Source organism: Anas acuta, chromosome Z (assembly GCF_963932015.1).
Source record: "Anas acuta chromosome Z, bAnaAcu1.1, whole genome shotgun sequence".
Lineage (NCBI taxonomy): Eukaryota > Metazoa > Chordata > Aves > Anseriformes > Anatidae > Anas > Anas acuta.
In genome coordinates, this window is record NC_089017.1 from 33,469,498 (window position 1) to 33,541,586 (window position 72,089).

The 72,089-nt window shown below is 37.9% G+C and overlaps 3 protein-coding genes and 1 long non-coding RNA gene across 5 annotated transcripts in view; 3 read left to right on the forward strand and 1 right to left on the reverse strand.

Moving 5' to 3' along the window:
* Nucleotides 1-2,248, reverse strand: part of ANXA1 (annexin A1) — a 20,814-nt gene extending 18,566 nt beyond the window's left edge. Inside the window, exon 1 of the mRNA XM_068666936.1 lies at nt 2,101-2,248. The gene's annotated coding sequence lies outside the window, so the exon portion shown is untranslated. The remainder of the gene's footprint in view (nt 1-2,100) is intronic.
* A 9,356-nt stretch (nt 2,249-11,604) lies between these two features.
* Nucleotides 11,605-28,550, forward strand: LOC137848570 (uncharacterized). Its single transcript, XM_068667794.1, has 6 exons — nt 11,605-11,748; nt 16,106-16,213; nt 18,920-19,120; nt 24,878-24,982; nt 25,494-25,533; nt 28,268-28,550. Exons 1-6 carry the CDS (start codon nt 11,649-11,651, stop codon nt 28,548-28,550), a joined length of 837 nt encoding a protein of 278 aa, XP_068523895.1. The 5' UTR covers nt 11,605-11,648.
* Nucleotides 28,551-35,262: 6,712 nt separating this feature from the next.
* Nucleotides 35,263-43,832, forward strand: LOC137848334 (uncharacterized). 2 transcript variants are annotated; one of them, XM_068667358.1, is made up of 9 exons: nt 35,263-35,574; nt 36,262-36,354; nt 38,750-38,810; nt 39,228-39,376; nt 39,836-40,036; nt 41,023-41,189; nt 41,572-41,723; nt 42,694-42,773; nt 43,556-43,832. In XM_068667358.1, the coding sequence occupies exons 1-9, from the start codon at nt 35,494-35,496 to the stop codon at nt 43,580-43,582; spliced, it is 1,011 nt and encodes a 336-aa protein (XP_068523459.1). In that variant the 5' UTR covers nt 35,263-35,493; the 3' UTR covers nt 43,583-43,832. The 2 variants fall into 2 exon arrangements, with proteins under 2 accessions (XP_068523459.1, XP_068523460.1); XM_068667359.1 differs by having other exon boundaries at nt 42,697-42,773.
* Nucleotides 43,833-69,090: 25,258 nt separating this feature from the next.
* LOC137848000 (uncharacterized) overlaps nt 69,091-72,089 on the forward strand; it is a 5,099-nt gene continuing 2,100 nt past the window's right edge. The window contains exon 1 of the long non-coding RNA XR_011091138.1: nt 69,091-69,246. This is a non-coding gene — a long non-coding RNA (uncharacterized lncRNA). The remainder of the gene's footprint in view (nt 69,247-72,089) is intronic.

Sequence of the window (72,089 nt, forward strand, 5' to 3'; positions counted from 1 at the left end):
TAACCGAAAACCCAGTTAAAAGAAGATCATGTATTTAAAATCTGCTTGATTAAAAAAAAAAAAAAAAAAAGTTTTTTGTGCGTCTTACCATTCCCAGCTGGAATGATTAACATTTAACTGGAATGCAAGATCAAGCAGCGATCCAGACTGAAAGGCCTAGCTCTTCCTTCACAACAGTTACTGCAATGTTGTTTCCAGACTTGCTCCCAGTCCCCAGAATTGGGCAGACTCCAATTACTGAAAGTTTTGAGTAAATATGCAGTATCTTTGAAAAATATCTTTTTCAAAAAAATATGCAGTATCTTTTGAAAATATTTTAAGGCAAACATTTACACACCTGCCTTACATTTAACCATAAGCTCTATCTGATATATTATCTCTGGTCCCGTCTTTGCAGGTGGCTTGAACAGTGAGATTGAGTGCACCCTCCACATGTTTGCCAGATGACACCAAGTTATCTGGTGTGGTCAACATGTTTGAGGAATGGGAAAGAATCCACAGGGACCTGCACAGGCTTGAGAGGTGCACCTCTGTGGACATCATGAAGTTCTGTAAGGTCTTGCACTTGGGCTGAGACAATCCTAAACACAAATACAGGCTGGGCAAAATATGGATTGAGAGCATCACTGGATGAAAAAGGACCTGGAAAGGACCTGGAAAGGACCCAGGAGCATTGGTTAATGAGAAGCCCAACATGCACCAGCAATGTGCACTTGCAGCCCAGAAAGCCTGCCAAATCCTGCACTTCCAAAAAAATACAGATTTTGTACTTTTTTGACCTGCCAGCAGGTCAAGGGAGGTGATTCTCCCCCTCTACTATGCTCTTGTGAGACCCCACTTAGAGCACTGCATTCAGCCCTGGGGCCCCCAGCACATGAAGGACGTGGACCTATTATAATAAGTCCAGATGATGAAGATAATCAAAGGTCTGGAGCGCCTCTCCTGTGAAGACAGGCTGTGGGAGTTGGGGTTGTTCAGCCTGGATAAGAGAAGGCTCCAGCGACACCTTACAGCTGCCTTCCAATACCTAAATGGGGCTTAAAGGAAAGTTGGGGAGGGACTCTGTGAGAGAGTACTGTGATAGAACAATTAATGGTTTTAAACTAAAAGAGGGTAGATTTAGATTAGATATAAAGAATAAATTATTTACTCTGAGAGGCACTGGAACATATGGTTCAGAGAAGCTGTGGATGCTCCATCCCTGGAAGTGTCCCAGCTCAGACTGGTTGGGCCATTAAGCAAGCTGGTCCAGTTGAAGGTATCCCTGTCCATGGCAGGGCGGTTGGAATTAGATGATTTTTAAGAGCCCTTCCAACACAAGCCATTCTATGATTATATGATTCTGTGGTTTCTGTCCAACGCTAGTTACCACGATCATGGTATAAATTGAGGTCATTAAACCATATTGGAAAAGCAGACAGTAGACATAAAACAGCAATTTCCTTTACAGTAGGAAAGTCTACTGAATACAAAGGAAACATGAGAAAGAAAAACAACTTCACCAAAAAAAATTAAATGGAAAGTGTTAGCAGAACAAACCTCAAATGCTAGAGCCCTTACTTATGCCACATTTAGCCAAAGTTCTGTGTTATGGGTTAAGAGCATGGGGTTGCTCTTATGTCCCTTATATTACTTTGCCTCATTGTCATCACTGTTTGAGTAAAGATTCCTCTACTGTTCCAAAGCAGCAAGCTTGTTGAAGTAACAGCTGCTTTTTCTTTAGTTTCTGTACACAGCACATTTGTTTTCCAGTAACTTCAGTTTTGCTGCAGATACAAAGCAAAAGCATTGGAAACAGCCAAATCTACATAAGTCTACTTTATTTAAGCTACTTTTCTGCAACCTATTGTGTAAAGAGGAAAAGAATGAGAAAAAAAAAAAAAAAAAAAAGTAAAAATAAAAATGAAGTGATTGTCCAGGACCTTCTGTGTACATTATCCACGTTAAAATGAAAAGAATTTCTTCTGCCCACACCCATCTTTCTCTGTGCGAGCAAATCCAACCCACAGAAAATTACAACAGATCACATGAAAAACATACTGTACAATTCTTAAAGTTTGTCAGGTCTAGAGAGAGCAATTAAGAACTACAAAAACCTACCTTCCTTTTCACAAATACTAGTCCTCAGGATGGCACAGTCAGGATAAGAAAGCAGAGAGCTGGCGATGCTTTTATAGTGTTGTGCAGGAGGCCCCACCTAGCAACCCAAGTGTTTCCACTGCCACAACAACTGGCTGCTCTTTGCTAGCAGCTAAATTTGGGTGCTCTCCAAAACACGGAACCACAGAAAAAAAAAAAAAAAAAAAGTCATTGCAAAACTATGTACTGGAGACAGAAGGAGCACATTTCAGAAGGAAAAAGATGACTAATGGTCAGTCTTTGGTAGCTGTTCTCCCCTAGCCTACTACATCCCTCATTGTAGTAAATTAATTTAAATCTTTCAGGATCATAAGATTAACATGTTAAATAGAAAAATCAAATTGGAGTTACTCCCTTCACATTTTGACATGTCTGATACAACTCTGAAGTGAACATACTAAGATATCTCATTCCTCCGTGAAACTTTGAAAGAAAAAAAAGTGGAGAAGAGTTGATGTAAGTCTGACTCTTCACTGAGCTCGATGTCTATGAGCTCTGTTTCTTATGCCCATGAATTCAGGACAGAAGTGGTCAAGGAATAAGACACCTCTGAAACTGAATATGTATACAGTCTATCAAAATGGGTTTTTGTTTGTTTGTTTGTGTGTTGTTTTCTATTTATGGAAACAAAGCACCTGGAAGCAGGCAGGATTAACAGAAGGATTTACACATATAATTTAAAAGAGGTTGAAACATTCAGATTACATCCTGAAGTTCAAAGTGGAAGTAGTTTGCACAAGATGAGGGAGTTTGCCAGCCTGCCAGAAGCGGTTTTCTGCAAGCACTTCCTCACCAGGTTGGCCAGACACATTTCCAGAGCACAGCACCATGCAGCATGTCACTAACATCTCAGATTAGCCCAGAACATGTCAGTGAAGAAATACCAGTTCCTGAAACAGAAATACTTGCAGCTAGCAGCTTGACCTCCCAGCTGCCTGTTGCTTTACTTTCTGCTGATCTGGATCTGCTGCAACACGCAGATACCTTCAGAATGAAGAAGCATACCTGATCTGCCACTGATAAACATGCATGATCATGAAGGAGGAAGGGGAACAGGCTGCTAGATAGCATGACAGAGGACACCAGCAAATTCCTTAAATAGATCACTTCATTGCAACATTTTCATAAATCACACATATTGCACACTTGTTAAAAAATAGCTCATTCTAGATCTGTAGAAAATATCAGGGCCCTGAGCTTGTTCTCCCTGAGGGGTTTCATTGCAGAGTCTCAAGGCCAGCTCAGGATCAGTGTGGCTGGGGCCCCCTATCCACTGCAGGCCATGGCAGAGCCCCCTGCAATGCTGTGGGAGGCAGTGGCCAGGCCCAGCACAGCCCTGGGAGCTGTGTTCCACGGCCACTGGGAAAGTGGTGTTCCAGCTTTCAGCCCTGCCTGAGCCACATACCCAGTGCTTCACAGCCAGGCTGGGACTGGGCCTGGGCCTTCTCCCTGCTGCGGACGAATACCTCCAACTCCCTCCAACTCCAGGGAAGTGCTCAGGACTGGGGCTGCCCTGGTGCCTCCTGGGGTGGTAGACAGGACAAGCTCCAGGGCCTTGTTCTGCCACCCCCACGGGGATCCACCAGCATCACAGCCCACACAAAGTCCCCAGTCCCCCATCTCTCTGACAATATTTGTCCTGTGCACATTTCTTTTTTTTTTTCTTTTTTTTTCTTTTTTCCCTCCACAATTCACATGTTACTTGACAAGGTTATTTCAGATATTTTCAGTATTGTGAGTAATTGAAGGGGTCCAGAAGTTGACAGTGATCCTGTGAGCAAACTGTCAAGTTGCTTTCCACTTTGTTTATTTAATTATGAACTGTGAGGGTCAAATTACTCCTACCCTCCTGACATTCGAGGCTGACAGTCTTACTTCACTGGTTTCAGATGTTAGCCAAAACTTCTATTTAAGCTCTTTTTTTTTTTTTTTTTTTTTTTTTTTTTTTTTTTTTTTTTTTCTGGGAACATTTGCTTTGTCTGTTAATGAGCATAGACAACTGCAATATGTATACACTGAAAAACTGTAAATTTGTGTGCATCCTGAGTGTTCTTAACCGAGTATTTTGAAGTTCTGAAATAATCTAGAAAGCTGTTTTACTATGGTGGTTTTACCTTGCTGGGCAGCTGAACTGCACCAGAAATGCTCTCTTACCCCCCTCCTTCAGACAAAGAACTTGAGAAGAAATTATGCTGGAAAGGGAAAAAAAAATAAAAATAAAAATAAAAACCTTACAGGTTGAGATAACAATAATTTCATTAAAGGGAAAAGGAGGAGGAAAAAAAAAAAAAAAGTCCACGCAGATGCACAGAGAGAGATGCCATCAAAGAGTGATGTTCGGACACATCCCCTGTGCAGTAATTGTTTGGGATGACAGCTGTCTCCACAAGGAGAGCTTCCCCACCTCACCCTTTTATTGCTGAGTGTGACACCACATGGTATGGACTATCCCTTTGGTTGGTTTATTTCAGCTGCCCTGGTGATGTCTCCTCCCCATCTCTTGCCCATTACCAGCCTGCTGTGTCTTTGAGGGGGTGAGGGTGGGGCAGTCCTGGTGCTGTGCCAGTATTGCTCAGCAGCAGACACAACGCTGGTGTGATACCAGCGCTGTTCTAGCTACAAGTACAGAGCAAGAGCACAGCACTGTATGAGTTGCTGCAGGGAAAGTTAACTCCATCCCAGTCAGACCCAGTACACTTACATAGGCTTGCAGCCTCTTTATAAGCTGTTGGCATTCTATAAGTAAACAAATTAAAACAAACATTTACTTCAGGCCTGCAAGAGTAGGAAGTAGTGTCACAAGTACATAGTAAGACACACCTTCCAGGTCAACTCTTTTGTAATATTTTTTCTGAATAATCAGACTAGTGTCCTACTTTCATTATGGTAGTTTTTCACCCTTTTCTGTATAGTCTATCAGTCATATGTTTCTACTTTGAGAGTGATCTGACATGAAGGCATTTTGCTCCTATTCTTTCTGGAGCTGTTTGCATGAGCTTTTTTGACTTTTTAGTGGGTGGAGATGTTGACTCATCGCTTCCTGAAATTGCAGTGAGTCACCATCTGAGAGCTAGGGAGTTTTATTGTACAAAACGCTTACACTTCAAAAATGCAATTTAATTGGAGGGAGCTTTACCATTTATTGTTAATATTTTTACAGTAAGTCCATCGTTTGTTTCACAAAGCTGTAACTGTTTATGCAGATCTTCGGGACCTTGTATTGTTTATTGAGAAGTAGAAAAACATGCAGCTACTAGCATGGTATAAATAAGACACAAATTTTCCTACTTTTGCACTTAGTATGACACATACTTGTGTCGGGACCTTGTATTGTTTATTGAGAAGTAGAAAAACATGCAGCTACTAGCATGGTATAAATAAGACACAAATTTTCCTACTTTTGCACTTAGTATGACACATCTCTGATTCTTCTAGTATCACTAATTTGATGTTATAGTCAACCTGCTATTGACTATTGCTACTCAGAGAAATGGAAATGTATGTAGTAAAAATAAAGCAGAAATTCACTTTTGGTCACTGCCAAATTTGGCATTATGAAACATTTCTCGAGGCTGACAATAACAGCAGATGGACTTTCTTCAAGTTATTCATTCTCCACAAGATGATAGCACAATCACTCAAGAATTGTTGGAGGTTGGGAGACGGAGCAACAGACCTTACATCTATTTCAGTGGCAAACACCTCCCCTGCTCTAGTGCCTGTTCTGTCTGGAATGCCTTAACTTAAAGAACTTAAGTTTGAGTCATTCTACCAGCACTCTGCTAAATGATCCCATTTTTTCTAGTGTTGTGGTTTAGACAGCTAAGCACCACACAGCTGTTTGCCTACCCCTCCCCCTAGTGGGAAGGAAGACAAAATAATAATAATAATAACAATAATAATAATAATAATAAACAATAAAAAATAAAAGCTTCTAGGTTGAGACAAAGACAGTTTAATAGGACAGAAAAGGAACAATAATAACAACAAGAACAATAATAATAGTAATAATGTTAACATGTACAAAGCCAACTGCTGACAGATGCCCAGCCCATCCCTGAGCAGCAGCTCCCTTCCTCCTTGTCCTTCCCTTTTTCCCCTTGCAGCACAGAAAGCTCAAAAGTCTTTGATTTAGAAAAAGCACTGCTCTGCAGCAATTAAAACATCAGTGTGTTATCAACATTATTCTCATCCTAAACACAAAACACAGAACCATACCAGCTACTATGTGAAAGTTAACTGTCCTAGCTGAAGCCATTATAACCAGTGACCTACAAATTACCCATGAGATACTTATCTCATCTGTTTATCTATCTTGATAATCTTGATATCCATCTAATTACCCCTGAGATGTTTATCTATCTGTTTAGAAAGTGAAAATTGATGCTAACAAAATGTGTTGTGCTGAAGTAGTATTATCTTCCAGGACCTCCTCAGTGTACTGACTCAGACATAAAGTCATAAAATAGAGCTCTGCATATTACCCACCAGATCAGTCATCCATTTTGAGCAGATTGGTAATAAGTCAAGGACAACTGGAATCTGCTTCCCTCATGTTTTACACCTTGTGATTTCATTTGTCCACAGTAGCTTTTATCCATATCCTAAAAACCTGAGGAGATACATAATACTCCACTTCCTTAGACATCAAGGGCCTGTAGGGCAACCAGCTGCACCCACATTTCAAGTAGTTGGTACAGTGATACAGATTATATAAATCCAAGAATACGTAAGTCACTGGTGTATGAGTTACAGCAGTCCTACTGAAGGTAGTAATACTTCCAATATGACATTATAGTGCAAACTCAGTGCTTCTTTAATTAATACATATTTACAAATTCCTGTACAAATTCCTGTTTTTTGAAGCAAATCTCAATTACATTTTTCAAAAAACATGCATTCTGAAGTAGTGTCTTCTTCTATCTTCATCTATTATTTTGATATTGTAACAGATTAGATTTCAGTTTTAGAGAAAGCTGCTAGATTTTTATTTATTTATTTATTTATTAACTATTATTATTATTTATATCTAATCTAAATACTTTTTGACAAATCCATTTGGAGCTGGGCTGTTATCATGGGTATCCCCATGTAAAAGGGGATATGTAATAGTCTGGGCAGTACAGAGTTTCAAATCTAGACACATTAGTTTCATAATTAAAGAAAAAAAAATGTATAAGACATGAATCAGAGTATTTCTTATGGCTTATCTGTTGAAGGATTTAACACCTTAAAGTGGAAAACCATTTTCTTATGGTAGACCACAGATCCAGAAGACACAAAATTTGAGTTGTCCCCTACCTAAAGACAAAAAACAATACTTCATGCTTTACTAGAAACCCCCAGAGTAGCTACATGTGAAGTGATACCATCATTTTCGGAATTAAAAGTCCCACTCAAATTAAATGAGCTAGAGGGTTGTCACTCGTTTTAATGGACACAGGAATTATTTTAGGGATGCAGATTGAGAAACACTTCCAGAAGCTTTTTGGACTTGTCAGATTGCCTTCCAGGCATAAGCCCTGACTCCACTGTGGTTGTGTGCCAAAGTAACTTACATGAGAAAAATCCGGACTTTCTAGGAAGGCTTTGGGAAAAAAAACTTTGGAAATCTCGGTTACACAAATCCTTCCCCAAATCACAGTACAGCAAAACAGATCTGTATGATAATGAAGTTTTGACAAATATAGTAATTCACTGAGGAGGATATAACTTGGCACAAATGCAATAGGAAGTACCAGGTAGACTAGGAAAGAAAGTTGAAACACGAGCTTTTTACTGTCTTATGCAGTCTATAATGCCTATCATGGCAGTAGGTCTGTCATAATAACAGACATGACATTGAAGAAAAGGAAGCACAAATGACAGAGCTTTAAGCAACTGAGCAATATATGACTACTGTAGAAAACTCAATGGCCTTAATGGGAAAAAAAAAAAAAAAAGTCTTATTAAAAAGACCCGGTGATCCTACAAGGGGGTAATTGAACAATGTCTTCTAATGAGACCAAGAATCAGGGTGAGCAGTGCTCTGTATCTCAAGAGAGGTTCAACCCTAGTACGAAATTGTGTTATTTTAACATTTCAAAAAAATAAGAGACAACACTAGCAAAACATTAATGAATAGGTGAACTGCCTGCGGTATTTTCTCTTGTAAGTTAGATTTATCTGTCTAGTGTTTTAAAGCTTATTTGTCATTCTAATATCGATTTGGTCATCCAAAGTAGCTTCACATCTACCATTTTTAGGTTCACTTTTTTTTCCTTTAAAGAAAATTAATGCATGAGACATTTACAAAGATCCAATAAGCAAACACAAGCCATTCCACTTTTGGTTGTTTCTGTATGTCAAAATGAATTCTTGTTAGTAGATCTATTGACAAAAACCACCATACAAGTTAAATCAAATAAAACAAAACAAAAACGAACAAAAAGTACACTTATCTTACTCCCTAACTACTGTGAGAAATGCAAATCGTATTCTGAAACTTCAGTATCATCTCAGTCAGGCTGAGACCTGTTCAGAGTGGCACAGCCCTGGCTTGGCTCTTACTACCACACAGGAACAGGAATGACATGATCAATGAATAATAGTAAATTATGTTTTGTTCATTGTCTACGTTCAGGGTGTGATAAGAACAGTCAGAAAAAATGTTGAGGACACTAGTTATTCCATTTTATTTTGAAATACCTGAGCCTAACTATTCCCATTATTAATGGAAGATTCTGGTTTGTAGGAAAAATTTATCCAAGACAGCTTGGGTATTATTGTTTCACAGAATAGCTTACATGCCAAAATTAGGAGTGAAATGTCTCTGCAGAACAAACAGAACTCATTTCACAATTAGTCGCTGACTTTAAAACTGATTTGCTTCAACAAAATGTTAGAATAGTTTCATCTCAGAAACAAAGGTACAGATAAGCAAAGGTACAGATAAAGAATAGTCTAAACCGCAGTATTCCATGTGAAGATGTGCTTTTCTGGTCACCTCCATTTTACATTTTTTCACGTAAATTTAAGGATGATCCATGTTGATTTTCAGAAGAAAAAAAAGTAATATATATATATATATATATATACACACATATATGCATACATATGCATATATACATGTATATGTATGTATATGCAGTAGGGAAGTAGGGATATTGTTCCATATCTCTGTACTTGGAGATTGAACAGAAATTGCTCACTGAGTTTTCAGAATAAACAAAGAAACAAAGAAACAAACAAATCATCTGTTTTCATGTTTCAGTTTTACTTTTCATGTTTCAGTTTTACTCTAGATGGGGTTGCTTGGGAAGAAATACCACATAGAACACAATGGATGACTTGCATTCACAGTGCAAGTCATAATTATTCATGAAAAATATTAAAGGGGTTAGGCTTCTTGCTATTTGGAATAGAAGAAACTTCAAGGCATGTTTGTATTTGCTGTACTTTGTTTCATTATAGAACTGCCTAAACGTACATAATTCAGAGTTTGATTTGCACCTGAATTCCCTCAAAATGGAAAGTTGCATACGTGACATTTCAGATGTGGCTCAGTTCTACTATGAAGTAGATTTATCTCTTTAGCTGCTATAAGTTTGTCTAAAGAATGAAAATGATTGGAAATATACAAAGTGGCATGTGAGTTTCTTAGCCTTAGATATTTTTTTTTCTCATAATTTAGCACAAAATATTATTGACAGCAAAATAACAGTGGCAAGAATTAAATATTGAGTCTCAAGATGACAGTGGACTAAGGAAAACATGGTGGAATTGATCACTAAAGAGATTTTATGACAAGCAACTTAAATTTAAAACACACAGAGAAGGTTTGGTCCTCTGATGTAAAGTTTAGTGATCCTATCCTAAAATAGAATTAGGAAGAACACAGGTAAGAAAAAAGTATTGAAAGGCATGAAAAGCGTTAAGATATCTATGGCCCAACTGATCTGTTTTATTGTGTTTGTTTAATAGCTAGGAGAGTCAAGGCCTAGTTCAGGACTGATGCTATCATAGTCCCTGGAAAAAAAAAAAAAAAAAAAAAAAAAAAGGCCATTATAATGAGTATTGAAAAATTTAAGTTGAAGACTAACATAACATGATTAAAAATATTCTTGGAGTTAAATCTTTTTCTATTCAGTAGTTTCTAAAAATATGATAAGGCAAAAACAGGTTCATATTTTTTATGAGGTTACAATTTTGGAAAGTCAGTCAGTTTCAATTGTTCAGAAGGTTACTTTCCTTGTGTCTTTTCTCCTTTCCCTCTTTCCCTCCCCTCTTTCCTCCCCCCTACCTCCAAGAGACCAAAGGGGGGATTAGAAAAGGCACCATTAGAAAAGACACCATTCTCTTTTTGTTTTCATAAAAAAAAAAAAAAAAAAGTTAATTTTATATGAAGAAAGGACTCTTCCAAATAAGCTTGTTACCTACATGCAGGTCCCATATAGTGTTTTATTCCTCACATGCCAGCAATATATTCAAAATAGCACTTCAGGGTAACTAGTAAATTATAGTCAATTAATTCATTTTTGATTATTTGGAAGAAGTTTCCTAACAAAGCTGCCTCAAAAACAAAACAAAACAAAAAACAGTGAAACTGCTTGTTAAGTTTATGACATTAAACACTCTCCACACACCCCTTTTAAACTAAAGGCAAAGTCTAAAAGCAAGTCTAAAGGCAAGCTCCCATTTTTAATCCTTTTTGACATAAGGGTGGGGTACAGAACAATAGCAGCAAAGTAAAAATCTTTAGTCTCACCTGACTAAGATGGATCAGAGCAATCTGCAAACGGTTTATTGTGTATTTGCTTTTGCAACTGCTGAGTAGTATTTTCTTCTACCAGTTCCCACAGCTGTTTTTATTACTACAATACAAAAATTGATATAAGAACATATCATAAATTGTGTGCCTGGGTTATTCCAAGAGAAAAGCACATTTGACCTATTGGTCAAAAGAACCTGCCAGCTTCATTAGCTAAGGCACTTCTCAGCATAATAGCATTAACAATGATAAATGTGTTTTACCTTTGATTAGAAGAGAGGGGAGAGGGCAATATGCTTTTATGAAGCAATTCTCCAGAGCAGGGAAAACTTTGTTCTGATGTAATAACTGTTGCATCTGTAAGCATTTAATAACTCTGTTTATGTGAAATTAGGGCTGAAATTGCATGAAACAACCCTTGTACCTTTACATGTTTCATCACTACTGGAAATGTAGCAAGAGTATCATATTTCACTTTTTTTTTTTCCCTACTGAAACAAGGAAATGTGGCATTTGTAAAATAACAAAACACTTCTAATCTTATGATTATTTCTGCTTTCAGGTATATGCATCTTTATATTTTTTCAGTGATAGTTAAGTCTTATATAACTTTGAGTTTCGTCTAGTTTTGGTCTCCTATTAATGCAGACATTAGCCACAGGAAACAGTGAGAAGAAACCTGATCCATATCTCACATTTTGCTTTCTTCAGGTGTCTTGTTTCCTAGTGAAGCTCTTACATTTTTATAGATTAAATATTTATGCACATGGTGTGGGAGGCTGACAGAAAATACCAGATGTTAACTCTCTCCTCTGTGGAAACATTGGCCCTGAGAAACAGACTAATTACAATGGATGAAGGTAATTTTGTTTTTTGGACATAATGCTTATTTAGTTTAAAATAAATAAATAAATATATATATATATATATATATATATATATATTTATGTTATGCTATGGCACACAACTCATGAAAATTGAAGGGGGGAGCTAGGTATCCTTTTTTTTACAAAACAGGGTATAAACAGGCTAACCTGTTTAGCCTGTAAATAGAAGGAAGCTGTAAATAGAAGGAAGTAAAGAACCCATTGTTATGAAGATAGGCACAAGTATCATCTACGGTTCTTGTGGTTATATATCCATACGTGGATGAGTATAGTTTTGAATAAACCTGATATTTTTTAAAAATCTGTCTTTCTAAACTAGGAATGCATGTATGTATGTTCTAATGCTAGTGACTAGTTGGAATGTTGTGTACTTGTTTTCATAAAGCTTAATGAAGTAAAAAAATTGACAGTCTCCTACGTAAAGCTGCTCTGGAATCTACAAATAATTTGTGAATTTTTAGGAAGAAAAAAAAAAAAGATTTAATTTTCACATCTCAACAAGTCACTGAGTATTATTTCAGCCACTACAAGTGACTGCGTGTCCTCATGGGTATGTACCGTGTCTCTATTTAGGCATGTTGTTTTAAGAAACACAAACCTAGAAAATGAACAGAAAATGAACAGAAACTACTGGAGAAGGGACAGATCAAAGGGCAGGGCTAATAACAGTGGCTTCTTATGAAGACTAAAAAATGGGTTTGGTAGTCCTAACAATAAAAAAAGCCATTAAGTTCTTGCTCGGAAAAGTTTGTTAAGAAATTGAAATTCTTCAGTTTGTTTGTAGAACAAGTAATAAACTTAATTCTAAGTGAAAAGACTTTCAGTTGGACAGTGAGCGAAAAACATAATAACTAAAAGGAGATTTAATACAAGATTAGAAAAGTGGTTTAAGTATAGCTAGTCCTACTTCATTTTCTAAAATTTAAGAGTATTTTCTTTTTACGTTTGCTCAGCTTCTCCTCTTTCAGCTGTTTATTTCTCCCCTGAAATAGCAATTCCATGTTTGCTGGAAAAGAAACAAACAAACCAAAAAAAAATTGCGAAGGAAATAATTTTACCAGAGGATTTTGTCTCAAAGAAGAACATGACAACAAAAGAACAAAATAGTCGATATACACTTTTTCAATTCTTGTGTTGTTTCTACTAGATTTTTGGGAGATTATATGTATCCTAGTCATGACATTAAAATTGTCATTAAATAGCACCATTGGCATTAAATCGCAACTTTTTTTTTTTCCTTTTTTTTTTTTTTTTTTATGAAATATCTCATATAAAATACTATTGTGAGTGTTCAAACTGATTAGTTGACTTTGGGCATTCAGTTTTTTTGATACATACTCTGAAGTGACCATATTCCGGTGTTACCAGGTAACTAAGGTTGAGCCTCAAAAATTAAAATGTCCAGTAACAACTGTCATTTTTAATTTGGAACTTTTATTGAAAATTTGTTTATGAGTATAAAAAAGTGAAAACAGAAGGCAAGATTATATGAGTTCTTTTCAAGGGTGTGTAATTAAAGAATATGTGAACATCTATGCCTATAAAGAAAGCAGGACTGTTTGCCTTGCCCCACCTTAGGGAAAAGGCTGATGAAAAACTGGGTGAGGGAAAGAGGAGGAAGATTTGTGGCTTTTTCTCTGTAACTTGAAGATCTTGTCCATCAGTCATGATGGAACAGTCTGTTCTTATGTAATGTTAAAGAACATAGTTGAACCTTTCCCACCTATATTAGCAAAAATATTTTGTTCTCAGATATAAAATACACTTCTCAAGCATAAGACAATTCAAATGCGTTAATAAAATTAAAATTAAAGGCATATTGCCATGATTTAAAGATGAAGAACACTCCATTCATTAGTCAGGCATTGGGATTTGCTTATTTGTTTGTTTGGTTGTTTTTTGTTTTTTGTTTTTTTGTTTTTTGTTTTTTTCTTTGTATCCTCTTCTTTACACCAATTTACTTTTATAGTGTAATTCAATAATTTTATTATTAATTTATCTGTACCCTTCTCTCATACCATAAACTCTGAGAATAACATGTTAAACACCACTGATTGTCAACTCTGTTAGGCAATGCCATTGGGCAAGTCTGTTGCTTAAGGCAGAGTAACCTGAGAATGATAGAGAAAAAATATGTGGTTTGACCAGAATGGATAAGCAGAAGTTTGCATAATGCATTTTTGTCTGGGTAGTAGCTTATAACAATGTAAACAAACCTGTAAAATACTATCAGAAGCTCCTTTTCAATTTACTTTCAGCGGATGAGATGGGATTATAAGAAAGATCGTTCCCATGGAATGAAAACCTATTGATACATGAATCTTCAGTTTAGCTATACCAAATATGAATTTATATAATTACAAAGTAACTGGACTCATTGTTATAACGGCAGGTTTTAATTCTGTAGAACAAGCTGATATCCATATGTTGCAGTGCTCAGTGAGAAAGAAGGACCGTACTAGTTTGTAAAACCACTCCCTTCTCATACCATACTATGAGAAGCATATGAGAAGCAGACACTATTCCATCCATAATCAAGAGGAGAGTCCCTAAATGGCCCTTTTCTAACCACCCAACTATGCTGACTGTTGCAACTACATTCTGGTGCTTGACTGCTTGTAGGAGTGATCAGCAGCTGCAATAAAAATGACAATTTCTGCTTCATTGTAAGCAACAAAGAGGAACAATGTGGTCTTGATTATCTGTGCCCATTTGTTCTGGACATAGTGAGACCTGTTATTCTGTACCCACATCAAGTTTCATAACTTATTTTCCAGTCATTATAGGTGGAAAATGTATTTCTGCCCAAGTCAAGGGAGTGGTCTTTATCTTTTGCTATGGTTCTTCTATTAAGCCTCATTTAAAAGATATTGCCATTAGTGCTAAAAATTCTCTCCCTGCCCTTCCTTGTCTTGCACCAGAGCACAGAGGGTGAGACAGATTATGTTCAGCTTTTTGATGTACTTATAAGAAAGCCTAACATATGTGCCTGCTTTATAGATTACATTGAATAGAAGAGAGCCTCAGCATCTGTGAAACAGTCCTGTAGCAAGAAACATTCGAGAATATTACTCTGACAGGCCTTCTACTCTAAGTTATTAAAACAATATTTGCTTTATATAATTTATATGCTCTTCTGACAGTGCAGCCAAATTGTTTGTTTGTTTGTATGTTTTTCTTTATTTTATGAGATATTTACTGCTACTTTCTTTAAAATAAAAGGGTAAAATTAGAGGTATTACAGACAACACAGGGGTGGGGCTGTTCATCAGATTTCTGCTCCTTGGAAATCACAGATTTCAGAAATTACTGTGAACGTTAAAAATCACCTCACAAATTCACTTGACAAAAATCAAAACATTCTATATTTTGACATATATGAAGTGTCATGCAATGAAACACATGAGAAATACATCAAATATTTATTTTCTGTCTTCTTTTTCTGCCATATCCTACTGCATTTATTGCACTGAGAAATTAATCTGGGTGAGGTTTATTATGATCAAATAGTAAGATACCAAACTATTTCACTCTGTACATTATTGATTTAAGTATTGCATTTTCAGAGGGAAGGACAGATATCATATGTTCCTGGTTGACTTTTCCACCCCTTTGCATCATCCTTTCTCTGATGTCAGGATCATCTCTCAGTAGGATAAGCTGTGTCTTGTGCTCCAGCAGTTCTAAGATACGTAACACACTTTCATAACTTGCAATTTAAATGAATGGCATATTTGATGATTTACAAGGATTCAGAGCCCTGGTCTGGATTGACTCTGAATGTCACCTGAAGCAATGGAGAACTCTGATTTTGAAAGTACAGGGTCACCTTACCTGTTTCTCTGTATCTCATTTGATACAGCATACAACATTGATAGCACAATTAGCATTATAATAAAAAGATTCATTAGAAATTGCTCTGCAGGGAACCTCTGGAGAAGCAAGCCTATACATCTACAAGACAGCTTTTACTTTTTAATGTCCCAAGAATTTCTATTGTATTTTATTTATAGTTCTTTTAATTTGAAAGGAGTTGAATTCGTTAATATTGTCGATGTAGTTAGTCTGCGTAACACATCCCAAGCTGCAGACTGAATACTGAGACATTATATTAAAACTAGTTCAAGATGTAAAAGAAAAGCATAACTAACCACTGGAATAAAAAAAAAAATAATAATAATAAAAAAGACTGTTTCAGAATATGTGATCTTTTTGTTTGTTTGTTTCTTTCCCTGTTTTGCATTTGTGTTTGTTGCTTGGACTTTTATATATATATATATATATATATATATATATATATATGTATGTATATATACATACTTTTGTTTAGATCAGCACTCATATTCTGAAGAAAGTATCCCACTTTCATTACTATCCTGGTTCTGGAAGAAGAAGAGGAATTTTGCATCTCCTGCTGCTAAAAGTCAAAGCAGAACAGGTAATTTTATCATCTTTAATCTGCATATATTCACACACACACCAAATGGTTAGAAAATCACTAAAAGGAATGTGCCATCATTATAATGAAGGTGTTGGGTTATATTAATCATCTGCCAACTGTTTTACATAATTAGAAGCATAGCCTGAGAAAAAGATGACGAGTTGTCACAGAATTACAGAACCATGGAATTTTGGGTTGGACCTTAAAGATTTTCAATCACCCTGCAATGGGCAGGGACACTTACCACTAGACTGGATTGCCCAAAGCCCCATGCAACCTGGCCTTGAACACCTCCAGGGATGGGGCATCCACAGCTTCTCTGGGCAACCTGTTTCAGTAGTACCTCACTACCCTCTGAGTGAAGAATTTCCTTCTAACCTCTACTCTAAATCTACCCTCTTTCATTTTAAAATCATAACCTCTAGTCCTAGCACTTCACACTTCGATGAAGAGTCCCTCCCCAGCTTTCCTGTAGGCCCCCTTTAGGTATTGGAAAGCCACACGGTATTTCTGACACAAGCCAGGGTGCTGCTGGCCTTCTCATCCATGTGAGCACACTGCTGGCTCATATTCATACGGCTATCCACCAATATCCCCAGATCCCTTTCTGACTGGCAGCTTTCCAGCCACTCTTCCCCCAGCCGATAGCATTGCCTGGGGTTGTTGCATCCCAAGTGCAGGACCTGGCACTCAGCCTTGTTTAGCCTGTCCTATTTGGTTGATGTTCTGAATAATTCCTTTCAGCGGATTTGGTTTAAAACCCATTTGCTCTAATTGCAGATAGAGAGCAGGACTGGATAGGATAGGATAGGATAGGATAGGATAGGATAGGATAGGATAGGATAGGATAGGATAGGATAGGATAGGATAGGATAGGATAGGATAGGATAGGATAGGATAGGATAGGATAGGATGGCATGGCATGGCATGGCAAGACAGAACAGAACAGAATAGAATAGTTTGGTTGGAAGGGACCATCAAAGATCAAGTCCAATTGCCTGATTATTTTAAGGCTAATCAAAAGTAAAGCTTGTTAATGAGGGCATTATGCAAATGCTTCTTGAACACTGGTATGCATGGGTCATCAACCAGCTTGTTAGAAAGTCTGTTCCAATGTTTGACCACCCACACAGTAAACAAATGTTTCCTGGTATCTAGTCTGAACCTCACTGGCACAGCTTTCTGCTATTTCTGCAAGCCCTGTCATTAGTTACTTGGGAGCAGAGAACGGCACCCCCATCTCCACTTTCTCTCCTTAGGAAGTTACGGAGAGCAGAGAGCCATGATGTCACCTCTCAGCTTTCTCTTCTTGGGACTGGACAAGCCAAATGTCCTCAGCTTCTCCTCACAAGACATGTACCCCAGCCCTTTTACCATCTTTGTTGCCCTCCACCTCCCCCCCGCCCCATTCTCCCAGTTTCTTTCAAGTACCCTAACCCCGTATTTTTATTTTGGAGACCAGTACACATGCAACTGAAAACACCATGTTAGACCAGACTGGAAATCTTTAATAAGCCACAAAAATTGGATAGAAGGTTGGGATCTCTTGCCTCTTAGAGTGGAGGCAGTGTGACTGAGCAAACAGGATGTATCTGATATTTGAAACATTATTGACACAGTCTTAAAAAAAAAGAAAAAAGAAAAAAGAAAAAAGAAATAAGAAATCTGTTCTGTCCTAACTGAACTGAACTCCAAGGATTCAGGCAAATTTTCAACCAAAATTCTTTGTTTTATATATATATTTCAACATGTGAGTGACAGGAAAAGAAAATAATAATAATAGTAACAATAATAAAAGAGCATTACTATAACTGTGACATATTAATTATTTTCAGACATGACCTTATACTGACACTAGCTGGCACATTGCCATTGCAATAGACCATCGTTGAGACTAGAAAACTAACAGTGTAACTCATTACTGTTTTTGTTTCTAATGTTTTACTACATACTACAACAGTCCTTTGTCCAGTTGGTTTTGTGTGCCAGCCCAACCTTCGTGTGTTATGGCCAGAAAATAGTGTTAGTTTCCAAGCTCTGTGCAGCTTGCTTGGAAAATTATAACACTGGATGAAGTAGTATGTGTTTTGGTGACTAAGTCTGTGTTCTTAAAAGCTCGACTTGCAGCAACTAGTCAGCCTAGGTGCGTCCCTAGGGAGTTTTGGGACAGAACAAGAATATACCTGCCACCTATATGAACATTAGTAATAACATTGCAATAGCTTGACAACTGTAAATAACACACTTGTTAAACACATAGCTCCACCTTTCCCTGCAGTTGGTTTGAGAACTAACAATTTGGGTAAACAAATGGGTTTGCCATTTTGCAAATCTGTGAAACCGAATCTGAATATGTACTAGTAAAGAAACAATACTTGCTTCTTTCTCAAAGATGAAAGTCAGGAACACTGAGGGCTTTTTTAGGTCTGACACAGCAGTCAACAGATGTAACCAATTCAAAATATAATCCTCAAATCAGACAAAAAGACAAAACCTATATGTTTGCTCTGATCCACTTTCAAAAAACTCACCTAGGTTCACTGCTAAACCGACTGACACTTTATAGTATTTTTATCCTAAACTCTGTTTGGATTGTGATCTTACAAAACTGTTATTGTGTCATGACATCAGTTCTTCAACCTCTTAGCTGAATACCTCCTCCTAGTGTTTTATTGCCAACCATCACTTCACTTGTTTTTCCAGATGCATGGGTACGAACAGTTACCCCTTCGTGCTCTTGTGTTCCTGACGATCCAGTAAGAAGTGAACCTCAACCTAAACCACAGAGCACCATTCACTCATCTGTTCCTCTCCCGGGCAGCGTTATGAATTTTTCAGGGGAGATACAAGAACATCCTTCATGTGTGATTAAAAGTGTAATGCTTGAAGAGACACCTGAGCAGGGTGAGCAGTGCTTTTTGAATTTCAGATTGAAAGCGTACTCTTTTCCACAAAAGGGCAGACTGGTACTCCATTATTATACTGTAGTCTCTTAACAGCAGAACTGAATAAATGTTATAGCTCATCTTGCATCATCAGTGCCAGCACAGGATGAACACGGGTGACTGTGAGTATGGTCTAGATGTGAGAGTTTCTCTCATGATACATCATATAGGTAATGGAACTTGTTCTTCAGGGCCTCATATACTGTAGATGCCTATTGGTCTATTAAAACCAAAGTTAGCAGGAGAACAGAACTAAATGTATTATGTTTTCTGTATCTGTAATTTCTACAACAAGGTGTATAACTTACCAGACTCTCTAAAAACTATCAAAAAATACAGTTGCAGTTATTCAGAAATAACGGCTGCCTAGTCTGTGTCATGTAGACTATTACAGCTATGGTTAAATGTTTGGGAATTACACTTATGAAATTACCCAGCTAATGTGTAAAAAGAAGGTGTTTTTGCCAAAGAATAAACAACAAGAAGAAAAAAATGGGATTTTCCTTTGAGGAAGGTAAATATTCTACCTAGGGATAGAGATCTCATAGAGTACCGTGTCATTTGAAGCACAAAAATGTTGTGAAAATTCAGCAGAACTGGGAGTCTTTAGCCAAAACAAAGAGAAAAGCCATGATTTTTAGCATTCATGAGTTAACTTATGGATATTCCCTGTGGACTACTGTAGGCTGAAGGGGAACTTTCCAGTCATTTCATCAAATGCTATAGCAAACTCCTATTTTTGCTTTTATTATTATTATTTTTTCCATTAGGAAACAACCCAATATATCTGATTTCCATTAAGGGTTTCAAGATTAACCTTTATGCTAAGCAGTAAAATAGAACCTATAATCTTGGCCTGCAACCATTGATGTTCTAGTGGCTGCTTTTGCCAAAAGTGGGGTTATGCAAAGTGGAGGGTTTTTTCAAAAATAACTGTGGTTTCAGGTAGTCCAATGTGGTTCAAAGAAAGCCAAATATGAATCAAAATATAGATCTGATATCTCAAAGTCCTTTCAGAAATAATTATTCTCTATATAATTTGACATGCACATTCTATACTGACATAATTCACAGAATAGAACCTTATATATATATATATATATAAAATGATGTACATAAAATATAGTGATGTGATTAATGAGTTTAAGAATTACTTGAGCTAAGGGTACTCTTCTTCTCCACACATTTATACAGTTACATATTTTAAAATCATCAAAACCGGGCTTTGGAAAACAAGACTTTAATGCTTGTATGGGAATAGAACCTGGTGATTCTACCTAGAAGCTGAATAAATTATATTTTAAAACAGTACATTCTGTAACAATGTACCTAATAAAAATAAAGTGAATAGACTGTAAAAAAAAAAAAAAAAAAAAAAAAATTGATTGTAAAACTTAAAAATAAAAAATCACTGTACTGTGATTTTCATTCACTGTGGTGAATGAATTTTGCTTTAGAAACTCAGAAAATGTAGCTCTACATCTAAACTTCACCACTGACCAAAAATCCTTACTTTCTGATAATTCTTTCACCCTATTTAAATAGTCAGAAGACTCCTTTAAGATGCTATTCTCATTTTTACACCAGAACACTTGGAGATGATGCTCATGTTGTGGGTTTTTTGTTTGTTTGTTTGTTTAATTTTGTTTTGTTTTGGTTGGTTGGTTGGTTGCTTGCTTTTTTCTCAGAAGGAGCTTTGCATGCATGTAATCACTATAGTACTTACTAACAAGTACCCCTCGGCACCCTCCCTTCATTTATATATATATATATATATATATATATATATATATATATACATTAATACTTAATTTCAGTGATATTGGGAAAAATCCAATATTTTGTTCTTTGACAGAAGCTGAGAGCCAAGTCTGGAGGGCACACTTAATTTCAGTCTATCTCTATTTTCTGGATCAGATACAAATATTCAAACCTCAAACATATAGAATCATAGAATCATAGAATATCCTGAGTTGGAAGGGACCCTTAAGGATCATCAAGTCCAACTCTTGACACCGCACAGGTCTACCCAAAAGTTCAGACCATGTGACTAAGTGCACAGTCTTCTTAAATTCAGACAGGCTTGGTGCAGTGACCACTTCCCTGGGGAGCCTGTTCCAGTGTGCAACCACCCTCTCTGTGAAGAACCCCCTCCTGATGTCAAGCCTAAATTTCCCCTGCCTCAGCTTAACCCCATTCCCGCGGGTCCTGTCGCTGGTGTTAATGGAGAAAAGGTCTCCTGCCTCTCGACACCCCCTTACGAGGAAGTTGTAGACTGCAATGAGGTCTCCCCTCAGCCTCCTCTTCTCCAGGCTGAACAGGCCCAGTGCCCTCAGCCGTTCCTCGTATGTCTTCCCCTCCAGGCCTTTCACCATCTTCGTAGCCCTCCTCTGGACACTCTCCAACAGTTTCATGTCCTTTTTATACTGTGGTGCCCAGAACTGCACACAGTACTCGAGGTGAGGCCGCACCAGTGCAGAGTAGAGTGGGACAATCACCTCCCTTGACCTACTAGCGATGCCATGCTTGATGCACCCCAGAACACGGTTGGCCCTCCTGGCTGCCAGGTCACACTGCCGGCTCATATTTAACTTGCTGTCTACCACGACCCCCAGATCCCTCTCTTCTAGGCTGCTCTCCAGCGTCTCATCGCCCAGTCTGTACGTGCAGCCAGGGTTTCCCCATCCCAGGTGCAGGACCCGGCACTTGCTCTTCTTGAACTTCATGCGGTTGGTGATCGCCCAGCTCTCCAACCTATCCAGATCCCTCTGCAAGGCCTTTCCACCCTCAACAGAGTCCACAACTCCTCCAAGTTTGGTGTCATCAGCAAACTTGCTCAAAATGCCTTCTATTCCTACATCCAGATCGTTTATAAAAATATTGAAAAGTACCGGCCCTAAAATGGAGCCTTGAGGGACCCCACTGGTGACCGCCCGCCAGCCTGACGCAGCCCCATTCACCATAACCCTTTGGGCCCTGCCCGTTAGCCAATTGCTCACCCATCGTATGATGTTTTTATTTAGCTGTATGGTGGACATTTTGTCCAGTAGGATCCTATGGGAAACCGTGTCAAAAGCCTTGCTGAAGTCCAAAAAAATCACATCCACTGGTTTCCCTTGGTCCACCATATGGGTGATCTTATCATAAAAGGAAATCAGGTTAGTTAGGCAGGACTTACCCTTCACAAACCCATGCTGGCTGGGACCAATGACTGCTTTGTCCCCCAGGTGCGCCTCAATAAGTTCAAGAACCATCTTCTCCATGATTTTACCAGGCACTGACGTGAGACTGACAGGCCTATAATTGCTACGGTCTTCTTTCTGACCCTTCTTGAAAATCGGCACAACATTTGCCAGCTTCCAGTCTACCGGGACCTCTCCAGATTCCCAGGATCGTTGAAAGATAATTGAGAGAGGTTCCGCGATGACGTCCGCCAGCTCTTTCAGCACCCGGGGATGAATCCCATCCGGACCCATGGACTTGTAGGGATCCAGGTGGAGTAGCAAATCCTGTACACGTTCAGGGTTGGTTGGGAGTTTATCATCCCCACCGTCCCGGTCCTCCAGCTCAGGGCACCCTGGGTCCCGAAGTCCATCATCGGCATTGAAGACAGAGGCAAAGAAGGCGTTAAGCGTCTCTGCTTTGCCTATGTCATTGTCTGTGACGAGACCTTCCCTATCAAGGAGCGGCCCTATGTATTCTTTAGTTCTCCTTTTTCCATTCACATATCTAAAAAAACCCTTTTTATTTTCTCTCACAGACACAGCCAGCTTCAACTCTAGGTGTGCTTTAGCCACACGAATTTTCTCCCTAAAAACACGAACAGCATCCCTGTATTCTTTCCATGACACCTGGCCCTCCTTCCAGTAGCGAAACACTCTCTGTTTCCACCTAATCTCCATTGGAATGTTCCTGGTCAGCCACGCCGGTCTCCTGCCCCGCCTGCCTGACTTGCGATATTTAGGAATTGCCTGATCTTGTGCTTCTAGGAGGCATCGCTTAAAGAATGACCAGCACTGGTGGACATCGAGGCCTTCAAGAGCAGTTTCCCAGGGGACCTTGCTGACTAGTTCCCTGAGCAGCCTGAAGTCCGCTTTCCCCATATCCAGGGGTGAGGTTTTGGTGGCACTTTTCCTTCTGTCACCGTAAATTTTGAACTCAACCACTTCATGGTCGCTATGACCGAGGCGGCCACCAATCACCACATCTCCCACCAGACCCTCTCTGTTTTCTAGCAACAGGTCTAGGAGGGCACCTTTCCTATTTGGCTCCGTTAGCTCCTGCACCAAGAAGTTATCATCTAGGTGCTTCATGAACCTCCTGGACTTGCTCGTGTCAGCCGTGTGGCACTCCCAGTTAACGTCAGGCAGGTTGAAGTCCCCCATAAGGACAAGGGGAGTTAATCTCGAGGCCTCTCTTAGTTCTGTAAAGAATAACCTATTGGCGCTATCGTCCTGGCCAGGCGGTCTGTAATAGACTCCCACAACGACATCCCCTTTATTCGTTCGTCCCTTGATCCTTACCCAGAGGCTCTCAACTTTGCCATCGCCGACCTGAAGTTCCACACAGTCCAGCCCCTGCTTCACATACATCGCCACCCCACCACCTCGCCTACCCTGCCTGTCCCTCCTGAAGAGCCTGTAACCATCTATCGCAACACCCCAGTCACAGGACTCATCCCACCAGGTTTCACTTATGCCGATGACGTCGTAGTTGCGGGACTGGGCCAGAACTTCTAGCTCATCCATTTTATTCCTCATACTGTGTGTGTTCGTGTAGAAGCACTTCAGGTGCGTCTCCTTACACTCAGCACCTTGTGGATCTGACCGAAGGACCTCACTGGCACACAGCCCCTCTGATTCTAGCGTACCATCCCTTAGGTCTACACCGGCGTGCCTGGTTTTAGCCCCTTCCCCCTTCGACTCTAGTTTAAAGCCCTATCTATCAGCCCTGCCAACTCCTGACCAAAGATCCTCACCCCTCTCTGAGAGAGGCGCATCCCATCCGGTGCCATCAGGCCCGGTGTAGCATAGACCTTCCCGTGATCAAAGAACCCAAAGTTCTGCCGGTCACACCAGTCTCGAAACCACGAGTTTATGTGAACAGCACGCCTTTCAGCTTCGATCCCCCTATCGGAAGGACAGAGGCAAACACAACCTGCGCCCCTGATCCTCTAAGTAGTCGCCCCAAATCCCTAAAGTCTCTTTTGATTGCCTTCGGACTCCTCGTTGCTACTTCATCGCTACCAGCCTGAAAGACCAGTAGCGGGTAGTAGTCAGTGGGCCATACCAGGCGCTTGACTTTCTTGGCAAAGTCTCTCACCTGAGCCCCAGGGAGGCAGCAGACTCCCTACGGATAGGGTCAGGCTGACAAATAGGACCCTCTGTTCCCCTAAGGATAGAGTCTCCCACAACAATAACCCTCCTGTCTTTCTTGATGGAGGCAGTCCTGAGGCGTGGAGTCGACCTCCTCGCCCTAGGCATCCTCCTGGGAACACTTGCTACCTCTGTATATATTACATCCTTGTTCTTTTTGTAGTTGTCTTAATGATTCCCTGATCTCCAAATCTTTGCTATCAATTTTACTCATTCAAAATTCTATTGGTCCCAACAGAATAAGCATATGCCATATTTGAATCCAATTATTTAATCAAGAGAATCAGAGAATTGCAATGATTTGATGATTTTTATTTGATTTTAAATTTATTTTTTTACAGATGAGGAGGGAAAATTTTGGCTGCACAAAGTTAGAATGAGTATAAACAAGTGGTCACTACTGAATTCCCTGATTGGATGGAGTGAAAACAGACCTCTAGAAAAAGGTATATTTGTATAGTAAATATTATTCTTATTTTCTTGATCACATACTGTGTTACATAAATGTAGAGGGTGTTTTTTTTTTTGGTGTGTGTGTGTGTTTTCTGGGAGATTTTATTTTTTTTTTCCTGTTTCCTTTATGTGAGCTTAGAATTCTGAATCCAGCCAAATAGCTTGGATTTATACAAGTTACCATTTTAATTAATCAGAACCCAATCTCTTTTGACTTTACACGTCTTTCAGTTAATTATTATATTTAGACAAGGATTATGGTACTCAATAATTTCCTAATAAGAAGTTAATTATTGTGTTAAGCCAGTCAGAGATGTCTGATTTGATTTTTTATTTTATTTTATTATTTTTTATCTTACTGTGATCTAAAATGGGTCTTTCAAAATAACTTTTAAAGGTAGTTGTGAATGAGGCTTTAAAGTGTCCTATTCTTAGCTGTGATAAAAGTTAGTTTTATTAAGAGGTAGCACTTTTCTGCATATTTTTTTAAGTTTTCATTTGTAGCTTTGGTAGAAGTATTTCGCATCAGACTACTCATGGACAAGTAATTGTCAAACAATATAACTATGTATAATGCTGTCCACAAGTCAAAGCTGACAAATCAGAGTTGCTAAAACTCCTTTCCCAAGGATCTGTTTCCTTTGCTATCAAAAAGGTATGTTTTAAGATGATACTTGTTGTTCTATGCAAAAATTTTAGAATATAATATGTAGATCTTTATTTGCTGTGCATTTTAATTCTAGCTGTTAGATATAACATCCAGTTCCTTGCTTCCAGTCAATAAAGTCATTTTTGTTATAAAACAGATCAAAATACATCTGGAATTTGTTCTGATGCTGATCACAAACTGACAGAGCTTGAAGAATGCAAAACCAAAGAAGTGCCATATATTCCATACAAATTAGCTACATGTTATATCATCAAGGTAAAAAGCAAAACAAAACATATATATATATATATATATATATATATATATATATATATATACATATATATATATATATATAAAACAGTGTGAATGAATAATTTGCCATCTTAGGCAATGTCCTGGTTTCAGCTAGAATAGAGTTAATTTTCCTCCTAGTAGCTGTCAGGGTGCTATGTTTTGGATTAGGATTAGAAGAGTGTTGATAACACACTGACGTTTTAATTGTTGCAGAGCAATACTCACTTTACCTGGTAAAACTGCCCCCAACTGGGAACTACTACTACTCCTAATGTGTACAAAACAAGTGATGCACAATATAATTGCTCACCACCCGCTGACTGATGACCAGCCTATCCCTGAGCAGCCGGCACCCACATCCTGGCCAGCCACCCTATATATTGTTTAGCATGATGTCAGATAATATGGAATACCCCTTTGGCCAGTTTGGGTCTGTCCCCTCCCAGCTCCTGCTGCACCCCTAGCCTGCCTGCTGGCAGGACAGAGTGAGAAGCTGAAAAGTCCTTGGCTTGGTGTAAACACTGCTCTGCAACAATTAAAACATCAGTGTGTTATCAACACTCTTCTCATCCTAATTCAAAACATAGCACTCTACCAGCTATTAGGAGGAAAATTAACTCTATCCTAGCTGAAACCAGGACTTATATAATCAGATACTTAGTTGCTTAAATTTGAGTGTTTCTGGTAGGTGTTTGAAGGTACAAAACAAAATAACACACTTGTAACTGGAGGATTGAGAAAAGCCATGTCTTCCTGTATGTTTTGCATTGATCCTGGATTGCTAAAAGTAACTTTTGACTTGCTGTGTGAAGTTTTGTTGCAATTTCAGCATTTCTGGTACCATTAGTAAAAAGCTCAATAGCCTGATAAGGCCTGCTGATTGTTATCCATTATTGACATTTCATGTTGGCAACAATAAAGTAGCAGAGAATTCCAAGAGCAATCAAAGAGGACTTCAGGGCCTTGGGGTGAGTGGTTAAAGGATCAGAGGCAAAGGTTGTGTTTTCTTCTTTTCTTCCAGTAACTGAAAATATTGAACAGGTAGACCCAGCCTGATGAATACATGTCTCTAAGGTGGATGCCAGTGGCAGAATTTTAGGTTTCTCAATCATGGGATGGTCTACACAATGCTGGGCCTATTGGTGCCTTCTGGGGAGCATCTTTCTCAGAAGGGAAAAAGGGTATTTGTGAAGAAGTTAACAGGGCTGATAGATAGAGCTTTAAACTAGATTTGAAGAGAGAAAGAGGTAAAAATGGGCTTGCCAGTGATAAGCTATGGAAGGCATGACAAAATTCGATGGACTCCATAGTAGTAAGATCCTTCAGTCTGCTCCACTAGGTGTTAGGTACAATGAAGAACACTTTAATGTTTCTACACCAATGCACACAGCATGAGGAACAAGCAAGAGGATCTAGAAGTCTTAGCTCAGTACCAGATATACAACATCATTGGCATGAGAAAAATGTGATGGGAACAGTCCTGTGACTGGCATGTTACAATGGATGGTTATAGGCTCTTCAGAAGGCATAGGCAAGGTAGGCAAGGTGGAGAAGGTGTCACTGCATGTAATGGAGGGTCTGTATCTGTACAGAGCTTGCAGTTGATGATGACACAATTGAGAACTTTTGAGTAATAATTAAGAGACAAGCAAATAATGCAGACGTTTTTGTGGTTTCCTACTATAAAGCACCCAATGAGGATGACAACACCAAGGAATTAAAGAACTCTAGATCAGCCACTCTTGTCCTTATGGATTAATTCAGCTTGCTATATGTTAACTGGGAATACCACACAGATAATACAAATGGGTCCATGAGATTCCTAAAACACCTTGATGATAACTTCTTGGTACAGTTACTAAGGGAACCAATTAAGAAGGGTGTTCTCCTAGATAAGTTTCTTGTAAAAAGAGCATATCTTGTGGATGAAATGGTGACTGGTGGCTGTTTTGGCAATAGTGACCGTGAAGTAGTTGAATTTAAAAGCTTTGGTGACAGGAGGAAAATGTCAGTACCACCAATGCCACCAAAATGTCCGTACTTGGTATGAGGAGAGTAGAATTCATGTTGCTCAATGAACTAGTTAGTAAAGTCTCCTGTGAAACTCTTTTTGAAGTTGTTAGTGCTGATGTCTCTTTAAGAACCACCTTGTAAGAGTACAGGAACAGGCAACTCCAAAATGTTGGAAATCAAGCAGATGGGGCTGAAGATTGGCTTTGTTTAGCAGGGATCTTCTAGAGCTTGGTCAGAAAAAGCAAGTGTATGGCCATTGGAAGTGAGGTTGGGCAAGATGTAAGGACTTGTGACATGCTGTTGACTATTCACATTGTAGGGAGAGAATCCATGTGGCCAAAACTCAATTAGAGTTGAAGATGACCAGTACTGTGGGGGAAAATAAAAAGGACCTTTTAAAGGATGTTAACATCAAAAGGGGATGCATCCCCTTTGGTCCATATTGGACCACTGTTGGTCCAATACTTGATGAGGATGGTCACCTCACAAATGGACATATACACAAAGCAGAGATGTTTAATGACTTCACTTCCTTTGTTTTCAACACTGAAGATGGTCCCTGGGAGCCCCAGAGCCGCCTTAGAGAACTGTGGCTGCAGTAATGATAAACTCTCAGACAACTCCAAATGTGGGATTTGCTGCTCCAGCTGGATGCATAAATCTATGGAGACCAATGGGATTCACCCCAAGTTACTCTGAGGGCTGACTGATGTCATTTTGAGAGCTCTCTCAATTATTTTTCAATGGTCTTGGGAATCCAGAGAGGTCCCAGTCCACTAGAAGCTGGCAAATGTTGTCTAAGTTTTCAAGACAGGTGAGAAAGAAGACCGTGGTAACTACAGGCCTGCCAGTCTACTTCAGTGCCTGGAAAAATTGTTGAGAAGATTATTCTGGGAGTTACTGCAAAACACCCAAAAGACAATGGAACCATTCGTCTCAGTCAGTACATGTTCAAAAGGGAAAAGTCCTGTTTAATGAACTTCATTTCCCTTTATGACAAGGTTACCCACCTAACTGATCAAGGAAAACCAGTTGATCTAATTGTTTTGACTTTCAGCAAAGCTTTTTATACTGTTTATCACAGTATCCTTCTAGATGAAACATCTAGTGTACAGCAAGGCAAATACATAATATGATGGGTGAACAATTGGCTGATGGGTAAGGCTTAGTTATAAACAGAAGAATTATAGTAAATGGGGTTACATCAGGCTGGCAGCCAGTGAGTAGTAGGGTTTTGCACAATTCCATTTTGGCGTCAGTTCTCTTCTGTGTTTTCATAAATGACTTCTGTAGGAAGAACTACTTCTAGTCTGCAGGACTCAAATGTATACTAAGTTTGTACTCTATACTAAACTGGGAAGAGCTGTTGACTCCTTCATGGATAGAGTCCTTGCAGAGCGATCTTAGCAAGTTAGAGGGATGGACAGTCACCAACTGCATGAAATTTAACAAGAGCAAGTGCTAGATTCTGCACCTTGGAAGGGGAAACCCCTGTATACACTGGGGTATGAGAGGCTGGAGAGCAGACACACAAAAAGGGATCTGGGGGTTGGCAGCAAGTTGAACATCAGCCATTAGTGTGCCCTGGCAGCCAAAATGGTCAACCATACCCTACAGTGCATCAGACAGCACTGATAGCTAGTCAAGTGAAGGGATTGTCTACTCTGCACTGGTGCAGCCTCATCTTAAGTACAGTGTACAGTTTTGGGTGCCACAATGTAAGACATAAAGCTATTAGAGTGTCCAAAGGCAGGCTATGAAGATAGTGAAGAATTTAGAGGGGAAGATGTATGAAGAGCAGCTGAGGTCACGCTTGGTTTGTTCAGCCCGTAGGAGACAGGCTCACTGAAACAGGCTTCCCAGGGTCATAGTCAAGGCACCAAGCCTGTCAGAGTTTATGAAGCATTTGGACTATGCTCTCAGTCATATGGTCTGTATTTTTGTGTAGACCTGTGTGGAGTCAGGAGTTGGACTCAACGATCCTTGTGAGTCCCCTCCTTGCTCAGGATATTCTGTGATTCTGTGAGACTGAGAAGAGGCCTCAAAGAGGCCTTCAGCTTCCTCACAAAGGGAGTGGAAGGGCAGGCACTCAGCTCTGCTCTCTGGGGATAGCAACAGGACCTGTGGGAACAGCATGGAGCTATGATGGGGGAGGTTAAGGTTGGATGTTAGGAAATGGTTCTTCTCTGATAAGGTCAGGCACTGGAACAGGCTCCTTGGGTAAGTGGTTATGGCACTGAGCAAACTGGAGTTAAGAAGCATCTGGACAACACTCTAGACATGTGGTTTGATTTTTTGGTGGCCCTGTGTGGAGCCAGGAGTTGTACTCAATGATCTGGAGGTAACTGTGCCTGCTGCTTCCCTAAAGTGCCTGTATACCAATGCACAAATCTCCAAGGGAACTTGTGCTCAACCAACCTCGTTGCCTTCTATGATGACATCATCAGATGTGTAGATGGGGGGAGATCAGTGGATGTCATCTACCTTGACATTAGCAAGGCTTTTGGTACTGTCTTTCATGACATCCTGCTAGCAAAGCTGCGAAAGCGTGGGATAAGTGAGTGGACAGTAAGGTGGGTTGAGAACTGTCTGACTGGCTGAGCTCAGACGGTGATGATCGGCGCACAGAGTCCAGTTGGAGACCTGTACTAGCAGTGTTCCCCAGGGGTTAGTGCTGGTCTTGTTCAACATCTTCATCGACGACCTTGATGAGGGAATAGTGTCCATCTTCAGCAAGTATGCCAATGATACAAAGCTGGGAAGCGCAGCTGACAGACCTGAAGGCTGTGCTGCCATTTAGCAAGACCTGGACAAACCGGAGAGCTGGGCAGGAAGAAACCAAAGTTTAACAAGAGCAAGTGTAGAGTCCTGCATGTGGGAAGGAACAACCCAAAGTATCAGTACAGGCTGGGGGATGACCTGCTGGAGAGGAGCTCTGTAGAGAAGGACTTGGGGGTCCAGGTGGACGACAGGTCGAACATGGCTGGCCAATGGGATCCTGGCATGAATTAAAAGAAGTGCGGCCAGGAGGACAAGGAAGATGATCCTCCCTCTCTTCTCTGCCCTGGTCAGGCCTCACCTGGAGTACTGTGTCCAGTTCTGGACTCCCCGGTACAAAAAAGACAGGGATCTCCTGCAAAGAGTGCAGCAGAGGGCCGCAAAGATGATACAGGGCCTGGAGCATCTCCGCCGTGAGGAAAGCCTGAGAGACCTGGGTCTGTTCAGCCTTGAGAAGAGAAGACTGAGAGGGGATCTCATCAATGTTTACAAGTATCTTTAGTGTGGGAGACAGGGATTTGGCCAACCTCTTTTCAGTGATTTGTGAGGACAGGGCAAGGGACAATGGCCACAAAATGGAGCACAGAAAGTTCTGCACCAACATGTGAAAGAACTTCTTCACAGTGAGGTTGACGGAGCACTGGAACAGGCTGCCCAGGGAGGTTGTTGAGTCTCCTTCTCTGGAGATATTCAAGGCCCATTTGGACACCTACCTGGGCTACCTGCTCTAGGGAACCTGCTTTGGCAGGGGGGTTGGACCCAATGATCTCTTGAGGTCCCTTCCAACCCCTAAAATTCTGTGATTCTGTGATCTTTGTGAGTCCTTGACCAACTTGGGATATTCAATGGTTCTGTTTCTAATAGCTAGTATTACTTTACATTTTCTCCTTAGACAGTTTATTTTATAATATACAATATGTGTATGTATATGTATGCGTGTAGTTATATATACATTCCTGTTTCATTAGTTTTTCTACTAGACTTTCTTGTACTTTTATCCTTTTGTTTTGTATCAAAAAATATCTGTGGTGATTTCTGTGGTACAGGATACAGACCTTTGGCGCTAGCTATTACAAATAAGTTAAAATACCTGGAGCAATGTAGTCAACATGACTCACAACTCTTTGTGTGATAAGAGCAATAAAGTTGTCTGAATCTTTCCTAGAATAGGCTTTTCTTGTCTCTGAACATTTTAATCGTGTCTTTTTAAAATTCTACTTCTGCAATACTCATTTTGGTGAGGAATAAGACAGTATTTTGTAATACTACATTTCTTCTGCTTCTTTATATTGTTTGAGTTGTGACAGTGTCATACTGTAGAGATTTTTCACTCCAAAACTAATTGCTTGTAAATCCTCATAAAGATTTGATCTGTCATTGTGGAATGATGTTACCCAACTCAACCATTTAAAATCACGCCTCCTCTAAAAATCTTTATTTTTAGAGATTTTTCTGTTCAGTTTCATTTGGTCTGAGCTGCTGTCAGAAGAAGCTGGATCATATTAAACTTAAACCAAGAATATCTCTGGAAAAGCTCTCAATTTTTTATAATTTACACAAATTAATGCTCATTATTGCTGTGATTCATCCTGTAGTATCTGTCAAGACTCATTTAAAATGCAACTAGTATCAACGTTGTGTAATTTGACATTGCACCTACAAGACAGGGATGCAAAAAGAAAAGTAGACAGCCAGAGTGTCTGCACTGATGTGGGAAATAGTGGAATTTTCCTTTTGTGACTATTATGAGTTGGATTAGAAACAGAATGAATAAAACTGAGTCACTAAGAGTCTTGATGCAATGTTAAGCTTAAGTGACTCATTTTCAAACAAAGAGAAAGGTCACTTTGTCAGTCTTTGGTGTATGTATCAGTTTTTATTATTGAGAAATGCCTGTAGTGAATCCTGAAATTATATCAATTTTGCAGTTTTTCAGATAAAAAAACAAACAAACAAAAAAGAAAAAAATAAACAACCAAAAACAGCCACCTGCAATATGCAATCAAGTATGTGTGCAATGTGTTATCTAACTCATAAATGTAATAATGTAATCTCTTTTATTATTATTATTATTGTTATTATTATTATTGTTATTATTATTATTATTATTAATAATTATTATTATTATTTCTAGTAGTAAGCTTCACAATGCAGTTTTTCCTTTTCAAGAACTTTAGAATTATTGTAATGACTGTCTTCTGTACTCAGTTCAGATCACTACAATAGACATGTAGAGGTGAAGTTGTAGTACTAGAACCAGAAAATCCATTTTAAGTGAATAAATGTACAAATATTTATTCAATAATGTAACATAATTTCTAATTTTTGAAACCTCAAAATTTTGATCTGCAGTCCAAGCTATTTATCTGCTTTGAAATCAGGCTTGTACAGTATCTGTCACTTTGAGAAATGTACATCATAATTCTTTGATGATTGGAGTTCATCTCTAGTGCTATGCGTTGATTATTTCTTTCATCCTCTGCAGATTGTAAAAGACATGCAGGAAATGAAAAGCAAACACCTGAAGATAATCAGACAATTGGAAAATACAAAGAAGGAAAACCAAAGCAAGGTAATTATTCTGGAGCATTTCAATTGTTGTGTCACATCATTAGTCAAAGTGACACAGGAGGATTAAATCTACTTCATTCACATTTGCATATTCATTCAGCAACCCATTGCATCATTTCTCCAGAAATAATATCTGTCAATGTAGTTTATTTTACAGCTTTGTGAAATATGGTCTTATTTTCACCTATGTCTACTTTATTCTATTTGTGTATTTATTGTACCCTTTCCCATTCTTAATATTTAGACTGGCACATTTGCTGAGATTTTCCAAACTTTATTGTTACTGAAGTTTCCAGTTAAATGTCACCTTCATCTGTACCATCAACCTGTAATTCCTGTCTTCATTGCTAAAGTGAAAAGTTTTTCATCCTTCTTCTCTGTGGATATATTGTCTTTTATTTTGCACTTTTCTTCCTTTCTTTTTCCATTTGGAATGAATAGGTCCACTCTTTGGTTAGCTTGGTGTATGACAATTTTCCTGAAGTTAACTAAGCTAATGAGCCCAGTAAAGTGAATGGCAAAATAAATAAATAAATAAAACATTAAAAAAGGAAAGAAACAATCCACAAACAAAACAACATACGGCATAGCATTATACAAATAGAACACAGTCATTTCCAAAATATGGATAGGATTGTTAACTTCTCTTTGAATCTTCATCCTGGCTGATGCATAAAACAATGCTCAAATGATTACTTCTGTCAACACATCTACACAGATCTGCACAGATCTTTCAGGTTTTTTTTTTTTTTTTTTTTTTTTCTGTATTTTGTCAGTGTAGCTCAGAAAATAGCAGAGTCCCTTCACCTGTAATCCCCCTCAATGTTACAGTGAGGATCCATAGATTCCAGGCCTATGACCACAGCCCCACAGTGATAGGCTTTTCCTAGCGGAAGCATTTGTACATTCCATTAGTCAGTAACTCTCTCCCAAGTCAAAATTACAGGCATCTTTGTGTACATTGTGCTGAAACCTTTTTATTCATCCATTGCCTCATCTTTGATTCATCCCATCATTCTTCTCCAACCCAGCACAAATCAGCCACTTAGTTCCTAGTTAGATGCATGTTTTTCATACAAATAAACTTTATTCTACCTAGACAGAACACAAAGGGAAGAGATTTTATTTTATTTTTTACTTATTTTATTTATTTATTTATTTGTGGAACCTCCAAGGGAAAATGAGTAAAATCTTTGGACTGTAAAGCAAATTTGAGTGTTCCCTGGATGCAGTGTACAATTGCTTATCACATATGCACAAACTGCAGTACATGAAAATCCAGCACCATGCTTCACTAGGAATATCACCCTCATGCAGTCACATCATATACTTTCAATTGATTTTGTAGATTACTAGGGGCAGAGAAGGACAGAAACAGTTAGAAAACAGGAAGAACATAGACACACAGTGTGCGAAAATTGCCTCTTGGGCACAGATGCAAACACAGGAACCGTAATGAACTTTTTTTTCTTTTTTCTTTTTTTCACAGAACCTCTTTTTTATGGCTTCTGTAATGTGCTATAAATCTTTGAAAGTGAAGTCATTCCTAGGAGCACTGGAAATATCCATGCTTTTTAATATTTCTGATTTGCTTGTATTTCTCATACAATTTTATTGCCTTAATTAGATGGGTTCTTTTGTTAAGAGTTATTTTATGTACTGCTTGTATGTTATACTTCACAGTTTTTATTTTCTGATAAAACCTAAATTTGTTTAAAATTGCTTAGCTAACCCTAAAATGAATTGATTGTGGCCTGCTCAGAGAAAGGCTGATTTCTTCTGGAAGAAAGGGGAGGGCAGGGGCATTAACAAGGAAGGAGGGAGAAAGGGAGGGAGAAAGAGAGGGAGGAAGGGAGGGAGGAAGGGGGAGGAGGGGCGAGGATAGAAGTGGGGGGAGAGAGGAGGGAGGAAGAGAGGGGGGAAGGGAGTGACGAAGAGGGGGGGACAGAGGAGGGAGGAGGGAGGTATCAGGGCGGGGAGAGAGCGGGAGAGAATGTGATCAACAAGAAATTCCTGTGATCAACAAGAAATATTGCAGGCAACAAAACACATTTGAGAAAGAGAACTAATATTTAGCTGTTATGGAAAATGTTACTTTATCATGCTTAGCTTTTATGTTTAAACTCATTTTTTCAATTATATTTTGTAACATAGGAGCAGTCTGTAACTACTATAAAGAAACTTTATGGTGACAAAATGAGGAGTTTGAAATCCCAGCTGGAAGCTTACCGTGAACTGATGAACAAGAACAGTACACATTGGCAAAATACTGTTAAGGTAAATAAGAAGTACAGTTTTGACATGGGGATAAAAGCAACAGGAAGTTCCAGGTATTGTAGAAAGGGGTTATATAAGTCATGCTTTCTTCTTAGGGACAGTCAACTGAAGACACACATTTTGTGAAATTACCACAAAACCATTGCTGTCTCCTTCTGGAGGGCAGTTAAGCCTTACACAGTGTTTTCAGAACAGTTTTCATATCTTGACTTTCCTGATTAAAATTCAGTGTAAGGTTGTCTCATATTGTCTGTGCTTAGACACTTGTAAATAGCTATGTTTTTATGAAACAGAAGTGTAAAGATATTCACTAAATATTTACGATATCTAATGCTTTTCTCTTGATAAACACACACTAAGGTTTATTTTCCTAAATATTTATTTTCCTCCTTGTATTCTGCTACCAATGAAAAATTTCTGCCTGTCCCAGCCTCTAAGAAGTGTCTGTAGAATCAAACTACCCCTGCTTGCATTTGTTTTGTAAATTGGTCGATTTTTATTTATTTATTTATTTATTTTGCAAAATCCCCAGGACTTAACAGGATAGTCCAAATAATGTTTCAACATATATGGAAAAATAAAAGCAACCAAACTAAAAAAATAAATCAAAAACAACAGCAACAAAACTAAAGGTCTTTTTGCATAATGAAACTTTGTAATTGTGATCTCTTTTTCTACTACCTTCAGAGCCTGAGGGAAAGAAACAGACAACTGAGCCAAGACAAAGAAGATCTTATTCACCAAATGAAGCAACAAACAGAAAAATGGGAAGAACAAAAGGTAAAATAAATAAATAAATAAAAATTTTTTGGTTCTATTTCAATTTGTTCTTATTCCATTTCACAGTTTGTGCTGTTCCCAAGAACCTAAGTGACCCTGAAAACCACATTGTCCACCTTTAGATATGTACATCTAAGTCAGCTAAGATTAAACTGCTAGACACCTGGCTTGTTTTAGAGAATCCAAGTGATTTTGGGGACATTAGACACCAGTGAAGAAGACTTTTTTTTTTTTTTGGCATACTATGTTATTTTTCCACTAAAAATTGCGATTGTCATTTCTCTGTCTTTTTCCACTTCAGGTCTTTTGAAAAATTGTAAAACCACAGTAAAGCTTTTTTTTTTTTTTTTTTTTTTTTTTTTTTTTAATTTAGCGAATGAACAATATTACAATATTCCAATGCAGCTGTTTGACCTGTGCTCCAAAAATAACTTGAGTGGTATTACCAAGGAAAAATAGACATCATTAAGTTTCTCAAGTTTTGCAATATTTCTTTCTGATAATGCAAATTCTGTTTGCTAAATATCTGAGATGGCTGCAGGCACAGAAAAAGTCTATAGATAGAAGCAAATGTTGAGAAAGTAGGCATTGTACTGGGTTAAAATGAGTGTTTCCATTCTTTTCATCTTGGCCAAACTGTTTTGCAGCCACATTGTCAGACAGTTTTGTAACGCTTAAACTTTGTTCTGTATTTCTGTATAGAATCATTATCAGGTGTTCACGACAGAAGAACTTTAATATATATATATATATATATATATATACATGTATATACTGCAAGATCATAACAATTCTGTTACACTCATTTTTTCATTGTAATGATTCTTTTACTGGAGAGAGGGAGGGAAGAAGGCGGAGACAGAGGGGAAGAATAAGAGGGAAGTTTCTTCTTACAGAGAAGGAGAAGGAGGAGAAGGAAAAGGAAGAGGAGGAGGACTGAAAGACCTATTTCATTAGGGAATATATTGAGGCTGTAACACCACACACTGCCATGAATCGTAGAGTTCAACAGAGAATGCCTTTGTTTTTAGTTCTGAAAGGCAAACAAAGTTATGTTTTATTTAAGTCATGGAGTGCTCACTGTTATGTACTGTTCAATAAAAGGCTATATGTTTAAAGAATAAAATAGGTTGCTACGGCTAATATCAGTAATTCTATTCCAGTCTGCTCTCAGGACTGAAGCCCAAATGCATGTTCAAATTATGTACTTTATTCCAGTTGTTTTTCCTCTAACATGAAATTGCCAGCATGGGCTCAGAAATACTAGCAGTTCCAGTTTGGCTGCACGCACAGTGAAAAAGTACAGCCTTCTGAATATTCCAGTGTGTAGTTCTTCCCTAAATCTACTTGCAGATGTTTGTCTGTGGAAATAATCTCTACTGGTTTTCCTTTTAGTAGTTGTATTGAAAAAGTTTTGTCCGGTTTGACCTGCTAGTTTTTTAGTGATGGCTTGTCAGAATTGCTCTCCTCAGATTTACCTATAGAATCCCCCTTCTGATGTTAAAGTTATTTCAGGTTCACCATAAATTCTGAAATTCTTATGACTGAAAAAAAAATAAAGATTTAATTTTATTATATATTTTATTTTATTTTTATTACAGATAGAGTCTGTGAACATGGTTTAGATATTGTCTGTTATTTTCTGAATAGAGTTCTGGTTTACATATAATACGTACAAGTCTTTCTGTAACCAGCCAATTTTCATTTTACTGGTATCATATATTCAGGATCATCTAAAAAACCACTGAAGGAAAAAAAAAAAAAAGAGTCTCAAAGTCAGATTGTCTCTCATTTATGAAATTGAATGCAGGTTTCTGTAGAATTTCAGAGTGAAGGTCTCAAACAGGAGTATTTGTTTAGTAATGCAGCACCATCTTCTGATTACATTCTGCATAGCACCAGTATTTAAAGTTGTTTGTTTGCTTGTTTTTCGTACATTTCTAACAATATCTACCACAATATTGCCTTATTTCCAATTGACTAACAGTGAAATAAACAAACAAACAAACAAACACTGTGTGGCCAGAGGCTTTTTCTTTTCTATAGGTTCAAGAGTCTTTCAATGTAAATTTTATCACATTTTTCATTCTGGTAATGTGGGAAGGTGCTATTATAAACATACGACATTTTGGTACGGGCTGTTGCAAAAATGTCTGTGTTTGAGAAGTATCTGTTTTACTTCTGTGTTGTTTTGTTCATTTTTGTTTGTTTGTTTTGTTATATGTTTTGTTTTTGTTTTTCCTAGCAATAAATACATGTACACAACAACCAATTTAGTTAGGTTGTGGCTATCAGTGGCAACATTAATTCACCATGTTTAACATATTGTCATCAAGGAAACATAAGAAAATTTGGTAACACTGCTTTTCTTGTCTCATCCTTTCTTGTCTTGCAGGTCTCCATTCTAGAAAATCTGTCAAAAAAAATAAACCATCTTTATACCCAGCACACATTGAGTGAGTTTCATATTTTGGACACAAAATTTCTTTATCTGCCCTGCTTCTTTCCTGTTTTTCTTACTTTGTAATGTATGCTATCTGAAGTTACTATAAGCATTTGATTGCAATAATGTGTTTCAGATCAAATTATTGAAGAACGTTGGAGCTAGAATTAATGTCTGTCATGACTCCAAACTCCTTAGCATAAGTCAGCAGCACTTATTACAGTCAGCAGCAGTTTTGAGTAGGCTTATTTCAACATTTGAGTAGAATTCTGTAATATAATTCTTGATTATTATAATTTATTTGTGCATTGTAAATTCTTAATTTATGCTAGGAATTAATTTACCCCAGTGAAACAATATTCTAGCAAATGTGTAGTTGTAGAAATGCTCAAGTTTTTCTTACCTGCTTTCCCTATTATTTTCAATACAGCTTTGCAGGGACTTCACACCATCAGTCTATATGTGGAGAGAGTGCGTGACCTCATGAATTTCCAGATAAAAATTCTTCAACAAAAGTCTGAAAAGACAGAAGAAGAAAAAGCCGATGTGCCAGTGATTTTAAAATTAAAGGCAGAACAAGTGAGAACAAAAATGGAAATTAAACTGGTTTGGTTTAACATTATTCCAATTGTTTCAAAGGCAATCAGGTTGACTCTCCCTAGCAAAGGCTAAAGGAAACCAAGGGTCTAACTGATAGTAAAACATACGGGCCTTGTAAAATATACGTTCCTTGAGAATGATACATCGGTGATTAATGATTAAAATAGCACAGTAATGAAGTCTGATTCTTCTGGAACCAGATAGTGTTCTGTTGTCTTCTTTATAATCATGTAAATTTTGCTATAAAATCTTTTAAAGACCTACTACTTTGAATTACAAAATCAATATGCTAAGCATTGTAACTAAGTAACTTTTCCTTTTTTAGTATTTCTCCATTTTTTCTCTCACTTGCTTATTAAAATCTTGGAAAGTTCATTGAAAGGAGAAAATACCTAGATCCTGGCTTAGTGTTTAAGAAATATCTTTGTTGCTTCCCAGGCAGCTGATGAAGAGAAGCCTGAATGTTTAATGGAAACAGAACCTCTTTGGCAAGCACACATCATGTTGCAAAAGATACAGGAATCTATACAGAAACAAGAGAGAGAAGTCAGTGAGACCCTAGAAAGTGAAAGAAGATACTACAAAGCAATGAAACCTCAAATCAAGATGCTAATATTCTTGAAAAATCTTGCCAAGAAGGTAAGAACTCAGTGATAACGAAAATGAAAAATGATTTGCTGAGTTTTCTAAAATTGGAAAAAAATATCTTACATAGAAAAAATTATCTTACATACTGTGGTGCTTTCACCCTAATGGACAGATAAACTCCAGCACAATGAATCTCTCACTCATCCTCTTTGAAGGAAGAGGGAAAGAAAAAATACAATGTGGGTAAAAAAAAACAAAACAAAACAAAAAAAAAACAACAGGCTCACAGGTTGATTAAAAGAAAAAGTAAGGAAAAAATAAGAAAAGATAAAAGTAAAGGTTGTATGGAAGCAAAGAGAGAAAAAACAATTATTCTATTTCCCGTTGATGAGTGAAGATCAGCTATGTTTTGGGAAACAGAGCCTCCATACACAGAGTGGTTGTTCAGGAGGACATACATTTTCATAATGAAAGCCTCTCCCCTTCTCCTTCCCCTTTCCTAGCTTTTATTGCTGAGTGTAACATCCTATGATATGGAATACCTCTTTGGTAGATTTAGCAGCCCTGAAAATGTCTCCTCCCCATCTCTTGCCCCATCACCCAGTCTCCTGGCTTTGGGTGGAGAGGGGAAGTTGGAGAGAGTCTTGATGCACTGATCAACAAGGCATTGGTGAGATATCAGTGCTGTTCTAGCTGTAAGTACAGAGCACAGCTCTGTATGGACTGTTGTGGGGAAAATTTAACTCCATCCCTGGCAGAGCCAGTACATATACGTTTATTCAAAGGTTAAGTTGAAATTTTAAGAATTACACATGGAATTAATGAAAGCTAACTCCTCACTGAAAGTCAGGCTATGGAAAACTGATTAGATCAACTTTTTTTTTATTGAGCATTATTTTAAAAGATAAATTAGTGAAGCATGAAAATGGCACCATGAAAAAATCATGGTTTTCTGTCCTTGTTGTCTAAATATCATGAACTGCAAACAGATATGCATGCTTTGCAGAAAATGTAATCTAATTTTTGATCCATGGTAGGTTCACACCATATATTGTGATGTCCCTGAGGCACAACAGTATATCAGCCAGCTTATCAGAAAGAACGAGAATGAAAGGGCTGATTGGAAAGAAGCCTTTAATAATGCTCAGGCTGACATTCTGTCCTATGAAGTATTTTATGGAAATGAACCCATGGATGAGAAAAGGTATATTGGATAGTTAATAAAGTAGAGAAAGAAATAATAATGAAAAGTAATGAGCTGTTTCCACATAAAGAAAATACATTTTAGAGAATGTTATTATAATATTCATGCATAGTTTTGAAATTGAATTTAAAAAAAAAAGTCTACACTTGCATTAAGAATTAAATCAAGCTTAGAAGTATCTGTTATAAAAAGCAGGAAAACATTTCAGCTTAACTGTCATATGCAAGTTTTAACCAATGTGTGATGGCTTGTGCTACATCATCAACATTTGTTTTTTCCCTACATTTTTACAGTATGTTTCTCATACTCTGGGCAATTGCACTATTCTTGTAGTTAAGTAACTAGTTCTTAACAAACTTCATTTTATTTTGAACAATGACAGGACAGAGCTCTCAATGAAGCTTTTCAGAAATCTTGGGAAAGCAAAATCTGAATTTGAATACGTTGAAACTGAGAAGATTGTTTTCGATTGTATCCAGACAGGGAAAATCCCTAACTGGATTAAAAGGGATTGTCTTTATGTAGCCTTGGCAGGTGAGAAATCCTTCTGTCAATTCAAAGAAAGCTAATTTGCTCAGACAACTAACTTTTGAATATAAGAAAGCAGAGTACATCAATTAAAGACACCTAGAGCATACTACAATCAGAATTATAGAATGGTTTGGATTGGAAGGTCCCTTAAAGATCATTGAATTCCAACCGCTCTGCCATAGGCAAGGACACCTTCTACTAGACTGGCTTGCTCAAAGCCCCTTCCAGCCTGGCCTTGAACACTTCCAGGGACATTCTCTAGGCAGCCTGTTCCAGTGCCTCACCACCATCATAGTAAAAAATAGTAACAAATCTATTCCGAAAGTATAATCTGCATTTATCCTCTTACAGTTTAAAACCATTACACCTTGTCCTATTTTTATACTTCCTGATAATGATACCGTAAAGAATCCCATGAAACACCTGTGCATTCACATGCGCATTTTAATAAACTGCTGTATGAATTTATAAGACTGGGCCATGGCTTTGTAAACAAACCTGCTGGAGAGGAGCTCTGCAGAGAAGGACCTAGGGGTCCTGGTGGACGACAGGTTGACCATAAGCCAGCAGTGTGCCCTGGTTGGCAAGAAGGACCATGGGATCCCAGCATGCATTATAAGAAGTGCGGACAGGAGGCCAAGGAAGGTGATCCTCCCCCTCTTCTCTGTCCTGGTCAGGCCTCTCCTGGAGTACTGTGTCCAGTTCTAGGCTTCCCTGCACATGAAAGATGGGGATCTTCTGGAAAGAGTCCAGTGGAGGGCTGCAAAGATGATACAGGGCCAGTTATTTTTCCAATATTTGGCTGAGTTTTTCTATGATTCTTCAACAGACAACATGTTTTTAGTGGTTAAGGCAGGAAAATAAGAAGGGCTATGAACCTGTCTTTGAGAGAATGAACATTTCTAATTTAAGAGACTTACTGTGTTATATTATATTTGTTTTATATAACTGTATAACTAACGGAACTGCCCAGAAGATCATAAAAATATATGTTCTGAGGAGAAAAGTCACCATGCAGAGGAACTTATGCAGAAGTTTGAAATGGAAATCAAGGTAATATACTACAATATATAATATCATACGGTTTAAAACCAGTTATTAAGATTTTTGGAATGTATTTAAAAATTATTTCTTTTTCCTATCTATTAAGGGATTGAGATTTGCTCTGAAGGATATCCTGTGATGTCTGTACATGCAACTTTTTGCCAAAAAGCAAATCTCAATAGAAATAATATACAGAGATCTGCATTATATATTATATCAACTCTTAAGCACATTTACATGAAATGATAACATTCTCTGCTAACTAGTCAATTATATAGTTGCACCTTCCTATGTATGAAAGGATTCATGTTAGACTTTTACATCTGTCTATCCATTTTACTGCTTGTATACAAATGGTAAATTTACACTAAAATTACATATCTTGATGGCTGAGTTACAACAAAAGGTACTTTAATATGCTCATACATCTGATAGTTGGGAGAGCACAGACTTCTTGTTCAGTGGTATGTAACAAATGAAATAGTCTTATCAGAATTTGTATCAATGTAAAACAGACAGTAATTGTTTGAACTGAGTTTTCCCTGCTGAAAGAAACCCAAAGATGATGCAACAAAATTGATTTAATTATACAACAAAAAACAGAGTGCAGTAAGGCCCTTATCATATTGCTGTTGTTGGATCTCAAAGTGAGCAGCCCCAAGATTGCCTTAAATCACTGCCTTGCCTATCATGTCAAGTTAATGCACTGAAAATTTTTCTTGGTATGTAACGAACACATATTGTAAAATATGTATTTTGGCAATTAACAATTCTGTCGTTGACATTTTTAGGTGGCCAACAAAAAAAAGGAACAGTAAGAGACATGCAAAGAGTAGAACAAGTTTCTCATTTTAAAGAGGAGCACTGAATAAAAAGCTTGGAGCACAGAAACACTTTCCATAGTACCTCTCGGGTGCAAAATGAATTGGAAGAATTACAAGCCCATGGTTCACTGTGAGAAACTGTATGTGGGTGTTTAAGTGTTTTGAAAATTTTACTCACTTTATGAAATATTCAAAAGACATCTTGGGGGAAAAAAAAAAAAAAAAAGGAGAAAAAAAAACACAACAGTATTATAACCTCAAAGAGTATGGGACTGAACAAAGGAGTCTAGATATTTGAGACAAACAGGAATAGTAAGTGGATGGGATTCACTAAGCTTTTGCTATCTAAAATTATTAATTTCTACAAGATCAGAAAAGTGTCTCCAAAATGTATTTTTCTTTCATGAAACATGAACAGCTCTGTTCCATGGAAATAGGGCTTGGGTGGGGAGTAAAAGTTGTACTCTTAGCTTCAGTTATTTTGGACAAAACAAATCTGTACACAAAAGGAAAATTGTTTGTTTTTAAAGACCTTGCTGAGAGATGCCTGTCCAGTTAGCAACACTCACCATGGTAGACAGCCCAAGTATTTGACTTTTCTTTGTCTTTGCCTTTCAAAAGTAATTATGCAGTGAGAACATTGTGTTACCTCTGTAACTAATACAATAAAAGCAGTGAATCACAATGGACTATACTGTATCTTTTAGAGCATGTTATTGCATGGTTGTACAATTTCTACATGGGCTGAGGTGAAAGCATACACCAGCAGACAGCTTTTTTCAGTCACACGGTTGTGTCTATGTTGTAATCACTCTAATAATCAACCTTCCACTGACACCGTGGAACAGTGCAAGATTAACCGGATTGTTAACGCCCCAAAGGGCACAATACAGAACTGTGAATTATTCAATTAAAGGAGATAGAAGACAAGACATCCTGGAGTGGAAGGGACGGGGGAGAAAGGGGAAAGAAATCATGAAACACTTAGGCTTCTCAGTTTACTTGCAGTTTGATTAAACCAAGACTTTTCGTTAGACAGATGATAGATAGATAGATAGATAGATAGATAGATAGATAGATAGATAGATATACACATCAAAAGCCATCCTTGTCAAGACCAAGGATCTAAGTAGTCAAATATCCAGAAAATTTTCAGCCATTTCAAGTTTAGTTCTGTTAAATCTCTTGGTTGAGTTACATCACAAGCTGGCTGGCAGTTTCCTCCTACTGGTGCTGATTTGTTCTAAAACCTCTTTTGAGGTTTATATTTTGAGACAATATCTCAAATTTATTCATAAACAGTATTCAGTCTGGGAGTCTTCCTGATCTCTTCCATGTTGAAGTGATGTAAAGAACTAAATTATCTGCTCTAAACAGGGAAGGTTGGGGGGGGGAAGGGGACAGGGTGTGAGTTGTTTTTGTTTTTTTCCTCTTGCCATCTGTTATGCCAGTTTTGGATTCTACAGCTGTAACAGATGTTGTGAAATTCTTCAATGATCCCATTTTGTTTTATTGGGAAATAGGAAAATGAACTTCCAGTTTAAAAAGAAAACAAGGAAGTTCCTAAATAGTCATCTGTTCTGATAAAGATTTCTCTATAACTGGCTAATATGCAACTCCACAGTACAACGCCCATGCTTGGTAACCATAGCTGGATCACAAAAGAATAAGAAATTACATAAAAGAATAAGAAAATTGCAAACAAAAGTTGATTAAAGAACAACTACAAAATTATACTGCAATATGATCTATGCACTGCAGTATGGACAAAAACTGAAATTAATTGCAGCATATTTTATTTCTTTTTCCTAAACTGCAGTCAAAAGTTACAGAAAATAATCAAAAACTGAAAGCATTCTCTATGTGACAACAGCAGATATGTTTTACCATAGCACTTCAGAATAGAGTTCTTATAGTACTGTGGTGCTTTTGCCTTGCTAGGCTGCTGAACTCCACCAGAACTGCTCTCTCACTTCCTCTCCTCAGAAGAGGAGGGGAAGAAGAAAAGGAAAAAAAACAACTCATGGGTAGAGATAAAGATAATTTAATTGAAGGAAAAATAATTATTAAGGAAAAATTGTTATTAATTAAATGATTTAACTAAAGGGAAAGGGGAGAGGGGGAAACAAACAAACAAAAAAAGCATAGGCTGTATGGAAGTACAGAGAAAGAGAAAGGAAATTACTCTCTACTTCCCACCAATGAGCGATCCTTGCCACGTCCTTGAAAGAGAGCCTCAGTACGTGTAGCCACTGTTTGGGAAGACAGATGCCTCCTTCACCTTTCCCACCTTATATTGCTGAGTGTGACACCACATGGTATGAAATATCCCTTTAGTTGGTTTATGTCAGCTGCTCTGGTGATGTCCCCTCCCCACTTCTTGCCTAGTGCCAGCCTGCTGGCCCCTTGGGGAGTTAGAGTCCAGTACCACTCAGCAGTAGAAAAAACACTGATGTGATACCAATGCTGTTCTAGCTATATGTGCAGAACTGTATGAGTTGCTGCAGGGAAAGTTAACTCCATCCCAGCCAGACCCAGTACACTTACACAGGCTTGGAACCTCTTTTTAAGTTGTTGGCACTGCATAAATAAATAAAGACAAACATTTACTGCAGGCCTGCAAGAGTAGGAAATAGTGTGTCACAAGTACAGAGTAAGTCACACCTTCCAGGTCAACTCTTTTCTCATACTTTTTTTCAATAATCACTACTTGACCAAACCCTCTGCTACATTATATTATTGTCTGCAAAAGAGAAACCAAAAATCCAGAGAACTAGTTCCAATACAGCATAATACATATATATGTATTATGCATATGCATATATATATATATGCATATATATACATATATATAACTTCTAAGTGTATTTTAAATTACATTAATTATTTGAATTATTACTTCCAAATATCCTGATAAACTGGAATTGTTCTCAGAGTGCTAGCCTTTTCTCACTAGAGTGTTAACATTATGTTTCTCTAGAGAAATAACTTTCATCACTAACTTTCTTAAATAAAGCTCACAGTGACTGCAACTGCATGGATTGTTGCTGTAATGAAAGTTACCAACTTTTCCTGAAAACCTTACTTCTCATTTTTTTAAAGACCACCATAACTACAAGACCCACCACTACACAAATGTGGCTTGCTACCTCTAAATATAGTCAGTACACTTTCAAATGAACAAAGAAATAAAAACCTTATTTTTCCTTATGTAAAGTTTCTCAATGTTATGGTCCATTTCTACTTTAACTCTAAGCTCCATTTTACAATTTCTCCCTATAAAAACAGGAAGTACTCAACTCTTTCTGGTAAAGAAATAACCCTATCTCCTCCTCAATACTATAAGGGTTCAGAAATAATCTACCTTTATGGGTCCATTTTCATTTCTGGCATGTTTTTAAGTAATTCAAAATCAGCTCTATCCTACTTCCACTTAGGGAGCTCTTCATTCCAGATTCTAGGAACCACTTTCATAAATAATATAAATAATATCTCACTTATACTTAGCGATTTTTTTTTTTTTTTTAAGTGCCCCCTACTCTCATACTCTTAAATCAAAGAACACCTTCTGACGTGATGAAGTTCTGAGTAGGTTTGTTGGCTCAAAATAGCAGTATCTGTGGAAGAATGAAAGTTGATGTGACCTCATAAGAGCTGTGAGAGTGGAAAATTGTGGCATCTTTCTTGTTGTTCTGCATCAGACGATGCAATCCAATGTTCAAAAATATTTCCATTTTCAATTGAAATTTCAATTGCCTTCTCTCTTCCTCTCTCTTCATAATCTTGTATAACTTGATGATATTTTACAAGAGCATAATGACAACTTTCCTTTTCAAGCTTCCATTATTATAGAGCTCTTTCCTTGCAAGTTCATTTTTCTGAAGAATCAAGATAGTTAAGAACACAGAAATTGTACCAATTTTATTCAAAACGTGAAAACTGTTCTAAGAAATGTCAAGTATCACAATAATCAACATATGTGAGTGAAATGCCAAGCTTTCATGGAAAATTGAAAGCTATCAAACACAGAATGGAAAACATATTTGTTAAATCATTCATAGGAAAGTCTCCTTACCCTTGAGTTTTGAACAAAATGAAATTCTTTTCCTTTACACTGTTCAAAATAGTGTTTCCATTAATTTTAGTTTTTATATAAGGAGATGGAAAACCAGGAATTTTAGAGCCAAAGCTTGTGAGAAATGTTTTGTTGTTGTTGTTGTTTGTTTGTTTTTCTGAAAATACGGAAGTTTTCAGGCAAGACCAGGATCCAGAATTAACTTCACACTGTCGCAGCTCAAAGTATTATTCAGCAGTTGTTTTAAAGTACTACCTCTTGTACAAAAATATTTCAGTTCCTCATCCTCCTTTTTTATTTTTTTAATAAAACTTGAAATTAAAATCATAGTAATGAAAAAAAATTGAAAATATGAACTTCAGAATGCAGTTCTAATCAATTACAGAACAAATGAAGACAATTTTTATTGCTGTTGAAGACAACAAATGGTTGTCTTCAGAAAATGGTTTCTGAATAGATAATACTAAATTCCTGGAATAAAAAAAACACTCTCGAATTTAAATACCAAACATGCACTCCAAGAGTTCTGTTCAGCTGCCAAGCATAGGTACCTGTTTGAGTGGTTTGTTTTCACTAGTCAACTGAGTCAAGTCCCTAACGATACAGTCTATACGCTAAATGGAAAACAAGTTTTATTCCAGCACTGCCCTGGTGTTCAGAAAGTTATGTCCAAAACCTTTATTTTTATTTATTTATTTATTTATTAACTTCGTGTCTGTTCATTATTTACTTTCTCCAGATATGAAATATCTATCCCAAAAGAAAGTTCTCTTCAGCTGAAGCTAACACAGTGCTTTTATGCAAACAATTTGATAAGGGTATTTAAATATATAATTCTTGGAACACAATGTCTGGTCATAAGTGCCATTAATGTATTCATTTCTATGTTTCAATAGAGCTGTTGGTCTACTTTTCTTGCATAATCAACCACTGGAATGGAATGCAAGAGAAGAGGAACCAGGATGTAGATTTCACTAAAATTTAGATGCATTATGGCAGTGATTCTCAAGAGAAAACCAGCTTATGTGGGTGGTAAAGAAAAGGGTAATTGTGATTGTTCAGTGATGAACACACCACTCTTCAGGATGCATGACAATTTACCATCAGTCCAAGCATCAGACAGAACTGGACCAGTGCCACTCCACCACAGAGAGAGGAAAAAGAAAAAAAATAAACTAAATATTTGCAAAAACTATATATGAATTACATACATGACGTACACACAGGCCATCAATTGTTTTTCTGCAGCAATTAGAATTTTGATATATTTACTTGTGAGACAGATATGATATCAATTATTTAATGGGAAAAAAAAAAAAAGGTTTACTCCATGCTGTAATTGGTGCTTAGGGACAAGGTTTAGTAGGTAATACTGGTGTAGGGGTATTGTTGGACCAGATGATCTTGGAGGACTTTTTCAACCTTAATGATTCTATGATTCTATGACTGTAGCAAGCTAGGGCTATGTCAGAGGTGTTTTTTGATGTGTCTTCAGCTATTTTTCTATCTAATGTAAAATAACTGATATTTTTTATATAATAAAGCAAAACAAAGCAAAATGGTTAAATCAAATTAAATTAAATTAAATTACACTAGAATGAAAACCCAAAATAATTCATGTGAAGACATCGCTGCCCAACCAGAAATAATTGGTTAACTATTGGTTAACTTTGTAAAACAAAGACTTCATGTGAAAAGGTTGCATTGGTGAGTTTGACAGGATTCTTTTTTTTTTTTTCTCTTAGCTCTCCGAATGTCTGACCATAAGGTTTATATTTCAGCTCTTTCCTTCATTTAATCCCACATCTATGCAAGTTTACTGTAGCAGTTTCTTGGCTTAATATGCAAATGTTCAAGTTGTTGGTTTTTACTTTATTTAATTTTGTGCAGATAGAAAAGAATTAATTCTTTACAAGACAATTTTTTTTTTACAGGGGAGGGGAGGGGAGGGGAGGGGAGGGGAGGGGAGGGGAGGGGAGGGGAGGGGAGGGGAGGGGAGGGGAGGGGAGGGGAGGGGAGGGGAGGGGAGGGGAGGGGAGGGGAGGGGAGGAAAAAAAAAGAAACAATTATAACAACAACAAAATGATACATATATGCCTTAGATGATAAAAGTAAATATAAATATATTCTTTAATTTTCACAGAATTTAAGGGGTTGGAAGGGACCTCAAAAGATTGTTGTGTCGAACCCCCCTGCCAAAAAAAGTTTCTTACAACTGTAGTTTCATACAACTACATACATATGTACATACATATGTTGTTTCATACAACTCTGACAGTTTTGGTCATGTGCAAACCTTTCCCAGTCTCACCCTGCTCTGATTACTTTATTTTACTATTCTTGTGGTACAGGAAAACAAAAACAACAAAGAAGAGGAAGGAAGGAAGGAAGGAAGGAAGGAAGGAAGGAAGGAAGGAAGGAAGGAAGGAAGGAAGGAAGGAAGGAAGGAAGGAAGGAAGGAAGGAAGGAAGGAAGGAAGGAAGGAAGGAAGGAAGGAAGGAAGGAAGGAAGGAAGGAAGGGAGGGAGGGAGGGAGGGAGGGAGGGAGGGAAAAAGAAAGAAAGAAAAGTTTTGAAAGCTCATAGCAATGAGTTTTAGTTGATACAACAAGTAAATAAAATAAATAAATAAATAAATAAATAAATAAATAATCAAACAAACAAAAATCAAGAGCAGGCAACATGGCCAGAGTGTGGTAAGAAAGACAAAGAAAGTTTGTTTTACTCATTGTATTCTGGCAGTACAGCATGGAAAGCAATATATGGGAAACACGGAGAGAATTCATAAAATTGAAACAACAGAAAAGGAAAGTACATGTTACCAAAACAGAATGCCATAACCAACAGATTGACTTCCTGACCCTCTGAGTAGGATAAGCAGGGAAGTGACCCTGGTATTGTGTACCAAGGACATGAAGGAACCATTCAAGTGAATACTTTCTTTTTGTGAAAATTCCTCAGCTACACTCAACCCTGGCATTACTTCTGTTGATGAAACTGAGGTTAGAGAGATTGATTAATTAACAATACTATAAGAGGAAATTTTTTAACAGAAGAATTCCAAAGAATGTATGTGAAAGTCAGAGAAATTACATTCTAATTAACTTGCTGTATGTCTTATTTGAGCTTTTTCTTGTTCATTTAAATGCCCAGTCTTTTCTATACCTAGAGAGTAGGTCAGAACAGTATACCCTTTTTATAAATTCAAACAGAATGAGAAATATCAGGTGAATGAAAAATGTATAGAAGTTTGACAATAGAAACATCTGATCCTAGAAGAAACAGTCTGAGGTGTTTGGATATGGAGCTGTTCTTCTCTTCACTTTCCTGAACCTCTGCAAAGTACAACTTTCTCAATTGAGTTATACCAATGAATACATATTGAGTTTTATATGTATGTTATATATGTATAGTTATATATATTGAGTTATACTGATGAAATTAATATAAATTGATACATATTCTTACAGGCTTAGAAAAATGGCTTCTAAGAAACATAAGTATGCCTAATGAAAGTCTGAAACTACAATGTATTTGGAGATAGTATGCTGATTTTGGTTTGGGAAAACTGTTTATGCAGACACCTTAAGAGTGGTATTGACTGACATAAATGACCACTTACAGAATTCTATTGTTGAGATCCTCATCTGTTCTCAACAACCTACCAGTAAAACAGTTCTCCACCACATTCTGGAAGGCAAGTGGTTCAGAAATATTGCAAAGGTTGGAAAACATTTTTCAGACCTTCAAGGTTTTCACCACTTCGAGTTGCTGACTCTTATAAGAGCTCTTCGCTGCTCTCATGTACATTATTACTTTGGGGCAAGATGTTCATTGGGGCAAGATGTTCATCAAGAAGGTAAAGAAAGGTACTGTATAGATTCCAGAACAGTCATACATTCTTCAGGAAGCATTGAAAATCTGGGAAGTATCTTTGCTGTAAAAGTCAAGTACACTCTTTAGGAAAACTTCTGTAAAGCATAGCTTTACTTAATGCATCTAATCTTTTGACATGCAAACAATGAAACAAATATTTAATCTAGTTCATAAAGCAATTAATACTTTTTAATTAAAATATGGTCATAACAATTTCCTCTTCAAATAGTATTTGAATGTCTGATGAGCATTTGCTACAGCCACTGTCATAAAATAATAGATCCTGGATTGCAGAAAGTGGCAATATTTGATCACAGGAAATGAAACTATTAAATCCTGGAACACAGGAACTTTCATCTGAATATGAGAATACATTATGTCACCATTCTTTATTGTGAGGATGACAGGGCACTGGCACATGTTGCCCAGAGCAGTTGTCGAGTCTGTTTCTATAGATATTCAAAACCTTCCTTGGTATGATCCTATGCAAGGTGGCAGTGGGGTCGGAGTACAATCTCCAGATGTCCCTTCTAACCTTAGCTATCCTGTGGAGGAAAGTAACAGATAAATATATAATAAAATTGTCTGCAAAATGTAAGAAGAAATTTTTAGAATGTATATAGGTTGTTTATATCTACCAAGGACAACAATGAGGTTGAATTACCAAACGGTGATGTATATGAAATGGAAAAAAGAAGTGGATCCACAATAATTTTTAATCTTCTGTTCAAAAGTAGTTTGAAGATTCCCAAGAGCAATGGTTAAAAATTAGACTAACTTTAGTATTATACATCAGTGACAACTAAAATCTCATTACCAGTACTTATTGTATTATCATTTGGTAGCTTGGAGCTTTTCCATCTTTGTGTGTGTGTGTGTTTGTTTGTTTATTTGTTTTCTTTATATGTGTATTGCCTATATATATAACATTAGAAACATTTCTGAGATTATTTGAAAATGAAACAAAAAAGTCTTTGCATGACAATCTGTCACCACTATTAGAATATGAGAAACATATTATGTACAACTGCATATTCCTTAGATTTTTTTTTGTTAAAATTATTCTTCCAAGTTCAATTAATATTTTCTTTAAGGCATGCCCTGAATCGCAGCAGTTATGTAAGAAAAGAATCGATCTCAATACATTTCTGCAAATGCAGTGACAACATCATTCAAAAAATTCTGACATCAACTGTCTAGAAATTAATCTAATTGGCGTTTTGCAACTAAGCAGTAAAGCCATTGACTCCAGGGTAATGATGGATATATACAGTGTTATACTATAAATCAGAACTAAGCATCTTTCTGTCAGTCATTTTCTGCAATGCTTTTTACTAACAGAAAGAGAACAGTTCTGCCGTTTGGTCACAGCTGAAATAGAAAGTCATAAGCAATTTAATCTGCTTGAATAATAGCTTGCTTCATGTAGATTTTGTTTAATAAAATTAATAAAATTGTTTAATAGCTTGCTTCATGTAGATTTTGTGGTACAAGACCACAAACTACTTGTTGAGAGGCCATCACACACATTTTTTTTCTAGATTCACTTTGGCAAATTTCCTGAGACTCCATAAAAATAAATAAATGAATACATAAATAAAATAAAATTATTTCCTTGTTCAGGAAGTAAACTGACTTTTCTAATTCCAAGTAGATTTGCAGAAACACACATGGAATTTAGCAGTTTATTGTCTTTTGAATCTTCATAGAATGAAAGGGACTTCAATTGGTTTGACATGACTTTGAATAAAAAACATGAAACCAAAACCTGTGCATTTGCTATGCATGCCTCTCGTGCTTACCAGTATGGAAGCAGGAAATGGTATAAATGAAAGACAGGATGTACAGAGGGAGCTGGGAACAGACCTGTATTTAATGCCCATTAGTACTGACTCTGTGAGGAATAAGCAGAAGAATATGAGGATATCAAAATAGTGTCATACTACTCTGGAACAGTATTCCCACAGACAAAAGACCTGAAAGAGTACATATTCAACGTATTTGCCCCCAATAATGGGGCAAATAAGATAAGGTAAGGTAAGGCTTTCTGAGACAAATACCATGAGTCAACTTCCACTTTTGCATTACACTATTTTTCCCGACCTTCAGAAAGCTGGACCAGTGTGGAAGGCACAAGAAATATTTCTCAGATTTGCAGACCCAAACACACAAACACACAACACCAGTGTCTTTTCTGAATAAGAGATTAACAGCAAAGATTTTCAAAACTTTTTGATTATTTATAGTTTGGATAATGGCTGTAGGTATAAGGAATAAAATACTCAGAATCAGAAAAGCATCAACTCACAAATACATTTGGAATACATATCAGTTTAACCAGGAAATTGAAAGTATTTAATTAACTTATGCAGTAGTTAAAATCTTATTTTGGTTAAATGATTTATTAACTAATGGTGTACAAAGAACCCATGAGCTTCATTGCTGTCGCATAACATTTGTCTTGTAGTTCTCTTACAAGGTAGAAGGGCTGAATAAAATGAAAGGTTAAGCTGAGATCCTATCAGCATATTTTTGCCTCATTCGAAGCTGAGAGGCATAGTATTTCTGATCCATTAGCCATTCAGGGTAACTACACTGGATCAGACCAATTCCTTCAATGGTTAGCTTGTCAGCCTTGGTAGTGGCTTTTTACCTTAGGCATTCATAAAACTATGGTATTACTTTATATCTTTGGATATCACTCCTCTAGTAGCAGAAATTTGATATACTCTGTACTATTACAATGTAAAGATGCTTTAGAGATGTGACTCTCTTCAGAGTAAGGAAGATTATAGGTAAAGTAAAAGCAGAGTAGGAACTGTGTGCAGCTCTCAATTCCTTCATGTGGTGTTTTTTTTTCTTCAGGTATCTGCTCTCACATTTACCCTTCTCAGTCTTATAAAGGTTTTAAAACAATTTTTTTTTTTTTTTTTTTTTTGACATAAGAAAGTAGTATGTCTAATGCACGTTTAATTATTTTATTTTATTTTTATTTTATTTTATTTTATTTTATTTTATTTTATTTTATTTTATTTTGGTAAGAATGACAAAGGATAAATCACTGAAAGGGAGGAGGATGGGGTCAGTGATTATAAACATCTACCAAATGCACTGTGAAAAATTCCTCTATAAAAGATGATGGCAATTGGCTAAGAAAGATAAGTAGCACTTAAAAAAAAAAAAAAAATCAGGTCCATTTTTGGTTTTGAGTCTGTAGAGCAACAGTGCACTTATCCTTTGGAGACTGGAGAACAGCTACTTCATAAGAGGCACTCAAAAAACAGTGAAGTCATATTTTGCTCTCATTGATATAATGCCTGAGATTGCAGTTTAGCATAATAAAATTGAGAGACAAATAGTTGCAAATACATAGATTTCAAGTAACAAGGCTTTTTAAATACACTGTAGTTAAATTTTCTTCAAAAGTTCAGCTGCAGAAATTTAAACACATACAAATACATATATATGACATTCGTCTCTTACAAGCTGCTTCTGGCATGTCCTTTCCACCTCCTATACATTTTTTGCTGCTAAAGCTATGGAGATTGCATAAAAGGTAACAAAGGCACACAAACTGTGCAAAACAGTAGACATGGGCTTGTGTCACCTCAACAAAGAGGAAGATGGGAAAAAATGATAGGATGCCTACACAGATAATCAAGGAGCTTCTAGCCAGACTCAAACAGAAAGGAAATACACAAATGGCAGAAGCAATGACAGGTGACCTCCAATGGATACACGGACATTGTCTGAGCTGCCAGGGACCAAGTTAAGCAAGCTAAAGCCCAGATTCAATTGAATCTGGCCAGGGACATTAATGGCAACATAAAAGGTTTCTACAAGTATGTCAGTGACAAGTGGAAGACTGGGGAAAATGTGGGCCCTCTTCTGAATGAAACACAAAACCTACTTACCCTGGACAATTAAAAGGCCAAGATACTAAATGCTTTCTTTGCCTCAGCCTTTATTAGCAAGACCAAACTTCAGGAATCTCAGGTCCAAGAGACAGGAATGAAAAGTTAGAGCAAGAAAGAGGTACCCTTAGTGGAAGAGGATCAGGTCAGGGAATACTTAAGATAACTGAACATTCATAAGTCCATGGGCCCTGATGGCATCTGAAACTTGTGCTGCTGTAACTTATATCCCTGGGGTAACTTTGCATTCAGAGTCTCACAGAAAATATTTCTCTGCTCTGCAGTACCAACTTTTCTTTTTAATTCATTTTTCTCCATTTTATTTTCCTCTCCTTTTTTCATTTCTCCACATTATGATATATATATATATTTAATGTATTAAGTTCATTTTTTCATCTGTTTCTAGTAACAGTGTTTTTAAATTGATTGGCTAATTTCCTGAAATATGATCCTTAAAAAATTTTATACATTTATATCCTTATATGAACAGCATTCTTCTGATAATTGAGGTTTCAACATTTCCTTTTCTAATCTTACAAATTTTTTTCCATTGGCATCAATTTTTGAACTAATTAACTGGCCATATTAAGACAAACACTTCAAAATTATTCAAATGTACTTCCATTCATTTACTTACATGACACAAATTCCTTATTATATAAAAAGATAATGTGTTAGTTGCCTTTGATAATATAGCCTCTACATAGCCTAGTCCTAGTATTTAGTTCTGCTCAAATGAAAGCTGTTAATATGCTAGACATTTTCAGATGCTTATAGGATATTGTAGGCTGAATACACTAGAAAATACAATTTTTGACTGTAGAAAACAAAGAAATTTATTAAATTGCTACTCGGTTATGATATAAAATAAATACTGAAACCTTGAAATGCTGATAAATGAGAAACCCTAACCACTTTGTTCTACTCAGCAAAGCCAAATGTGTTGCCTCCCATTAAATCCAGGTTGTAGCAAAGAAAATCATTTCACAAACTATACTTCTTGGTAATGTATAGGCATCATGCACCAATATTTCTGCATCTAAATTCATAATGGTAGAAGCTGATTGAGAAACATAACTGAAAATGAATATCAGACGAACTCATTTTTTCCTAATACAACATGCATTATTTTCCTTATCACAAATAAAGTCTTGAAGTGAGTGGGATTATTTTTTTATTATTATTCAACTTGTGGCCTCAACTAGTGATGGTCCTGGTGATACAGACTCCATCTATTTCTACAGCACCTCTTGTTGCAGTTTCAAGCACACCAGATAAAGCCACCTGCTGCAAAAATAGACACAACTTCAGGTTTAATACAATCTTTAGTTCAATAAGACACACAAAACTTTACCAGATAATTTAAAATGTGCCAGAGGCAGTAGGCATTTAAACACCATCTCTGGTCTTATAAACACTTTAGAACATTAATGACATGCTCTATAAAACAAACAACTCCCCTACATGACAAACAGAGTAGTCTTTGTGCTTGTGGATGATCCAAGAGACAGCAAAATATCAGCTCTATAATGTGCTTGCAATGCTAGAGAAATCAGGGGCCTCCTGCTGTGATAAGTCCTTTTACTAGAGCAATTGTTGTATATTTGTTTCAATGATTACACCCATAATTTTTTGGGAGGCTAGGGAGCTGAATACACCTCCTTTTAATTAATGTTGGACAACTGTGTTGTTTCTCCAAATACTGCTGCTTTGTGAAAGGTATGATCATTTGGAACTATTCCCAACATAAGGGGAAAAAGAACCTTACAAACATTCTTGGATTGATGTTCTCACTGAAGCTGAGATTTTAAAATGCTTATGTTTCATTTCTAGTCCAAAACTCTGGGAAAGAACTAAATTCTGGATTTCTGAACTGTTGATATTCAGTTGATGCAGCAACATAGTGAAAATGAATGTTTCAACATGAACAAATCTGTCTTCCAATTATCTTCTTTCGCTAAGTGCAAAGTTCATTATTTTTTCAGCCAGATGTTTCTTATTTGACAGTTGTCACTGAGAAATCTCTGGGTTGAAAAGTCCTGGGTTCTTACATAATGTTCTAAAAACAAACTTAGAGAGGTGTTTACCTCTCTAAATTTCTAATCCTGTGATAGCATCTTATACCGGTCCGTTAGTTCAGGAAAAAATATTTTCCTATTGTAAGTACTAGGAAGTACTTACAATTTCAGAACTTATACCACAATGAAATCTAAAATTAACCCTTCAAAATATTTTTCTATTCAATATAGCTACTAAGAAAATCTAGACCTAACAATTGAAATAGGAGTTGTGAATGATAGGTGAATCTATGTGATGAGACTAAAAAATCTTTAAATATTTATTGTTATTATTATTATTTTCTTTAAGAAGGATAGATTGAAATTTTGCTAGTTTCATTATTTTAGCATCGCTTCCAAATACAGCGGCACGGGCAAAAAAAAACACGGCATATCTGATACTGATATTCTCAGGAGGGGTTCCAACTGGACATGGTCTGCCAGTTTGATCATTTTTAAGGGTGTGTTATATTTATCAAATTATAATGATAGAATATATATGTATGGTAATAATTATATATACAAGTAAATAAAATAATCTGTTCACTGTTTAACAAAGATAAACAGTTCAACTACAAAAGAAAAACAACAGAGATTCTGAATATTCAACACTAGCAGTAGCAAAAACCTTCAATGACTAACTGTAATATCAAGCAACATCCAGTTGACATCCATGGATGTGTCACTGATGAAAACACACATATCTTTAGCAATAAACTATCTGCCTAATATAAAGTCTTCAGTATTACTGAAGAAAGAGAAACAACATGATAAGGCATTCATGTTCACCTTGATCTAACTTTCATTTGTGTCCAAGGTAGGTGAATGGTCGTTTCTAGAAAATGAAATTTCCTGTGGAAATAAGGTTGAATTCCTTTCCAATTCTCAGATTACTGAAAAAAAATCATTTCAAAATAAATAACAATTTTAATTCAAACTTATTTTTATTACTTGTTTGCCAATATACATTTGAGCATTTTAAGAATATTCATAGTAATGAGTTTGTCAAACTGCTTGTTCTGTGACTGTCGTGGTTCTGCTCGACCACCACAGCTGCTCTATCACTCCCCCTCCTCAAAGAGGAATGGGGAGAAAATAAGATGAAAAGGGCTCAAAGTTTGAGATAAGGACAAGCAGATCACTCACTAATTATTGTAACAGGCAAAACAGACTCGGCATACGGAGATAGTAAGATTTATTGCTTATTACTAACAAGCTAGAGAAGTGAGAAACAAAGGAAAGAAACCAAAAACACCTTCCCCCATCATCAACCCTCTTCCACCTCCTCCCCCCAAGCGGCGCAGGGGAACGGGGGAATGGGGGTTATGGTCAGTCTACAGCGCTTTTTCTCTGCCGCTCCTTCTCGGTCACTCTCGTCCCCTGTGCTGTGGGGTCCCACCCATGGGATGCAGTCCTCGATGAACTAATCCGGCGTGGGCTTCCCACAGGCAGAAGCTCTTCCAGAGCTGCTCCAGATATGGGTCCGTACCACGGGGTCCATCCCTTAGGAGAAAACTGCTCCAACCCGGCTCCCTCACAGGCAGCAGCTCCTGCCAGGTCACCTGCTCCTGCGTGGGCTCCTCTCCACAGGCTACAGGTCTGGCCTGAAATCTGCTCCGGCAGGGGTCTTCCACAGGCGGCAGCCTCCGTCGGTGCAGGGCCACCTGCTCCACCGTGGTCTCCTCCACGGGCTGCAGCGTGGAACCCTGCTCCACCGTGGTACTCCATGGTACTGCAGGGGGACATCCTGCTTCACCATGGTCCTCACCACAGGCTGCAGGGGATTTCTGCTCCGGCACCTGGAGCACCTCTCCCTCTCCTTCTACACTGACCTTGGTGCCTGCAAGGCTGTTCCTCTCACTCTCCCAGCTGCTGTGTAGCGCAGCATTTTTTTCCCTGTCTTAAATATGCTCTCACAGAGGCGCAAAACAACATTGCTTATTGGCTCGGCTCTGGTCAGCAGTGGGGCCCTTACCAAACATGGGGCAGCTTCTAGATCCTTGTCACAGAAACCACCCCTATGGCCCCCTGCTACCAAAACCTTGCCACGTAAACACACTACAGTGATCAAAAAAAAAAAAAAAAAAAAAAAAAGAAAAATGAAAGCTCAGTAATGATTTTCTTTTCCTTGAGCTCATTCAGAGTACAGACTGCTATTGTTGTGCTTTCTTAACATAATACTTACTTTACAAATCACAGTTGCAACTAGAGTTAAATATATGATACAGTTAGAAGGAAAAAAAAAAAGTAATAATATAGATTTTTGCATTTCTGAAATTAGACTCATAACCAGGATTATAGGACAACATAATCCTTCAGCTTCTGAAAACAAGTTCTTATTAAACTGGAGTATATAATAATATCTTCAAGAGTATCCATTATCTTTGTATTTTATGCAAGAAAAGCCTTGGCTTTTCACTTACGAATGCAGAAATGTGAAAGGCACAAAGAGGGAGTGTTTGAGCAATTCACAAATCAAAATTTCTGTGTAAAACATTGAAGACCTGTATTCAAAACTGGACAGTTGTCCCTGACCAATGCTCTCATCCTTGATGTGCAGAAGTGAAGATTAACTCTAGCAAAAGAGATGGAAGTGTATTTATGCAATATTTGTACTACAACTAGAAAACACCTGTATGAACAAAGCACAATTTAGCACAGATGCCTACTCAAGAAATAAAATTTTTCTTCTGTCTGAAAGTCAGAGTATTTGAAAAATGTTAAAATACCACAAAATTCTGAGTATTTCACTCCATACATGGTCTGTACTAGAAAGCAAGTTTCTACTTTTCGCACTCTGTCCAATTTTTAACACATAGTGTCATTTAAATTTTATGTAAATGAAACTAAATATATCTTACACTTTACAATTCAAACTTATCTGTGAAGAGAAGGAAATTGCAGATGGGAGTGTGAATGATGGGAGTGGGAATAATGGACCATAGTTTAACTTGTAATCTTGTTGATTAGTAAAATTTTATAGGCAACACCTTTTCACATCTACCTACAGAATAATATAAAAACAAAACCAAAAACCAAAACCAAAAAAAAAAAAAAAAAAAAAAAAAAACACAAGAGGAATTGGAGGGAGAATCATTTCTGGGAATCATAGACACAAAAACTATATATTCATATATATATATGAACTATATATAAACTATATATTCATATATATATATGAACTATATATTCCTTCAGAATTTTTAAATACAACCAATATTTCTCCATCGACTGAAAAAGAAAAAAAAATAAATAGGCACATTCCTCAGAACGATGGGTTTTCTGTGTATCTAAATCTCAGGCCTAGGAGAAATTCTCAAGTTAAACAGATAGTAAAAACTAAACAGATTAGTCAAAACAGATCTGTTTTGACTAATCATGTTTTTAAAGCACTTACTAATTTCCTGCTATATGCTATACAATTTCCTGCACATTGGGAAAGCAAGTAAGATAAACAACACAGCAATCCAGTTGTAGTTGCATCTAAGTCTATAAAATTAAGCATTATATTTTCCTGTGGATGTGTCAAAAAAGTTATTGCTTCTGTGAAAAGTGTAATTGACATCACACCTGCTCAATATACAAGGATCCACATTTTGTACATCACACCAGAAATAATAAGATTTATGATTATATTGATCAATTAAGCTATGGAATATGTTGTTCATCAATAGTTTTAATATTTATTTATCTTTAAAAAAAAAAAAGACATCTTAATGACTATTATAGTGGACTGAAATACATAGAAAAAAAATAAGATGTATGTCAACAAAGTTTCATTTTTTAAAGGAATTTAATAGTACAGAAAGTCTGACTAAAAATAGAAATAGTCTAATTAAAAGTTTGATTTATAACAATCTAAATGAATGAATAAGCTAGTTTTTAATATTCCTTGTGATTTAAAATCATAATTGATCTTAGAGTATTGAGAGTACATGCATGTTTCTTTTGTTTTAAATTGATACTGGCAAATAATAACCAGACATATATAGACATATATCTTATGATAGCAAGGGTATAGCAGTTTAGTAACTTATAGCAATTTATTATTGTTCTATATAGCATTGAAAGAGCCTCTAATTCCTGCTTTGTATTCTGTAATCATTGTAGTTTCATGAATTAATAATGAGAAATACATAAAAAAAATCAAGAAAATTCTTTGGACTTCTTTTGAGTCTAATTCCTGAAGAAATTCAACATTTTAAAAACAGACTATATTCCCTTTAAAAGCTTTAGTTTTTATTATTTATTTATATATATATATAAATAATATATATATATATATTGTATATTAACATGTATATTAACAGAGACCATATATATTAACAGAGAAAATATGTAATTCCTGATTCTGCTCTGTTTCTATTTTAGATGTAGACTCTTAGGAAATAATTCCTTTTAATAATTTGACTGCAAAAAACATACTGTCTCATTGCAATGATGGAAAGAGGCTGTACCTTGATATTTTCGGGCTGTTCCTTAAGAGCTTCTGCAGCTGCTTGAGGCTAGAACGAACACTTTAAAAATTTGTTCTGTTTTTTAAATTTTAGGGGAGGAGGAAAGGGGAGGAGCTGGTGATGCCAGAGAAGCTATAAAGACAGAAGTAAATTGTAGAGCAAGTAGACTGTAATTCAGACATCTATTTGCAAAATAATAGTTTGTTGTTGTTGTTTTTCAAAAAGAGTTCCAAAGAACATATTAAACTTCTATAAGAGCAGAAAAAGGTTCTCCTCACAGGTCTCACATTAGCTGGATAAATGTTATTTCTTACAGAGTGACTGCATTTCATTATTTCATTACATATTTGTCTCAGTGATGTTTTAGGCAACCTCTTTCCCTGCACTCTCCACTGCAGTACAGTGTCATTTCATCCTGCAATAAATTAACAGTGATTTTCATCTGTCCAGTGTGGTATTTTTATTTTATTATATTTTAATTATTTTTATTTTATTTTATTTTATTTTTAAAATTTTTGAGAAGCAATGATGAAGTTTTGCTTGCATCACAGTTGTTTCTTATCTCTCCCTTTTCCTCCATAACTGATTCATTATCGTTGTCATGACAGCTAGATAAGAACATTTAACCACCTTGGAAGTGCAGCATGAACAGTGCAACATCCTTTAAAGGTTAAAGAGTTAAATATCAGAATAAAGGCAAATCATATATATGGCATGAAAACAGAATTCTACTGGATATACCAGAAACATTGCGTTGCAAAAGATGGTGCTGTTTTCCTAGAAGATGTCATTACTATCCTTCTGAAGAAACACAGCAAACAAGGTACCAAAGTTTGGCGCATAAAAACACATTTGGGAAGTTCTGTCTCCCTTTACTAAATGTACTCAGTGTAAGTATCCCCTCAATTTTGACAGCTACATTTAGCCTTCAGCTCCATTTGATGCACAAGTGCTTGGGCTCTTCACTACAAGAAAGACATCAAGCGTGTCCAGAGAAGGGCTACAAAGCTGGTAAAGGTTCTGGAACACAGGTTTTATGAGGAGCAACTGACAGAACTAGAGTTGTTTAGTCTGGAGGAGGTGAGGTTCAGAGGAGACCTAATTGCTCTCTACAACTATCTGAAAGGAAGTTGTGGGGAGCTGGGGGTTGGTGTCTTCTCACAAATAACTAGTGATAGTACTGGAGGGATTGATCTTAACTTGCACGAGGGGAGGTTCAGGTAGGAAATTACAAGACATTTCTTCTCAGAAAGAGTAGTCAAGATGTCATCATCCCTGAGGATGTTCAAGGAAAGGTTCAACATGGTGATTAGGGTCATGGTTTAGTGAGTGATACTGGTGGTAGGTTGTTGGACCAGATGATCTTGGAGGTCTTTTCTAACTTTAATGATTCTATGATTCATGTCTAACCAACGTATTTTACAAAAATTTTTCTAGAGGAGAGATTCATATTATATTTACCTTCCCTCACAACAAGGATAGAAAGAAAGAAAATTTGCTCCCTTTATCATAGAATCACAGAATTGTCTATGTTGGAAGAGACCTAAAGATCATCAAGTCCAACCTCTAACCTAACACTAATGAGTCCTCCACTAAACCATATCACTAAGTTCAACATCTAAACGTCTTTTAAAGACCTCCAGGGATGGTGACTCCACCACTTCCCTGGGCAGCCCATTCCAATGCCTAACAACCCTCTCAGTAAAGAAGTTCTTCCTAATATCCAACCTAAAACACCCCTGGCACAACTTTAACCTGTTCCCTCTTGTCCTGTCACCAGGCACATGGGAGAATAGACCAACCACCACCTCACTACAGCCTCCTTTAATGTACTTATAAAGAGCGATAAGGTTGCCCCTGAGCCTCCTCTTCTCCAGGCTGAACAAACCCAGCTCCCTCAGCCGCTCCTCGTAGGACTTGTTCTCCAGACCCCTCACCACCTTCGTCACCCTTCTCTGCACTTGCTCGAGCGCCTCGATGTCCTTCTTGTAGCAAGGGGCCCAAAACTGAACACAGTCGTCGAGGTGCGGCCCCACCAGAGCTGAGTAAAGGGGGACAATCACTTTCCTGGACCTGCTGGCCACACTGCTTCTTATGCAAGCCAGGATGCTGTTGGCCTTCTTGGCCACCTGAGCACACTGCTGACTCACATTTAGCTGACTATCAACCAATACTCCCAGGTCCTTCTCTGCCAGGCAGCTTTCCCACCACTCATCTCCCAGCCTGTAGCTCTGCTTGGGGTTATTGCACCCCAGGTGGAGGACGCGGCACTTGGCCTTGTTAAACTTCATACAGTTGTCCTCAGCCCATCGGTGCAGCCTATGCAGATCCTCCTGCAGAGCCTTCCTACCCTTGAGCAGATAGACACAAGCACCTAACTTGGTGTCATCTGCAAACTTACTGAGGGTGCAATCGATCCCCTCATCCATATCATTGATAAAGATATTAAGGAGGACTGGCCCCAGTACCAAACCCTGGGGAACGCCACTAGTGACCAGCCTCCAGCTGGATTTGACTCCATTCACCACAACTTTTTGGGTCTGGCTGCCCAGCCAGTTATTAACCCAACAAAGTGTACACCAGTCCAAGCCATGAGCAGCCATTTTCTTGAGGAGAATGCTGTGGGAAACAGTGTCAAAAGCCTTACTGAAGTCAAGGTAGACCACCTCCACAGCCTTTCCCTCATCCACCAAGCGCGTCACTTTGTCATAGAAGGAGATGAGGTTCGTCAAGCAGGACCTGCCTTTCATAAACCCATGCTAACTGGGCCTGATCACCTGGTTGCCCTGTAGGTGCCGCGTGATGACTCTCAAGATAATCTGCTCCATGAGCTTCCCTGGCACTGAGGTCAAACTGACAGGCCTATAGTTCCCCGGGTCTACCCTCTCACCCTTCTTGTAGATGGGTGTCACGTTTGTTAGCCGCCAGTCAGCTGGGACCTCCCCCTATAGCCAGGACTGCTGATAAATGATGGAAAGCTGCTTCGCCAGCTCCTCTGCCAGTTCTCTCAGTATCCTTGGGTGGATCCCATCTGGCCCCATCGACTTGCATACATCCAAGTGCTGTAGCAGGTAACCAACCATTTCCTCATGGATCGTGAGGGCCACATTCTGCTCCCCATCTCCTTCCACCAGTTCAGGGTACTGGGTATCCACAGAGAAACTGGTTTTGCCACTAAAGACTGAGGCAAAGAAGGCATTAAGCACCTCCGCCTTTTCCTCATCTTTTGTAACTAAGTTCCCCCCCACATCCAGTAAAGGCTGGAGATTCTCCTTAGTCCTCCGTTTTGTATTGATGTATTTGTAAAAACATTTTTTGTTGTCTTTGACAGTAGTAGCCAGATTGAGCTCCAGATGAGCTTTGGCCTTTCCAATTTTGTCCCTGCACTGCCTCGCAACATCCTTATAGTCCTCCCAAGTGGCCCGCCCTCTTCTCCAAAGGTTATAAACCCTCTTTCTTCTCCTAAGCTCAAGCCACAATTCTCTGTTCAGCCAGGCCAGTCTTCTTCCCCGCCGGCTCATCTTTGGGCACTTGAGGACAGACTTCTCCTGCACCATTAAGATTTTCTTCCTGAGGAGTGCTCAGCCTTCCTGGATTCCTCTGCCCTTCAGAACTGCCTCCCAAGGGACTCTACCAACCAGTGTCCTGAACAGTTCAAAGTCAGCCCTCAGGAAGTCCAATACAGTGGTTTTACTGGTCCCCTTCCTGGCTTCTCCAAGAATGGAGAACTCTACCATTTCATGGTCACTCTGCCCAAGACAGTTTCCAATCACCACATCTCCCACAAATCCTTCTCTGTTTGTGAAGAGAAGGTCTAGTGGGACACCTCCTCTGGAGGCTCACTAACCAGCTGCATCAGGAAGCTATCTTCCAAGCTCTCCAGAAACCTCCTAGACTGCTTTCTCTGGTCTGTGTTGTGCTTCCAGTATATATCTGGGAAGTTGAAGTACCCCACAAGAACAAGTGCTGACGATAGCGCAACTTTTGTCAGCTGCCTGCAGACCTCCTCATCAGTCTCCTTATCCTGGTTTGGCGGACTATAACAGACCCCCACCAGGATGCTTGCCTTGTTGGCCTTCCTGCTGATCCTAACCCAGAGGGACTCAACCTTATCATTCCCAGCCTCAAGTTCCACGACATCAAAACTCTCTCTGATATAGACAGCCACACCACCACTCCTTCCATGCTGCCTGTCCCTTCTGAAGAGCCTATAGCCAGACATTGCAGCACTCCAGTCATGAGAGTGGTCCCACCACATTTCTGTGCCAGCAACCAAGTTGTAGCCTGCCTGCCACAGGATGGCTTCCAGCTCCTCCTGTTTGTTACCCATGCTGCATGCATTAGTGTAGATGCACTTCAGTTGGGCCATTGCCTTGTCTCCCAGCCTTGCCATTGTTACCCCTGGCGCAGCTCTAACAAGCCTTGTTTCAACCCTGTCCCCCTTCCTACCTAGTTTAAAGCCCTCTCAATGAGCCCCGCCAGCTCCTGGCCTACGATTCATTTTCCCCTTAGAGATAGGGACCTGTCTGTGGCCATCAGGCCAGGTGCCGAGTAAAGTGCCCCACGGTCAAAAAAAAAAACAACAAAATTTCTGTGTTGGCACCAGCCTCTGAGCCACATGTTTATCAGGTGGGCTTTCCATGTCCTCTCTGTACTCCTCCCTGCCTCCATAGTGATAGACAAAAACACCACCTGTACTCCTGCTCCATCCACTTACTGTCCCAGTTCCCTGAAGTCCCATTTGATAGTCTTCAAGCTTCTCTCTTCAGTGTCATCACTGCCAGCCTGGACTATTAAAAGAGGATAATAGTCAGAGGGGTGAACCAGGTTGGGAAGCTTTCTGGCAATGTCCCTGACCCTGGCCCCAGGGAGGCAGCAGACTTCCCTGTGGGTAGGGTCAGGCCGACAAATAGGGCCCTCTGTTCCCCTGAGAAGGGAGTTCCCCACAACAATCACCCTTCTTTCTGTCTTGGTGGAGGCAGTCCTGAGACGTGGAGTTGACTTCCTTGCCCTAGGCATCCTCCTGGGTAGACTTTCTACCTCTTCCTCACCTACCGGTCTCTTGAGCTCCAGGGCCTTAAACCTGTTGCGTAAGGGCACCTGGGAAGGTGGGGTTGGCAGGGGGGTTATCGCCTGTGATGTGGAGCAGGAAATTGTTTCCATTCCTCCTCAACTCCTAGGTCCCCTCCCTCTGCCTGACAGCAACAGGGCAGGGGGTCCACCCCCATTTGGGGTGTCTCACCCTAGTACCTGTCCTTCAGGCCCCACAGGGAGTTGCTCCACAAGTCTATCTCGTGCTCACACTCCCTGATATCCCTCAACCTCTCAACCTCCTCTTTGAGTTCTGCCACCAGGCAGACCAGGTCATCCACCTCCTCGCACCTCACGCACACAGTCTCTCTGCCCCCCACAGGTGGTAGCAACAGGCTCAGGCACTCCCTGCATCCGGAGACATGAACTGCTGCATTTTTGAGTGGGCAGTCAGTCTGGATGTGTACAGACTTCCTAGAGAGAGCACTGTGCCTGGTGGAGACCATTGCAGCTTAGCTAGAGGTAGACCACCGTTAGAGTAGTTGTTCATATGGGCAGGGGGAGGGAACACTCTGCCCTTCCTGCTCTCCCCTGCCTGCGCGAACTGCTCTGCCACGCCCTGTTTGCCACGCTCCTGGTTGCTCTCACTCGCTAGGGGCAGCTTTTGAACGGCCAGGGAGGGGGCGCTCATCAGCCTCCCTCGCGGGGGCTACCAGATCCAGGCGGCTCCCTCATGTGGGCTCGATGCCGGAAAAAATAGCCCTGCATGTCCAATCCCCCGCTCTGCTGCAGAATGCGTCTGCCCCAGAGCCGATCATGGCAAGTGGCTTTATTAGGGTGTTTATTTTTTCCTCTCTATATTTAAGAGAATACCAACTTTCAAGAATCTCTAGTCTAAATGCTTAATAAACCAGTTTAAAAAATATAGGGCATACACAAAATCAAGGCATTACATAAGTGCTGCATATATGTGTGGATTCTTTGCAGCAACAGACCTATGCATGGCATATGTGACACGGAAGCCGGAAAGTTGCCTTTTAGCTTCTAAGCAGTTTCTGTGTCTGAATACTTCTGTGGCTGAACAGATAGGTGTTTTATCCTCCTGACACTGAAGTAGTGGTGATTTTAAAATTATGCACAAATTAATTTTGTGATTGTTGTTATGATTGTCACAGAAATTAGAGTCTAAGACAAAACCAAAAACAAACATACACACGCACACACACAAAAACTTGCAAACCATAAAGTAGATCTTAATTGTAATTGACACCCAATTAAACCACTGCCTGTTCCTACCAGGATCACCCCATGTACATTTAGCCACAGTAATATCTGTATCTGGAAAGGCTATGGCTCCCTCACATCCTCGCATGTTCTTTTGTTTGTTTGTTTGATTGATTGATTGATTGACTGATTGATTGATTGAATTTCACTGAGATTGAATGAGTTTGTATGTTCATGTTTTAACCTAAGCAACAAAGCTGGGAGATGGGAGGGAGGGAGGGGTCAGGAGGAGGGAATGAGAGAGAAGGAGAGGGAGAGGGAGACCGAGACGGAGGCATTCTGACTCTTCACCTTAAGCAAAAGGCTTCCAGAGACTGCATTCCTTAGAGCAAGGGCAAAAGGTCTTGTTCAAGCTGTTCAAATTCAGGAAATGTATTGCGAATTTGAAAGTTCTCTGATCAAGCAAGTCCAGTTTTGGAATGAGAGATAGTTTCAAATTAAATTTAATTGTCATAACCAAGTTGCATCCCTTTCCCAATTCATATTGTACTAGATGTCATTCAGATAAAAGGAAGATTGGCAAAAAGCCAGCAATCTCACCCAGCCAAGTCCTGACTAGTCACAAACACTAATAAATAATTAAACTGCAACCTAGCAATGAAATTCTTGACTGATGAGTTCAGCTGCTACCTCCTTCCATGCCAGTAGCAGATCCCTGTTGCTGGAGTACACATGACTGGTTAGAACCTCTGACCTCTGGCCTCTTGTCTACTAATTAATCTGTGACTTTCATGATACAGGTTATGATTCACCTGAGTATGGCTACAAAGGTAGTTAAAGTCTGAAGTACCCGCCCCATGAGTAGAGACTAAGAGAAGCTTCGGGGAAGTTTCTCTTGTTACCTTCAGCTGTCTGATGGGACAACACAGAAAAAAAATGAGACTCTGACATGTGCAGGATGAGGATGAGAGGTAGCAGAAACACAGGAAAATCCAAATGGATTTGAGGACAACACTTCACAATGAGGTAGTCAGTGAACAGACTTCTACAGATGGTGCAGCTTCAAGTTTGGAGATGGGGTCTAAGAACAGACAGGGTCTAAGAAATCCACTCTGGGGAAGGGTTAGACTGGGCCTCCAGAGCTGCCTTCGATTTGAAGTTATATTGTGATTATATGATTGAAATTGAAATTCCACTAAATGCAACTAAATACAGTATTGTCAGATACAACTATATATATATATATAAAAATTAAAAAAAAGACCTCCCCAAAATTCTAAAAGCCATATAAAAGGTAAACGTTTACTGCAAGATTTTATTTATTTATTTATTTATTTATTTTCTGGAAAACATGGTCTTTTATTCTCATTAACTTGTGGAAATTTGACTTGGTAAACTTTCTCTGCTTTGTGGACATAGTTACATTTTTACTGAAAATACCTTAATAACGTAATTCTAAGGAATTTACTTAAAATATTCTTCCTCAAAGAGCGTAGTGGTACTAGAGGTTATGATTTTAAATCATCACTAAAATCATAACTAGAGGTTATGATTTTAAAATGAAAGTGTAGATTTAGATTAGAGGTTAGGAGAACATTCTTCATGCAGAGGGTGAGGAGGTACCGGAACAAGTATCTTACAGAAGGTGTGGGTGCCTCAAACCGGAAATTGTTTAAGGCTGGGTTAGATGGGGCTTTGAGCAACCTGGTCTAGTGGGAGATATCCTTTCCCGTGGCCAGGGGTTGGAATTAGATTATTTTTAACATCCCTTCCAACTCAAAGCTCAACTCATGCTTCTATGAAATTAATTTTCCAAATTTCTGGCCAAGGAGTGAAAACTGACAGAAAAGTCGCTTGCAATGTAAACTTTCCAAACTAAACAGAAAATGAAAGACTATGCAAGATTTTTCTAAATAATTGATTTGTATTATTCAATTCTAATGGGGAAAAATCGTTTTCAATATATTTTAAAGTATTTTAGACATTAAAAAAAAAAAGAAAAAAGAATGTTCATAAAAACTAATAGAAATCTTTGTTATCTATATTGTGTATCATTGTGACTTCTGAAGATCATCTAATACAAACCTTCCAGGCAGGGTTAGCTTAAACAGGTTGCACTGGCCTGTATGCAGTTGGGTTTTGAATATGTCCAGTGACAAAGACTCTACAATCTGCATCCAAGACAACACAGAATCTTCAACATAAGGCCAGCATTAGTTAATTTTCTGTTATAACAAAAAGGGCATTAATTCACTTGCAGAAAGATTATTTTTTCTTTATATGATCCACTTTATATGATCTATTAAATAAAATACTTATGTTTGAAAACCATCAATATGTTTAGCAGCTGTGATAAAACACCTAGTCCACACAGAAATCTACTTTTAAATTAGATTTTGAGGCAGTTGTCTGTATTCTTTATCTTATAAATATTCAGTAGAAGCAAGTAAAGAAAAAAAAATGTGAGGCGGTACTTTTATACAAGCAGCTACAAATCCTCAGAGGCATTTCTTAATGCCTCTTACAAAGCTTTCTGCATTAATCAGTCATAAACTATATAATAAAAGAATTAAAATAATTGAAAATAATTAACTCCCTTTCACACAGTAAAGATTCTATAAATATCTGAAATAAATTTCAGAAAATGTGAATTCTGTTGGAGGCATAGATTTCACTTGGCTTATTCCCATACAGCAGAAAAAAAAAAAAAAAAAAAAAAAAAAAGTAATCATAAAGAAGATAACTCAAGTATATATTATGTATCTTAAATCTTCATATATTTTTGTGTTGACATGAAGACATGAAGATAATCTTCTTAAAGAAGTGTCTAAGATCAAAGCTCATATGAGATGAGCTTTGAAGCTCATCTCATTCAAAATATCATTCAAAATTTCCTCTTTTTTGCTGTAGTTAAATCTCTCTTTAGAGAAACTAAAGTGTCTTGGTTTTTGTTATTTTTGTTGTTTTATTTTGTATTTTCTGTTGATGTTGTTGACCCCTTCTTTCTTCTTTATATATTTATATTTATATTATTTATATTTATATTTGCTGAGTTTTTATGTTTAGTTTCCCAAAGTGACCTCCATTTAAAAGATACAACTCCAAAGGAGCATGTTTAGCAAAACATACTTGATTTGCCAAATATTGCTTAGGATTTGCACTCCATGGGAAGGAAACAACTTGCTTGAAGACATCTTATTGCATCTTTGTTTTATCCACAGTTTGGGTGGAGAGGGTAGCAAAACTTAGACTGCAAAGAATAAATACTCTTTAAGATACAGTTAGGAACTGATCCTTGAACATTCTAAGAATGTGTATGCAGCTCAAGATATAACCTGAAGTCCTATAAGGTGCCCTGTGGTTGGCAGCATAATGGAAATGCCATTTAGCAAAAAGTCTACCATAGAAAAACATTTGATAGCAGGGAAAAAACAAACAAACAAACAAACAAGAAAACAACGACAACAACAAACTGACAAAATATAAGAAAACAAAACAAAACAGAAAACCACTGTTAATATTGTGCCTTTGAAATGTGTCAATATAAGGCAGGATTAGGTTTATGACCTACTTGTGGGTCATAATTTTATGCAATAGTGACAATATTTGATTGTTGATTTTGATGCATTGACACTGTTCAGAAAAAGTCCTTCTATAGTAAGATTCCTGTGCAAACAACTGAGAAATTACAGACCCCTATTTATTGTAATTTATGCAATAATCTGCTTCGGGATTTGATATACAGATAGAGAATAACAAATATATCTCTGAATATCTCTGTATTTTGGGCTTTTTTCTTGTCAAATCTCTAGAGTGTATCCAATAAGAATTGCCTTCAGTGTCTCAATTTAGAAATAAAAAGCCACGTC

Coding starts and splice junctions, on each gene's coding strand:
- LOC137848570 (XM_068667794.1), top strand. CDS start 11,649: ATGCACATGGTGTGGGAGGCTGACAGAAAATACCAGATGTTAACTCTC. Junction 11,749..16,105: donor ACTAATTACAATGGATGAAG/GTAATTTTGTTT, acceptor ACTTTTGTTTAG/ATCAGCACTCATATTCTGAA. Junction 16,214..18,919: donor TAAAAGTCAAAGCAGAACAG/GTAATTTTATCA, acceptor TTGTTTTTCCAG/ATGCATGGGTACGAACAGTT.
- LOC137848334 (XM_068667358.1), top strand. CDS start 35,494: ATGAGGAGTTTGAAATCCCAGCTGGAAGCTTACCGTGAACTGATGAAC. Junction 41,724..42,693: donor TCTTTATGTAGCCTTGGCAG/GTGAGAAATCCT, acceptor GGAACTGCCCAG/AAGATCATAAAAATATATGT. Junction 42,774..43,555: donor AGTTTGAAATGGAAATCAAG/GTAATATACTAC, acceptor TGACATTTTTAG/GTGGCCAACAAAAAAAAGGA.